Source organism: Oncorhynchus clarkii, chromosome 15, assembly GCF_045791955.1.
Source record: "Oncorhynchus clarkii lewisi isolate Uvic-CL-2024 chromosome 15, UVic_Ocla_1.0, whole genome shotgun sequence".
In the NCBI taxonomy this organism is placed as follows: Eukaryota; Metazoa; Chordata; class Actinopteri; order Salmoniformes; family Salmonidae; genus Oncorhynchus; species Oncorhynchus clarkii.
The window spans coordinates 7,903,502-7,975,590 of NC_092161.1; the positions used below are offsets into that span (position 1 = coordinate 7,903,502).

General features: G+C 42.7%; 1 protein-coding gene across 1 annotated transcript; it reads right to left on the reverse strand.

The window, feature by feature from the left end:
• Positions 1-23,020: 23,020 nt before the first annotated feature.
• Positions 23,021-38,662, reverse strand: LOC139366885 (polypyrimidine tract-binding protein 2-like). The gene is made up of 13 exons (XM_071104623.1): positions 38,562-38,662; positions 37,753-37,780; positions 36,591-36,657; positions 34,826-35,028; positions 32,598-32,894; positions 31,233-31,343; positions 30,855-31,056; positions 30,427-30,542; positions 28,166-28,199; positions 27,537-27,629; positions 26,790-27,006; positions 25,716-25,793; positions 23,021-25,447 (listed from the first exon to the last, which is right to left on the reverse strand). Exons 1-13 carry the CDS (start codon positions 38,567-38,569, stop codon positions 25,318-25,320), a joined length of 1,584 nt encoding a protein of 527 aa, XP_070960724.1. The 5' UTR covers positions 38,570-38,662; the 3' UTR covers positions 23,021-25,317.
• Positions 38,663-72,089: the final 33,427 nt, after the last annotated feature.

The window sequence follows — 72,089 nt, forward strand, 5'->3', positions numbered from 1 at the left end:
CGGAAACTTCCCTCCAGAACCCTGCCGTAAACATCCTCGGTAGATAGTTAAATGGAGTTTGCAGAGGATATATCAATGAGTGAGTAGTTTCCATGCACCATGATATTGGCGTTACAAGCTTACGACCACTGACTGGATGTAGTTGAATTTAGAACATGGGCCGTTCTAACAGTGTTCTCCCTGTACACCAAGTCAGGACCATTGGATAAATAAAGGGGGCATATAAGCAGACAGTGATAATTTTTACAATATTCTATGGTGACATCTCTCTGAAACTGGGTATGGGCTACATGTGCACCACCAAGTCATAACGGTAGGCTAAGTTCTGAGGGAGAGAGTGAGCATATTTTTAGGGTGAGACACGTGGGCAACTAACAGCTTACTACACAACATACGCTTAGTATTACTTTCTTAGCTACAGTAAACATATCTCCCTGGCATATTACATCATTTATGCAGCAGCAGACAAGACATAGGCCTATTTTTGGACTCACTGTTGTTGTGCTGTGCTCACTTGAACAGGGATGTGGTGCGGCGGTCCTTCTTGTGGGCAAACTTTGTCATCAAACTTTGTCATCAAAAGCCTGGCATTCTCTGAATTGATGGTGCTTTCAAGACAACTGGGAACTCTGGGGGAAAAAACGAGGTTGAAGCATTAAATCAGTGATCTTCAGGTCAGAAAGTCGGAGCACTAGAAAGAGACCTAAATTCCAGAATTCCGAGTTGGATGACAATTCAAAACATATTTTTCAATGTTTTTTTTTTTTTCCCATGTTCCCATTTTTGTTGAACGAAGTCTGAGATTTCCTAGTTGTTTGAACCACTCACTGGCCTACAATGTCCTATCTAGAACCTAAAAGGGTTCTTTGGCTGTCCCCATAGGAGAACCCTTTGAAGAACCCCTTTTGGTTCCAGGTAGAACCCTCTTAGTTCCGCATTGTGTCCACCTCTGTCATGTTTATACTGGTGATTTTAGCATGTCAACCTTGGTGGGGAAAACTGAACATTATTTTATAGAAGCCAGAAAAGGCACTATTCAACACTAAACAATGCATGAATTGGACAATAACGGTGACAAACGGTGCCCACAAACTGTTAGGGCCGACATAAAAGCTGTCCCGACTTCAGAGCTTTCTTTTCAGCACCATGGAGTGAATCTTTAATACTGCTACACCTGGCTATCAGCAGAGTCTGGCGAAACAGTGAAACAGTTCATTCAGCCTCAGTTACTGCCTTTTAAAAAAACATAGCTGATATGGCTGACTTGCTTAAACAAATGTGGTTTTTACTGACTCCGTGTGGATTTTGTGTAACTCATTGAAAACTGCATTCTCCTTCAATAATAAAGAACATGAGTTTAGACTTTTGAACCATGCACAAACAATATTACATTTATGTTCAGTGAAGTCATAATGTTTGATATTATATCATGAAGTATAAGCTGCGACAATGTCGGCCTCCGTTCAGCGTTTTCAAAATGTACAGCGACAGAAATTCAGATAGGTGCTTAGAGCAGATATATTCAGCAAGATGGTTGAGGCGTTAACTTTACTCTTCTCTAAGTCACCACTGAGAGAAAGAGAAATAGAGAGAGACAGATGGAGAGAGAGAGAGAGAGAGAGGGAGAGAGAGAGAGAAAGAGAAAGAGAGAGAGATAACATGAGAGAGAGCAAGAGAGAGGGAGCGAGAGAGAGACAGAGTGAGAGAGACAGAGTGAGAGAGAGAGAGAGAGAGAGAGAGAGAGAGAGAGAGAGAGAGAGAGAGAGAGAGCAATAGAGGGAGAAAGAGCAATAGAGAGAGAAACAGAAACAGATAGAGAATGAGAGAGAGAGAGAGAGAGAGGGAGAGAGAGAGAAACTGAACTGGTAAATATGGTTACAGACCCAACGACATTATATAGTATCCCCTCCTCGTGAAGAACAGCACATGAGCTAACTTTAATACACAGAGTAAGCAAAACAAAGAACTGCATCATTCCAACATTGCCTCAAATGATTAACATGATACTAATGAGATAGACCTATACAAGCAATATAACCATTGAGATGTACAAACGATGGCAAAAGGGAACGATGAGCGAATAAGAGGCCATTTCGATTAAGACATTCATGTGCGAGCTCAGACGGGCAATATGCCTATTTGTTCAGCAGTTTTGAAATGGGCAGCGACAGAATTCAGAACATGGGCCGTACTTTCAGTATTCTCCCTGTACACCAAGTCAGAACCATTGGATAAATAAAGGGGACATATAAGCAGAGAATGATCGTTTTTACAATATTCTATGGTGACATTTATCTGAAACTGGCTACAGGCTACATGTGCACCACCAACTGATAACAGTAGGCTAAGTTCTGAGGGGGAGATTGACCATATTCTTAGGGTGAGACACAGTGGTGGAAAAAGTACCCAGTTGTCATACTTGAGTATAAGTAAAGATAGCTTCACAAAAAATTACTCAAGTAAAAGTGAAAGTCACCCAGTAAAATATGACTTGAGTAAAAGTCTAAAAGTATTTGGTTTTAAATATACTTAAGTATCAAAAGTAAATGTAATTGCTAAACTATACTTCTATACTTAAGTATTGAAAGTAAAAGATAAATTATAAATCATTTCAAATTCCCTGTATTAAACCAACCAGATGGCACCATTTTCTTTTTTTGTAACTGTACGAATAACCAGGGGCACACTCCAACACTCAGACATAGTGAGTCCGCCAGGCAATAGGGATGGCCAGGGATGTTCTCTTGATACGTTCGTGAATTGGACAATTTTCCTGTCCATGCCAGCCATTCAAAATGTAACGAGTACTTTTGAGTGTCAGGGAAAATGTTTGGAGTAAAAAGTACATCATTGTCTTTAGGAATGTAGTGAAGTAAAAGTTGTCCAAAATATGAAAAGTAAAGTGAAGTATAGATGTTCCCCAAAACTACTTAAGTAGTACTTTAAAGTATTTTTATTTAAGCACTTTACACCACTGGTGAGACAACAGCTTACAACACAACATACACTTAGTATTACTTTCTTAGCTACAGTAAACATATCTCCCTGGCATATTACATCATTTATGCAGCAGCAGACAAGACATAGGCCTATTTTTGGACTCACTGTTGTTGTGCTGTGCTCACTTGAACAGGGATGTGGCGCGGCGGTCCTTCTTGTGGGCAAACTTTGTCATCAAACTTTGTCGTCAAAAGCCTGGCATTCTCTGAATTGATGGTGCTTTCAAGAAAACTGGGAACTCTGGGGGGAAAAAAACGAGGTTGAAGCATTAAATAAGTGATCTTCAGGTCAGAAAGTCGGAGCACTAGAAAGAGTTTTGAATTCACGACTGAAAAAGCATTTTCCCAATCGGAGCTCATTTTCTCTGTTTTTCCCAGTTTTGTTGAAGGCACTGAAGTCTGAGATTACCCAGTTCTGAACTCCCAGTTGTTTTGAACCTGGCAGAAGACATGCTGAATAGACAGCATGGCCAACGTATTCAACCTTTTCTAGCCCATTGTGTTTGCCCGTGAATTTTTATCCTTTTAATATTTCAGATGTTTTAAACCCTTAAACCCAGACTTGGACCACACACCCTCTCCACCGAATAGCAGGCAGGGGCAGCAAAACCGTGATTGCTTTGCATCACAGTTAGCCATTGATTCTGTCCAAACCACTCATTGTTGAATTTGCTGATGGCTGATGATCACTGATAAGTTGTATCTATGATTTATCTTCATATGACAAGGATTTTAAAGGATTTGCCAGTAGATTGCCAATGTGATTCATGATTGATGACTTCTTGTCTTGCTAGCTAGCTTGCTAGCTAATATGTTGACATGATCAGTCCAATCCATGCTACGGTAGAAATAAAGTGATTTGACATAATTTTATCTGTGGCCAATGACCTTGAGCTTTCTTGGACGGTCACTTCTAATATAAATCTATGGCAGCAGCCAAGGGGTCTTGAACTGCCAAGCTCTCCCTGAAGATTATGCGGGTGACGTAGTGTCCCCATGAGTGACAGAACACTGAGCCAATCATGGCGCAACTAGAGAAAATGACCGACACCTACGCTCTGTGCTTCAGCTGGCAGACCCTCCACCATAAAAAGCATTGACCTAGACTGAAAGGGCTGCATTTTCGAGATGCCTTACTCAAGAAAGAGACCATGTTTGTATGCGGCTTTATTAACTCAAGGATTTATTTATTTTTCTTTACATTGCTTGTAAACTGATATGAAACACAAATGAATTCCAAAATAACATGCAATATAGGCGACCGGTCGCCAAAGCATGTTTCCAAGGAGAACATTTTTGAGCCTAACCAAACTCGTGATGGTCACGTTCTGACCTTAGTTCCTTTGTTTTGTCTTTGTTTGAGTATGGTTAGGGTGTGAGTTGGGGTGGACAGTCTATGTTATTTTTTCTATATTTTGGGATTTCTGTGTTTGGCCTGGTGTGGTTCTCAATTAGAGGCAGCTGTCAAACGTTGTCCCTGATTGAGAACCATACTTAGGCAGCCTGGTTGTCCCTGTTGAGAACCATACTTAGGTAGCCTGGTTGTCCCAGATTGAGAACCATACTTAGGCAGCCTGGTTGTCCCTGATTGAGAACCATACTTAGGCAGCCTGGTTGTCCCTGATTGAGAACCATACTTAGGCAGCCTGGTTGTCCCTGATTGAGAACCATACTTAGGTAGCCTGGTTGTCCCAGATTGAGAACCATACGTAGGCAGCCTGGTTGTCCCTGATTGAGAACCATATTTAGGTAGCCTGGTTGTCCCAGATTGAGAACCATACTTAGGCAGCCTGGTTGTCCCTGATTGAGAACCATACTTAGGCAGCCTGGTTGTCCCTGATTGAGAACCATACTTAGGCAGCCTGGTTGTCCCTGATTGAGAACCATACTTAGGTAGCCTGGTTGTCCCTGATTGAGAACCATACTTAGGCAGCCTGGTTGTCCCTGATTGAGAACCATACTTAGGCAGCCTGGTTGTCCCTGATTGAGAACCATACTTAGGTAGCCTGGTTGTCCCTGATTGAGAACCATACTTAGGTAGCCTGGTTGTCCCTGATTGAGAACCATACTTAGGCAGCCTGGTTGTCCCTGATTGAGAACCATACTTAGGTAGCCTGGTTGTCCCTGATTGAGAACCATACTTAGGTAGCCTGGTTGTCCCTGATTGAGAACCATACTTAGGTAGCCTGGTTGTCCCTGATTGAGAACCATACTTAGGTAGCCTGGTTGTCCCTGATTGAGAACCATACTTAGGCAGCCTGGTTGTCCCTGATTGAAAACCATACTTAGGCAGCCTGGTTGTCCCTGATTGAGAACCATATTTAGGTAGCCTGGTTGTCCCTGATTGAGAACCATACTTAGGCAGCCTGGTTATCCCTGATTGAGAACCATACTTAGGCAGCCTGGTTGTCCCTGATTGAGAACCATACTTAGGCAGCCTGGTTGTCCCTGATTGAGAACCATACTTAGGCAGCCTGGTTGTCCCTGATTGAGAACCATACTTAGGTAGCCTGGTTGTCCCTGATTGAGAACCATACTTAGGCAGCCTGGTTGTCCCTGATTGAGAACCATACTTAGGCAGCCTGGTTGTCCCTGATTGAGAACCATACTTAGGCAGCCTGGTTGTCCCTGATTGAGAACCATACTTAGGCAGCCTGGTTGTCCCTGATTGAGAACCATACTTAGGCAGCCTGGTTTCACCCTCTGAGTTGTGGGTTGATTATTTTCTGTTCCGTGTTTTTGTATTCACCGGTCAGGACTGTTTTGTTTCGTTCTCGTTATTTTGTGTTCATGATAATAAATTATCAATACGGACACTTACCACGCTGCGCATTGGTCCTCCTCTTCTTCCACCTACGACGAACGTTACAGTGATTTGTTAGGAGAGTTGTCTGTCTGAAAAACTCCCTCCCCAAATTGTCCAAGAAAATCCAACCTAATTCCCAGACCTTTTGCTGTTGCCCTGTAGGTCTGGGATTCCTGAGACTAGCTGGAGGCAGAAGCACTTGATGGGAAATTAGAGGGCAGAAGACATACTGTAGAACAGACAAGATAACAATATAATAGCCTTTGCCACCAGTCATTTTTCACACCGTGCTTCTACACCTGCATTGCTTGCTGTTTGGGGTTTTAGGCTGGGTTTCTGTACAGCACTTTGAGATATCAGCTGATGTACGAAGGGCTATATAAATACATTTGATTTGATTTGATTTGATTTTTACTAGAGCAGTGCTCACGGCTCATTTATTATCTGGAAAAAGCTCAACTGAAATCAAGCAATGTGAGAGGGGGAAAAAAAATCTGCAAATGTGCCAATCCACTCAGTTAACCTTTACAAAGACCACAGCAGCGGCCGTTCAATTATATATCATCCGTGCCTAAGAGCATATACTATGGTGAGTATGCAGTCTGAATGGTCTAAGGCATTAAAAGTACATCAGAGTATTGAAGTACATTTCCCCTTGAGTGTGACTCTTAGATTATGGCTGTTTCCTTGTTTGCTGACCTATTTGAGCACACACAGAAAGACGAGAGAAAGTGGCCTTTCATTTGAGTCACAATGCATTTGTATCGGCTCATTAACCTATAGTAAACGTAAATAACTGACTACCATGTGTACAGACATACATAGCCCTGTCCTACCAACATATTGTTCTGCATAACATCCTATACTCTTCCCAACAGCAGAAATATGACAAACATTTAAAAAATAAAAAATAAATAAATATATATATATATATATACATATAAGAATAATCTGACCATGTATATTCCTGATTCAGTTTACATATACATTACACATCACACACAGAACAAACAGACACATACAAGCAGAGAGAGAGAGAGAAGCACAATCACCAGATGGTGCTTTAAACTATTGGTAAAGTAGTATGGGTTGCACCTTCGTCACTCCGTCGCGTCATCGCCATTGTTGTCACCGTTCCACAGAAGCCGCAGCGACACTAAACCTCGAGTCCGAAATGAGTCCCAAGTCCAAGTCACAAATGGTCGAGTCACGAGTCGAGTCAGGAGTCGCTATGGCTGAAGCCTGAGTCCCAGTGCTTGAGGCCTGGTTCAAGTGCTCAAGTCTGAGTATCTAGGTCCAAATGAACCCAAAATAAAGTTATTCACCCAGTCAGATATAGAGGAGTTATTTACCCAGTCAGATATAGAGGAGTTATTAACCCAGTCAGATATAGAGGAGCTATTAACCCAGTCACAGGAGTTATTAACCCAGTCAGATATAGAGGAGTTATTAACCCAGTCAGATATAGAGGAGTTATTTACCCAGTCAGATATAGAGGAGTTATTTACCCAGTCAGATATAGAGGAGTTATTTACCCAGTCAGATATAGAGGAGTTATTTACCCAGTCAGATATAGAGGAGTTATTTACCCATTCAGAGGAGTTATTAACCCTGTCAGATATAGAGGAGTTATTTACCCAGTCAGAGGGGTTATTAACCCAGTCAGATATAGAGGAGTTATTTACCCAGTCAGAGGGGTTATTAACCCAGTCAGATATAGAGGAGTTATTTACCCAGTCAGATATAGAAGGGTTATTTACCCAGTCAGATGAGTTATTAACCCAGTCAGATATAGAGGAGTTATTTACCCAGTCAGAGGAGTTATTAACCCAGTCAGAGGAGTTATTAACCCAGTCAGATATAGAGGAGTTATTAACCCAGTCAGATATAGAGGAGTTGTTTACCCAGTCAGATATAGAAGGGTTATTTACCCAGTCAGATATAGAGGAGTTATTCACCCAGTCAGATATAGAGGAGTTATTATCTCAGTCAGATATAGAGGAGTTATCATCTCAGTCAGATATAGAGGAGTTATTATCTCAGTCAGATATAGAGGAGTTATCATCTCAGTCAGATATAGAGGAGTTATTGACCCAGTCATATATAGTACAGTGGCAAGATGGGTTTAGTCAATACGTTATTTGCTATCCTTTTTCATTTATATTTGTGCTTCCAAGTGTTTGCATATAGACTTTTTGGTTGTGTTACCATTGCTACTTTCAGTAGGCTACTGGTAATGTTACCATGGTTACATTCAGTAGGCTTCCAGGGCCAAGTTCAGTTGAAAAACCTTCTCGAACTTTGCAGATAGAAATCACATGAATAGAGCCGACGTTATTCCTTATTCAACATGTCAGAGTGGCATATTTGTTCTATAGCAGATTCCTATCTGAGAGTTCCAAAACGTTGCCTCCTGCTAAACGCTCCCCAAGTTGTTTTGTTATTGCTAGCTACTTAGGTAACATGACTGAACAAGGTGTGGCCTAAACAAATGGTTAACAGTCCGGTCCGCAAGTAGCCTAGTTTTACAACAGCCTGTGATATGCTTTATGACTGTGAAATGCAGCCGGCCAACGCACGATAGAGAGAACAAAACGTAGCGCCGGTATTATGGGTCATATGTTTTGAACCATAAAGGGCTAGAATCAGTCATTTTCTCTGATGAAAAGAGGGAGACGTGGCTACGTTGGCGACAGAACCTGGCTGTGAAATACAGTGGGGAAAGTAGGAGGGTTGAGCGAGACTATAAATTCAAAGACAACCTACTTTTCTATGCTCAAAGGAGAGAAAAACACGTAGCTAGACTGTTGTTTTACTATTAAACTCAATGCTGCTATTGTTTTTAATTTCCTAAAGCAACTTGTGTTTCTTAACCTGGCAACGGGTTGCTAACTAGAAGGATGGTGGTGACTGGTTAGCTACGGGGAAGCAAGTGAGTGGCCTGCCTCATGTGTGTCCCCAGAGCAGAGCCTGTCTGCCTGTCTGCCCATACTCGTCGCTTGCTCCCCCGCAGCTCACCAGCTGATGTAGGCTGTGCCTGGTGTGGCGTGTCCTTCCCACTGCTGAACTGCGCTGCTCATCTGTGCTGCTGAAATTAATTGTGCTTACATTATCAATGAAAAGCTCTCAATTTCTCCAAAACCTCTTTCCCAGTCCACTTAGTAGTCAGATTTTAGTCACAGAGGTAATTTTGTCTAGTTTCGTTTTAGTCAACTGAAATGAAAAATCATTTTTGTTTAGTTATAGTTTGATCTGTTTCTACTTAGTCGGTGTAAGTCTTGTCAATTGCCACTGAAAAATAAGGAGTTTTATTCATATTTTATTCTTTATTTTTGTTGACGAAATTAATACTGATAGGGATTCTAGGTCAGTTCAGTAAATGACAGTAGGAGAGAGTTCTCCAGATTCTACACAGTGTGAAGGTAGAAGGTACACAGCGTGAAGGCAGAAGGTACACAGCGTGAAGGCGGAAGGTACACAGCGAAGGCGGAAGGTACAGTGTGAAGGCAGAAGGTACACAGTGTGAAAGCAGAAGGTACACAGTGTGAAGGCAGAAGGTACACAGAGTGAAGGCAGAAGGTACACAGTGTGAAGGCAAGGCAGAAGGTACACAGTGTGAAGGCAGAAGGTACACAGTGTGAAGGCAGAAGGTACACAGTGTGAAGGCAGAAGGTACACAGCGTGAAGGCAGAAAGTACACAGTGTGAAGGCAGAAGGTACACAGTGTGAAGGCAGAAGGTACACAGTGTGAAGGCAGAAGGTACACAGCGTGAAGGTAGAAGGTACACAGCGTGAAGGCAGAAGGTACACAGGGCAAGTCTTCTAACACCAGTCATCAAGATTCATTAGATCATTTGTTTTGGTACTGTCCATATGTAGCTTGTTTTTGGTCACAGGTCCAGGAATGGCTGAAGAATTACAATATTTACCTGGAGCTAACCCTGCATGTAGCACTACTGGGCGATCTGAAAAGTCACAGTCAATGATCAATATTTTAATATTTTTAGTTTACATTTTTTTTTTTTTTACAATCTGTATATGTATGTATGTATGTATGTACAGTATGTATGTATATGTATGTATGTATGTATGTATGTATGTATGTATGTATGTATGTATGTATGTATGTATGTATGTACAGTATGTATGTATATGTATGTATTTATATGTGTATGTATATATGTATATATGTATATGCAGTATCTAATTCTCTCCTTCTTTCTCTCTCTCGGAGGACCTGAGCCCTAGGACCATGCCCCAGGACTACCTGACATGACTCCTTGCTGTCCCCCAGTCCACCTGACCGTGCTGCTGCTCCAGTTTCAACTGTTCTGCCTTATTATTATTCAACCATGCTGGTCATTTATGAACATATGAACATCTTGGCCATGTTCTGTTATAATCTCCACCCGGCACAGCCAGAAGAGGACTGGCCACCCCACATAGCCTGGTTCCTCTCTAGGTTTCTTCCTAGGTTTTGGCCTTTCTAGGGAGTTTTTCCTAGCCACCGTGCTTCTACGCTTGCTGTTTGGGGTTTTAGGCTGGGTTTCTGTACAGCACTTTGAGATATCAGCTGATGTACGAAGGGCTATATAAATACATTTGATTTGATTTGATTTGATATTTGCAAAAAAACATATGGAGGATTGGAATTGATGCAGACAATTACATTGATGGAAGCTACAATCTATCTGCAATATTAAAGCAGATCTACACCCTTAAAAAAAACTAAACATTATAATAATAATAATATATACATAATATAAAAACACCAGTCATCTACAGTCTAGTGTCTTTACATGGAGGTGAAAATCTCCCTGGACCATCCCTATGCCTCTCTGATCATGTGACTGACAGGAGAGCGACACCTGGGCTATTGAAGGGGACAGGTGTCATATCTGGTAAGAGCTGACACACGACCACACACGCCTTCAACGTGGGATGAAATTACCTATTTCCCCCATGTCTGAGTAGAGTGACGTCTTGATATGTGACAAGAGGTTTGACGGAGGCTTGAGGAAGGAGCCAAGCACCTGATATTGACATTATCCGCTGAAAGCCCTGTAGGCAAAACATTCAGAGAGAAACAGTGGTTCCCATGCTATGGTTCCCATAGCTCAACCCACAAGGAAAGCAATTGCTGTAATTGAAAGAAAGAAACTCTGGTTCAAAAATATAAATATTTTTGAAATGGTTTCCTCTGTAGCCTAACTGGGTTATCGCACACCTCACTTTGAAACCTTCAAATATGTAGAGGGGAGTCATTTGTATATTATATAAAAGTTAGTTTGATATTGTACATCATATTTTTATACAGGAGGAGGAGGAGGGATGAGGAAGAGGAGGAGGAGGAAGAGGGGGGGAGGCAGGAGGAGGCAGGATGAGGAAGGGGAGGAGGAGGCAGGATGAGGAAGAGGAGGAGGCAGGAGGAGGCAGGTGGAGGAGGGGGCAGGAGGATGAGGAAGCAGGAGTGGGCAAGAGGAGGAGGAGGCAGGTGGAGGAGGAGGAGGAGGTAGGAGGAGGCAGGAGGAGGAGACAGGTGGAGGAGGAGACAGGAGGAGGAAGAGGCAGGTGGAGAAGGAGACAGGAGGAGGAAGAGGCAGGAGGAGGAAGAGGAGGAGGCAGGAGGAGGAAGAGGAGGAGGAGGCAGGAGGAGGAAGAGGAGGAGGAGGCAGGATGAGGAAGAGGAGGAGGCAGGAGGAGGCAGGTGGAGGAGGGGGCAGGAGGAGGAGGAGGCAGGAGTGGGCAGGTGGAGGAGGAGACAGGAGGAGGAAGAGGCAGGTGGAGGAGGAGACAGGAGGAGGAAGAGTCAGGAGGAGGAAGAGGAGGAGGCAGGAAGAGGAAGAGGAGGATGCAGGAGGAGGAGGAGGGCAGGAGAAAGAGGAGGAGGGGCAGGTGGAGGAGGGGGCAGGAGGAGGACGCAGAGGAGGAGGAGGTGGCAGGAGGAGGAGGAGGGCAGGAGGAAGAGGAGGATGGGAAGATGGAAGGATGAACAAATCACAGGAAAAGGTTTCCTAATCATTCTACTCCTCTTTTTAAATAATAGATTATTTACACATGCACACCTCTTGTCACTCTCTCTCAAAGCATCTCATTAATGCTCTGTCCCGTCTCTTTAATTCATAGATTATTTACACATGCACACCATCCGCACATGCACACACCCACACCCACACACACACCCACAACCCCATTTTCCTGCCAAGAGGAAAGAGGGGAGGGGGAGGGAGGGAGGGGAATGTGAGAAAGGGAGCGAGTGAGAGGGAGGGGGTTTGGGAAAGAAAGTATTTGAGTCTGTTCTGTGTTGTGTATAAATGCCTTCCATTCAGACGGAGAGAGTATGTCTGTCTGTGTGTGTCTGTTAGAGCCAGTACAAGTATTTGTGTATATTCTACGTGTAAATGTCGAGGAGAGAAGGGAGGCTGTGTTCAGCATGTCTGACTGTTGACCGCCCGCACACCATATTTTTTCTCCATATTGGGAGAACACCAAGACTTAAACCATAGACAGGCCCAGATTTAAAACACAGACCCAGACTAAAACAATAGACCCAGACTAACACCATAAACAGACCCAGACTAAAATAATAGACCCAGACTAAAACAATAGACCCAGACTAAAACCATAGACAGACCCAGACTAAAACAATAGACCCAGACTAAAACCACAGACAGACCCAGACTAAAACAATAGACCCAGACTAAAACAATAGACCCAGACTAAAACAATAGACCCAGACCAAAATAATAGACAGACCCAGAATAAAACAATAGACCCAGACTAAAACAATTGACCCAGACTAAAACAATAGACCCAGACTAAAACAATTGACCCAGACTAAAACAATTGACCCAGACTAAAACAATAGACTCAGACTAAAACAATAGACACAGACTAAAATAATAGACACAGAAAAAAACAATAGACCCAGACTAAAACAATAGACCCAGACTAAAACAATAGACCCAGACCAAAATAATAGACAGACCCAGAATAAAACAATAGACCCAGACTAAAACAATTGACCCAGACTAAAACAATAGACCCAGACTAAAACAATTGACCCAGACTAAAACAATTGACCCAGACTAAAACAATAGACTCAGACTAAAACAATAGACACAGACTAAAATAATAGACACAGAAAAAAACAATAGACCCAGACTAAAACAACAGACAGACCCAGACTAAAACAATAGACCCAGACAAAAACCATAGACAGACCCAAACTAAAACAATAGACCCAGACTAAAACAATTGACCCAGACTAAAACAATAGACTCAGAATAAAACAATTGACCCAGACTAAAACAATAGACACAGACTAAAATAATAGACACAGACTAAAACAATAGACCCAGACTAAAACCACAGAGAGACCCAGACTAAAACAATAGAGCCAGATTAAAACATTAGACCCAGACTAAAACAATAGACCCAGACCAAAATAAAACAGACCCAGACTAAATCAATAGACCCAGACCGAAATAATAGACCCAGACTAAAACAATAGACGCAGACCAAAATAATAGACAGACCCAGAATAAAACAATAGACCCAGACTAAAACAATTGACCCAGACTAAAACAATAGACTCAGAATAAAACAATTGACCCAGACTATAACAATAGACTCAGACTAAAACAATAGACACAGACTAAAACAATAGACACAGACTAAAATAATAGACACAGACTAAAGCAATAGACCCAGACTAAAACAACAGACAGACCCAGACTAAAACAATAGACCCAGATTAAAACATTAGACCCAGACTAAAACAATAGACCCAGACCAAAATAAGACAGACCCAGACTAAATCAATAGACCCAGACCAAAATAATAGACAGACCAAAACTAAAACATTAGACCCAGACTAAAACAATAGACCCAGACTAAAACATTAGACCCAGACTAAAACAATAGACCCAGACCAAAATAAGACAGACCCAGACTAAATCAATAGACACAGACTAAAATAATAGACCCAGACTAAAACAATAGAACCAGACTAAAACAATAGATCCAGACTAAAATAATATAACCTTTCGGTTACTGTCCCAACACTCTTAACCGCTAGGCTACCTGCCGTAAGGGTGTGAATTCTACATCGTACGGCTATGAGGACACTGTAAGGGTGTGAGTTCTACATCATATGGCTATGAGGACACTGTAAGGGTGGGAGTTCTACATCGTATGGCTATGAGGACACTAAGGGTGATAGGATTTTCCATGATGTCTCTCGCAGTTGAAAAGAGACAATAAAAATACTTTAGATTTCCATGGATATCAAGGGATCTCGTCCATCTGTATGTGATTCCTCCTTTACTCCTCTATCTGTAGATTATACCTCCCTTACCCTCCATCTGTATGTGATACCTCCCTTACTCCTCCATCTGTATGTGATACCTCCCTTACTCCTCTATCTGTAGATTATACCTCCCTTACTCCTCTATCTGTAGATTATACCTCCCTTACCCTCCATCTGTATGTGATACCTCCCTTACTCCTCCATCTGTATGTGATACCTCCCTTACTCCTCCATCTGTATGTGATACCTCCCTTACTCCTCCATATGTATGTGATACCTCCCTTACTCCTCCATCTGTATGTGATACCTCCCTTACTCCTCCATCTGTATGTGATACCTCCCTTACTCCTCCATCTGTATGTGATACCTCCCTTACTCCTCCATCTGTATGTGATACCTCCCTTACTCCTCTATCTGTAGATTATACCTCCCTTACTCCTCCATCTGTATGTGATACCTCCCTTACTCCTCTATCTGTAGATTATACCTCCCTTACCCTCCATCTGTATGTGATACCTCCCTTACTCCTCCATCTGTATGTGATACCTCCCTTACTCCTCCATCTGTATGTGATACCTCCCTTACTCCTCCATATGTATGTGATACCTCCCTTACTCCTCCATCTGTATGTGATACCTCCCTTACTCCTCCATCTGTATGTGATACCTCCCTTACTCCTCCATCTGTATGTGATACCTCCCTTACTCCTCCATCTGTATGTGATACCTCCCTTACTCCTCCATCTGTATGTGATACCTCTCTTACTCCTCCATTTGTATGTGATACCTCCCTTACTCCTCCATCTGTATGTGATACCTCCCTTACTCCTCCATCCGTATGTGATACCTCCCTTACACCTCCATCTGTATGTGATACCTCCCTTACTCCTCCATCTGTAGATTATACCTCCCTTACTCCTCCATCTGTATGTGAAAAATGCAGATATAATCTACATAAGATAATAAAATGTGATAATGTGTAGGCTCGTGAGGAATGGAAATGGAAAAACGGCATTGTGCTGATGTCACACCAGTGACTTCATCTGTATTTGTATGTATTTGTTTGTATTAAGGGACAGTAGGAGATCAATCTAATTAAGACTACAATCTACACATGAATTAAATTCATACTATTGATTGGATTTTCTCCTAACTTAGCTATAATATTGACTATGAAATATTATACATTTTTCTGAGAAAAGATACAAAAAAAACAAACAAATGTAATTTGTGTAAAACCGCAAGAGGATTCTGTCATTGATCAGGAGTCAGGATTCAGGAGTCAGGATTCAGGAGTCAGGATTCAGGAGTCAGGATTCAGGAGTCAGGACAGTTTTATGTGGGGCTGATCCACTCCCTAAATCTCCAATCCAGGTAGTGTTTCTCCAGATGACTCCAGAGACAGTAGTAAGAAGTGAAACATACTAGTCTTCTCAAAAAACATGGCACAGTGCATTCGGTTAAGTATTCAGACCCCTTGACTTTTTCCACATTTTGTTACGTGACAGACATTCTGAAATGGTTTAAATTGTTTTCATTTTCGCTCATCACTCTACACACAATACCCCTTAATGACAAAGCAAAAACAGGTTTTTAGCGGGGAAAAAAATGAAATATCACATTTACATAAGTATTCAGATCATTTACTCAGTACTTTGTTGAAGCACATTTGGCAACAATTACAGCGTCATTCTTGGGTAAGACGCTACAAGCTTGGCACACCTGTATATGGAGAGTTTCTCCCATTCTTCTCTGCAGATGCTTCAAGCTCTGTCAAGTTGAATTGGGAGTGTTGCTGCACAGCAATTTAAGGTCTCTCCAGAGATGTTCGATTGGGTTCAAGTTCGGGCTCTGGCTGGGCCACTCATTTACATGCAGGGACTTGTCCCGAAGCCACTCCTGCGTTGTCTTGGCTGTGTGCCTCAAGTCATTGTCCTGTTGGAAGGTGAAACTTTTCTCCAGTCTGAGGTCCTGAGCGCTCTGGAGTAGGTTTTCATCAAGGATCTCTCTGTAGCCATGATCGTCCCCCTTGCCCTTGGCATTGGTGACAGCAATCGCCATGCCGATCCCACAACATGTACTTCCACTGGGCCAGACCAAGTGAGGGAAAAGTTTAGTTGTGAGGGGGATCTCAGCACCGAGGAGATCATGTAGTAAAATGCAGTCTCTCTTTCTCTCTCAAACAGGAACACAATCTAAACCAATACAGTAACTTTGTAACCGGGCCTGCTGAACAGTAGCATTACCTCGGGCCAAGGGGAGGCTGCCACATGAGAAGAGATTAAGAGGTCTATGTGTATTGGCTGTGTGGAGCAGTATGGATTAGCAGTTACGGTCCCCCCCCCCCCCCCCCCCCGAGAGGTGCCGGTACAGAGTCAATGTGGAGGCTATATACAGGAGGTACCGGTACAGAGTCAGTGTGCCATGGCACCGGTTAGTTGCGGTAGTATGTACATGTAGGAAGAGTTAATTAAAGTGGCATAGATCTGAAGCAGAAGCATTTGAGACATAATTGTAACTTGTAGAACAGTTAATTAAAGTGACTTGTACAGGGAAATAGAGAACACGTCTTCAACACCAACAAGAAGTTCTCAGCCACACGACACATCTTTTATAAAGAAAGATCCAAAAAAAGAAAGACAGGACAATTAAGAACACCTCCCATTTTGTTGACTGGGTGATGGAGAGTGGATACAAGTGTCTCCACCGTGATACATTGGGGCTCGACGAGCTATTGATTTGGTCTGGGTCGTCTGCTCACTGCGCCGTCATTTCGGTTTATAAAAAGGTACATGGAGAACACAGGTTTGCAAAATAACAGCGGCGTAAGCGTGGGACTGGGGGGTGTTGCGTTACGGTGGAAGTCAGTCTAGGTCATGATGAATCACATCAGGCCAGCACATCAACTACAGAGCAGAGCTGGAGAATTGTCTTCATCAGACAGTCAGACAGGGCATCCATCATTTTTACAGCCCTGCTGATGAAGTGACTCAATAACAACACTGCAAGCACAGCACAGCACAGTACAGTATAGTACAGCACAGTACAGTACAGCACAGCACAGCACAGCACAGTACAGCACAGCACAGCACAGTACAGCACAGCACAGCAGCCACAGGTCAAGTACAGGAAAGTGTTAATAGACCATCAGACTACTTTTTAACATTTCACAGTGCAGAAACAGTTATTGGTCAGTTATTAGTCAGTTATTGGTCAATAGTTGGTAGATGTGTTTTCCCACCTATGGTCTCTGAATTGAAAGCTGTTACACTTCCGTTCAAAAGTTTGGGGTCAAGGAAATGTCCTTGTTTTTTAAAAGAAAAGCTTTTTTTTTGTCCATTAAAATAACATGAAATGTATCAGAAATACAGTGTGGACATTGTTAATGTTGTAAATGACTATTGTAGCTGGAAACAGCTGATTTTTAATGGAATATCTACATTAGGCGTACAGAGGCCCATTAACAGCAACCATCACCCCTGTGTTCCAATGGCATGTTGTGTTAGCTAATACAAGTTTATCATTTGAAAAGGCTAACTGATCATTAGAACACCCTTTTGCAACTATGTTAGCACAGCTGAAAACTGTTGTGCTGATTAAAGAAGCCATAAAACTGGCCTTCTTTAGACTGGTTGAGTATTTTTTTTTTCACCTTAATTTTAACGAGGTAGGCCAGTTGAGAACACCTTTCTTTAGCCAGGTAGGCCAGTTGAGAACATGTTCTCATTTACAACTCCGATCTGGCCAAGATAAAGCAAAGCAGTGCGACACAAACAACAACACAGAGTTACACACGGAATAAACAAACATACAGTCAATAACACAATAGAAAAGTCTATATACAGTGTGTGCAAATGAGGGAGGTAAGGCAATAATGAGGGAGGTAAGGCAATAAATAGGCCATAGTGGCAAAATAATTACAATTTAGCAATTAGACACTGGAGTGATAGATGTGCAGAAGATGAATGTGCAAGTAGAGATACTGAAGTGCTACCGAGTAAAAAAAAAAAAAAAAAACAATATGGGGAAGAGGTAGTTGGGTGGGCAATTTACAGACGGGCTATTTACAGATTGGCTATGTACATGTGCAATGATCTGTAAGCTGCTCTGACAGCTGATGCTTAAAGTTAGTGAGGGAGATATGAGTCCACAGCTTCAGTGATGTTTTGCAGTTAGTTCCAGGCCAAATAGTTCAATCTTGATTTCATCAGAGAAGATAATCTTGTTTCTCATGGTCTGAGTCCTTTAGGTGCCTTTTGACAAACTTAAAGTGGGCTGTCATGTGCCCTTTACTTAGGAGTGGGTTCCGTCTGGCCACTCTACCATAAAGTCCTGATTGGTGGAGTGCTGCAGAGATGGTTGTCCTTCTGGAAGGTTCTCCCATCTCCCATGAAGAACTCTGGAGCTCTGTCAGAGTGACCATTGGGTTCTTGGTCACCTACCTTTCCAAGGCCCTTCTCCCGATTGCTCAATTTGGTTGGGCGGCCAGTCTTGGTGGTTCCAAACTTCTTCAATTTAAGAATGATGGAGGCCACTGTGTTCTTTCAATGCTGCATAAATGTTTTGGTACCCTTCCCCAGATCTGTGCCTTGACACAATCCTGTCTCGGAGCTCTATGGACAATTCCTTCGACCTCATGGCTTGATTTTTGCTCTGACATGCACTGTCAACTGTGGCACCTTATATAGACAGGTGTGCCTTTCCAAATCATGTCCAATCAATTGAATTTACCACAGGTGGACTCTAATCAAGATGAAGAAACATCAAGGATTATCAATGAAAACAACAGGATGAGCTCAATTTCAGGTCCTATAGCAAAGTGTCTGAATACTTGTGAAAATAAGGTATTTCTGTTTTTTTATTTGTGACAATTTCTAAAAACCTGTTTTTGCTTTGCCATTATGGGGTATTGTGATGCCATTATGGGGTATTGTGATGTCATTATGGGGTATTGTGATGTCATTATGGGGTATTGTGATGTCATTATGGGGTAATGTGTATAGATTGATGGGGAAAATGTTTTATTTAATCCATTTAGAATAAGGCTGTAACATATGAAAATGTGGAAAAAGTCAAGGGGTCTGAACACTTTCCAAATGCACCATATACAGTGGGGCAAAAAGTAATTAGTCAGCCACCAATTGTGCAAGTTCTCCCACTTAAAAAGATGAGAGAGGCCTGTAATTTTCATCATAGGTACACTTCAACTATGACAGACAAAATGAGAAAAGAAATCCAGAAAATCACAATGTAGGATTTTTAATGAATTTATTTGCAAATTATGGTGGAAAATAAGTATTTTATGTAGGTATGAATAAGTATGTTTCCATTTGTAATATATTCTAAAGCTGCATGATGTGACTCTAATGATGATTTGAAAAAAGTTGCAAATAAACTAAAGTAAAAAATATATATATAAAAGTAACACAAAATAACAAAAACAAATCTATATACAGCGGGTACCAGTACCGAGTCAATGTGCGGGGGTACAGGTTAGTCAAGGTAATTTGTTCATGTAGGTAGGGGTAAAGTGACTATGCATAGATAATAAACAGCGAGTAGCAGCAGTGTAAAAACAAATGGGGGCAATTTGATACATTTCTCAGCAGCTTGGGGGTAGAAGCTGTTAAGGAGCCTTTTGGTCCTAGACTTGGTCCTAGACTTGGTGCTCCGGTACCACTTGCCATGCAAAGAAAACAGTCTATGACTTGGGTGACTGGAGTGTCTGACAATTTTATGGGCTTTCCTCTGACAATGCCTAGTATATAGGTCCTGGATGCCAGTGATGTACTGGGCCGTACACACTACCCTCTGTAGCACCTTATGGTCAGATGCTGAGTAGTTGCTGTACCAGACGGTGATGCAACCGGTCAGGATGCTCTCAATGGTGCAGCTGTAGAACTTTTTGAGGATCTGGGGACCCATGTCAAATCTTTTCAGTCTCCTGAGGGACGAAAAGGTGTTGTCGTGCCCTCTTGACAAATGTCTTGGTGTGTTTGGACCATGATAGCTTGTTGGTGATGTGGACTACAAGGAACTTGAAACTCTCGACCCGCCCCACTACAGCCCCGTCGATGTTAATGCGGGTCTGTACAGCCCACCTTTTCCTGTCGTCAACGATCATCTCCTTAGTCTTGCTCACGTCGAGGGAGAGGTTGTTGTCCTGGCACCACACTGCCAGGTCTCTGACCTCCTCCTCCTGACCTCCTCCCTATAGGCTGTCTCATAGGCAGCTCATGTAGGTAATCAGGCATACCACTATTGTGTTGTTGGAAAACTTAATGATGGTGTTGGAGTCGTGTTTGGCCAAGCAGTCATGGGCTAACAGGGAGTACAGGAGGGGACTAACCACGCACCCCTGAGGGGCCCCAGTGTTGAGGATCAGAGTGGAGGATGTGTCGTTGCCTACCCTTACCACCTGGGAGCAGCCCATCAGGAAGTACAGGATCCAGTTGCAGAGTGAGGTTTTTAGTCCCAGGGTCCATAACTTAGAGATGAGCTTTGTGGGCACTATGGTGTTGAACACTGAGCTGTAGTCAATGAACAGCATTCTCACATAGATGTTCCTTTTGTCCAGGTGGGAAAGGGCAGTGTGGAGTGCAGTTGAGATTGCATCATCTGTGGATCTGTTGGGGAGGTATGCGAACTGCAGTAGGTCTCGAGTATCCGGGATGATGCTGTTGATGTGAGCCATGACCAGCCTTTCAAAGCACTTCATGGCTACTGACGTGAGTGCCATGGGGCGGTAATCATTTAGGCACGTTATCTTCACTTCCTTGGGCACAGGGACTATCGTGGTCTGCTTGAAACATGTAGGCATTACAGACTCAGTCAGGGAGAGGTTGAAAATGTCAGTGAAGACACTTGCCAGTTGGTCCGCGCATGCTTTGAGTACACGTCCTGGTAATCCGTCTGGCCCTGCGGCTTTGTGAATGTTGACCTGTTTAAAAGTCTTGCTCACATCGGCTACCGAGAGCGTTATTACACAGTCGTATTGAACAGCTGGTGCTCTCATGCATGCTTCAGTGTTGCTTGCCTCAAAGTGAGCATAAAATACATTTAGCTTGACTGGTAGGTTTGCGTCACTGGGCAGCTCACGGCTGGGTTTCCCTTTGTAGTCCGTAATAGTTTTCAAGCCCTGCCACAAACAATGTGGTAGAAATTAGGTAAAACAGATTTACATTTGCCTGTATTAAAGTCCCTGGCCACTAGGAGCGCTGCTCCTGGATGAGAACTGTCTTGTTTTCTTATGGCCTTATGCAGCTCATTGAGTGCGATCTTAGTGCAAGCATTGGTTTGTGGTGGTAAAAAGATGGCTATGAACAATATAATTGAGAACTCTCTTGGTAGATCGTGTGGTCTTCAGCTTATCATGAGGTACTCTACCTCAGGCGAGCAATACCTTGAGATTTCTTTCATATTAGACATCGCGCAACAGCTGTTGACAAATAGACACACACTCCTTACCAGACGTAGCTTAATCTGTCCAGCCGATGCACGGAAAATCCCGCCAGCTCTATATTATCCGTGTGTCGTTCAGTCACGACTCGGTGAAACAAGATGTTACAGTTATTAATGTAGTGTTGGTAGGATAGTCTTGAATGTATATTATCCATTTTGTTTTCCAATGATTGCACATTGGCCAATAGAATGGATTGTAGTGGAAGTTTACTCACTGGCCTATGAATTCTCAGCAGGCAATCCGACCTCCGCCCCATTTGTCTCCCATCTTGTCTATATGCCAATAATTCCCTTCTTACTGAAGCAGCTCTCACTCACATGGCTCACTCAGAGATATCTTAATTCTTGTTAGCCAACGTACATGATCAGGTCCTTCTCACAGGCATCTCAGCTATGAAGTAGGCTCCAAGTGAAGACAGACACATCGAGACACAAATGCTGGGTCCATCTTATCGAATTCCAAGGCGCATATTGAGGATGCTAGAAGATCTGTCCACAGGGTGAGTAGGCCTAACGGACAGCAATCCACTATCCCCCATAGTACAACAAGTTGACCTATTCCATTGGTCAACTTGTTATTAAAAAAATATTCCAAACATCTGGGACAGTTGTATAAATTTAAGATCAATTGCAACCGACAACAAAAACAAAAATTAAACAATGAGGCTGACGCAACAGATCAGAAGGTTTAGCTTAAAATGTTGATCAACTATTAGGCTATTTCTTCACATTATGAACGCAGCGATGCGCACACGGCAGAAGGCTATATATATGCGCGAATGTTCCAAAATGCCATCAATTAGTGGGAAAATATTGTTTCCAAGTGACCACAAACGCGATTATTATAAAAGGTGTATTTTTATGGGGAAAATTATCTTCCCCAAACTTGAAACTCACGTGCCGCCTGTGTGTCAGTTAGGCTCTACTCCTGTTGTAAAGCAAATTAATGTGCTTAATTTTAAGAAGTTACTCGGCCACTTTAGTTGATACAAACAAACCTTATCTAAACATACATGTACCGGTCTCAGAACAGGGCCATGGGAAAAGTAATTCCACGCACTTAAATAGCGAATGGGGAGGTCGCTTTTCCCGTGGTTCATTTTCATGTCAGCCAAGTAGGCTATACTCCTGTTGTAAAGCTAAGCAATGTGCTCATCTTGTCTATTACCGTTCTGTATTAATGTCATGTTCTATGTGGACCCCGGGAAGAGTAGATGCTCTTTAGTAACAGCTAATGGAGGTCTGAATAAAATACAACCAAAAAATAATATAGAAGCGCGAGTGGAGAGAAAAGATGAGCAGGTCGCAGAGAGAGAGACAGAAGTGAATAGAGCTACAGAAGTTTATTGAACATGCTACAGAGGAAAAGCAGAACACACACACACACACACACACACACGATAGAAGAGAAACATCTAAAACACGTCCGACCAAATCTCCCGACTTTTTGTTAGAAAATTATTTTAATTGTGCCGCTTCCAAACTATATCTGAATCTTAACATTTCCAGAGATGTAAAAAAATTTAACCAATATAGAAAATACGACTTTTTCTCTTGAAAACACACTTTTATCCAGCAAGTTGAGGTTGTGGGATTCTTAAAACCATAATGGGTATTATGTGTAGTAGGTCTGCTTAAAATAACTGTATAAGGAATTAATGTCGTTGATAATGAATCGTGTCCTGTACCTTACCTTATTTTTTCCTCTCTCCTCCCAGATATACAAAATATATCAGAGGGGGGTTCATTAAAATGTGGATTATTTTTCCTTTGTGATACAACTGTAAATTAAAGACTAAAAAAAGGCACAGGCTTTGGTCCCAACCAGGGGGTTGTCCCTCTAAACAGAAACACGTTGACTTCACAACAGGTTCTACTTCACTAACCTCTTCCAACACATGCAAAAGCAGATTTTTTTTATTTTTTTTGGTAACACTTCGCTTAAACTGTATGTCTCAAAAACAGTCATAACATTTGCTTTGTCATGTGTATGACACTATCGTGACCGTTAAGTGCAGTTCGAATTAGTAAAACGTATTACGTAATGTTTTATTCCAAGAACTAGAGAGAACAGGCAGTAGAAGCATAGAAAACCTCTCACCTCCTACCCATGTACATGAAAGTGATGAAAAACAAGGGAAGTAAAAACCTAGAAAGAACAGAAACATTAAGACTATTTTAGTAAATGTGTAAACTACAAAAAAAAAAAAGAGGAAAAAATAACGGGTTAAATCGGTATTGTTGGTTGTTCTGCTACAAGAAACCTTCAAGCAACGTGGTCTAAATGAGCTAAAAAATTAAAATAAAAAGACTGATTCAACTTCACTCTCATATTGTTCCCCACTCCACAACAACCACAGTGAATCTAACAAAAAAAAAAAAAGGGGGGGGGGGGGGGGAACTCCACAAATTGAACAGCAACTGAAAAAGGCCAAACTTGGATGGCAGAAAGGTACAAACTACAACAGTGACACGGGAGAAGAGACAAATCATGTTCGATTTCACAGCAAAATTAAATGTGCCTCAAAATCAGACAGGGATTAATGTCAATATTTGGGATGTAAAAAGAGTTGATAGTCTGGTAAGGCACATATCTTGTAGAACTAAATCATCATAGTCAAAAAAAAAGAGGCGCCCATGTCCAATCATCCACCCTTCATAATGAGAAGGTAGAAAAGGCAAATAGTTTGCTGATCATATAAATGGGTTATAGGATTAACACAGGGGTCAGGGATTAACACAGGGGTCAGGGATTAACACAGGGGCCAGGGGGGTATGGGATTAACACAGGGGTCAGGGATTAACACAGGGGTCAGGGGGTATGGGATTAACACAGGGGTCAGGGGGTATGGGATTAACACAGGGGTCAGGGGGTATGGAATTAACACAGGGGTCAGGATCAGAGGCTATGGGATTAACACAGGGGTCAGGATCAGGGGGTATGGGATTAACACAGGGGTCAGGATCAGAGGCTATGGGACTAACACGGGGGTCAGGATCAGAGGGTATGGGACTAACACGGGGGTCAGGATTAGAGGGTATGGGATTAACACAGGGGTCAGGATCAGAGGCTATGGGACTAACACAGGGGTCAGGATCAGAGGCTATGGGACTAACACAGGGGTCAGGATCAGAGGCTATGGGACTAACACAGGGGTCAGGATCAGAGGCTATGGGACTAACACAGGGGTCAGGATCAGAGGCTATGGGACTAACACAGGGGCCAGGATCAGAGGCTATGGGACTAACACACGGGTCAGGATCAGAGGGTATGGGACTAACACGGGTCAGGATCAGAGGGTATGGGACTAACACGGGTCAGGATCAGAGGGTATGGGACTAACACAGGGGTCAGAGGGTATGGGACTAACAGGGGTCAGGGGGTATGGGACTAACAGGGGTCAGGGGGTATGGGACTAACACAGGGGTCAGGATCAGAGGGTATGGGACTAACACAGGGGTCAGGATCAGAGGGTATGGGACTAACACGGGGGTCAGGATCAGGTGAAGGGGTTAAAATGTCCTCAAAACATAGAAGTACAACATTTTCTCCCCCCGGTTTGGGTTTCTGGTTCTCTGAAGGAATGACTGATAACACTTAGAAAGAAACAATAAGGTCCAAACGTGGTCCCCAGAGTCTGGAACGAGTCAACAGGGTTTAACAAATGCCAGCCAAAAAAATCTGCTAGGGAAAACAGAAAGCGATGGATGTTGTGGAGGATCGATCATTACGCTTGAAGTTTAGATGGTGGATTTGGAGAAGGAGACTCTCAGGTGATGGTTGTCACCCATGTTGTAGTTGTGGAGGTCGATCAGACCCTGGATGGCCTCCTCCACCGTTGACATCTGGAGCAGCGCCATTTTGTGATCCCTGGGAACAGAAGAACGGTTGAACACATTGAAATACAACTTGGATCTGTCCAAACTGTTCCATCAGAATGTGGTGTGTATGCTCTGCTCTGCTCTCAACCACACAGAATGGACAGGAACACAACCTCGGCACGTCTCATATACTCCCTGGAGCTAGCCACAGAGCTAAGGAGTGTTCGAAAAATCAATGCTCAAGTTCATTCACAACCAATTGAGGAACAACTGTAGCTCAGTTCTGTTATTATAAAAAACGGCGAAGAGAGACCTACTGAAAGAACTTGAACGCGTTCACGGTTCCCCCGGCGTTGGAGAACAGCAGTCGGAGGTCTTCCTCGGAAACGTCCGTTCTGTGGAAACACGTGAACTTATTAGCATTCTAGCCACAACCCAGGCACAGACCACAACCCAGGCACAGACCACAACCCAGGCACAGACCACAACCCAGGCACAGACCACAACCCAGGCACAGACCACAACCCAGGCACACATCACAACCCAGGCACACATCACAACCCAGGCACAGATCACAACCCAGGCACAGATCACAACCCAGGCACAGATCACAACCCAGGCACAGATCACAACCCAGGCACAGATCACAACCCAGGCACGACCGGTTGTGCTACAGCCTGGAATCAAACCAGGGTCTGTAGTGACGCCTCTAGCACTGAGATGCAGTGCCTTAGACCGCTGCGCCACTCGGGAAGCCCAAAGACTTCACTGATCTAGAACTAAATCATCATAGTCAAAAAAGAGGCGCCCATGTCCAATCATCCACCCTAAGGAACTCATAATGGTTATTGTTAGGATTTGAACATGGTAAGCAGATCCTCTGTCTGTTGGCGTTTTCCCCTAGACATAAAGCTCCCTTAACTTTTCTTCCAGGTATAGATGTTGCCTCAGATTACCTTCCCCAAATCCTAGTGAGAAAGAACAAAACTGTCCTTAAAAATCAGTGTCTAGGGGAATGCACCAACAGATACAGAATCTGCTTACCATGTCCAAATCCTAACAATAACCATGAGCTAATACAAAACTGTTCTTAGATCAGTGTCTAGGGGAATGCACCAACAGATACAGAATCTGCTTACCATGTCCAAATCCTAACAATAACCATGAGCTAATACAAAACTGTTCTTAGATCAGTGTCTAGGGGAATGCACCAACAGATACAGAATCTGCTTACCATGTCCAAATCCTAACAATAACCATTATGAGCTAATAGAAAACTGTTCTTAGATCAGTGTCTAGGGGAATGCACCAACAGATACAGAATCTGCTTACCAGAATACAAAACTGTTCTTAGATCAGTGTGTAGTGTAGAGGCCATGTGGTAGACTTACGGGATGTTGGAGAGGTGAAGAGTAGTGGTGGGAGGGAAAATATTCTGGAAGTTCTTGGAGCCAGGCTTCTTGAAGCGGTGCAGGGGCGAGTTAGTGAAGTCTTTGGTGAGGCCCTGGTCATCCAGTCCATCCCTGGGCAGCTGCACCGAGGTGTGCTTAGACAGAGCCACCCTGATTGGTTTCCCATGCATCTTCTGCCCATTCAGGTGACTCATAGCTGGAAGCATTTGATTTGTACTGAGTGAGTTTTTAATACAGCAGTACTGTGTCCCAAGACAACCACCCCCCCCCCCCACATTTAGGACAGAATCTACTTCAAAAAGACTGGAACAATCAATCAACTAGACACTAAATACATCTGGGGGAAATGTCCTTTTTATCAGTCAATAAACATGAGACAATGGAGGAGGATCATGTTACCTTACCTAGCCGGGGCCTTACCTAGCAGGGGCCTTACCTAGCAGGGGCCTTACCTAGCCGAAGACTTACCTAGCCGAGGCCGGGGCCTTACCTAGCCGAGGCCGGGGCCTTACCTAGCCGGGGCCATACCTAGCCGGGGCCTTACCTAGCCGGGGCCATACCTAGCCGGGGCCATACCTAGCCGGGGCCATACCTAGCCGGGGCCATACCTAGCCGGGGCCATACCTAGCCGGGGCCATACCTAGCCGGGGCCATACCTAGCCGGGGCCATACCTAGCCGGGGCCATACCTAGCCGGGGCCATACCTAGCCGGGGCCGGGGTCTTACCTAGCTGGGCTTGGTTGGCATCAGCCATCTGTATCAGAGCACTGTCTTTCTTATTGTAGAGGATCTTCACCCTCTGGGCATCACCATACACCCCTAGGTTAAAGTCATGAGCAGACGAGAGGAGGGCGAGGAAGAGGAGGAAGAGGAGACAGTGAGGAAACACTTTAGCACTTGAGATAGAGGGAAAGTTTAGACAAGGCAGAGACAGTAAGAGGCTAGATAGAGAGAGAGAGAGAGTCTGAATGTAGGCTAGAGATCATTCATCAGAATTAACATTTGAAGAGAGTTGAGCAAGGGGTGTGTGTGTATATTAAGGACAGATTGAGACACCCCATAAACAGATACGTTAATGACATGTTTGGCTAATTAAACTACTGTACAGGCTATGCCAAATCAATGTACCATGCATTTTAACAGAAATCTATGGATGGGATCAATTTCGATAGCCAAAGAGAGAGACAGAGAACCAAACCAAACAATAACCGAGGAGCAACAACAACAAAACTAAAAAAAAAGTCAAAAACAATTACTGCAATATGGAAATGAACAAAAATAAAAAAAAGTGAATGTCTCTTTAGAACAGAAATAAGCAACAACAGAAGAGCAACAGAGAGCTAACAACAACATACCGAAGAGAGTAAACAGACTTTGGGGCGTAACCATCTTTAGAAGAGGAGAAGAGAGCAAGCAGCAGAAGACAGGAAGACAGGTAGAAGAGTCGGAGCGGAGGTAGAGAGAGCGGAGGTGGACAGATCATCCAGGAGGGTGGTTTCCCGTAGAATGGTGAAGGTGGTCATGGAGTATGGTTCAAGGCAGTTAAATTTGGGGATAAAGGTTGGTCCGAGGGAACAGGTTTTGTTCAAGCACCAAGCATGAGCACGGGGGGGGTTATAGAGATGGGGGGGGGGGGATGGGTGGAGGAGAGAGCGCGAGAGGGGGGGGGTGAAGGGTAGGTAGTTGGGGAGGGAGAGAGAGGGATGAAGAGTGGGTAGGTAGGTAGGTGGAGAGAGAGGAGAGAGAGAGTGGGGGGGGGGGATATGAAGGGTAATTAGGTGGGGAGGGAGAGAGGGAAGAAAAATGCAAATGTAAAAAAAACAAAGTGAGGGAGGGAGACAAATTAAAATACAGGTCAGTACACAGGAAATGATGCAGGAGTTTGGTCAGACTGACTGGTTCATGTACTTTATCACAACTAAATAAGCAAATGTATATCATCCCCTTGACAAACACGGATAATGTACAGTCAATGTCAAAATCATAAACATACGAGTTATAGCCTAGCAATGAAGAAACACAAAAAGGCATGCGATAGGCTAACACATGAAGTCCAGGATCAATCGGTACATAGTAAAAAAGGGGGTGAAATGATAATAACTAGTAGAAAGAGCATGCAGTCAAATCTCTGTTTAGTGTCATCGACATGCAAGAACAGACATGAAAACACCTGGAAGCACTATGGCAACCATAGATCATGTTTGACCCCCACAGACATGCATGTCAACAGGGTGTGGGGCCCAAATAAAAATATAACTGCAAGTTTAAGTATCTGAAATACAGGGTCCTCTCCATAGAGACAGAGAGGTGAAGTCAGGATAGGAGAGAGTGCAGAGAGGAGAGAGACAGTTACGTTTCAGCTCAGTCAGGCAAAAGGAGAAAGAGAGAATAGGAGAGAGTTAACCAGCTTCAGCTCAACATGGCAGAGAGAGGAGAGTGTTAACCAGCTTCAGCTCAACATGGCAGAGAGGAGAGTGTTAACCAGCTTCAGCTCAACATGGCAGAGTGTTAACCAGCTTCAGCTCAACATGGCAGAGAGAAGAGAGTGTTCACCAGCTTCAGCTCAACATGGCAGAGAGAGGAGAGTGTTAACCAGCTTCCGCTCAACATGGCAGTGTTAACCAGCTTCAGCTCAACATGGCAGAGAGGAGAGTGTTAACCAGCTTCAGCTCAACATGGCAGAGAGAGGAGAGTGTTAACCAGCTTCAGCTCAACATGACAGAGAGGAGAGTGTTAACCAGCTCCAGCTCAACATGGCAGAGAGAGGAGAGTGTTAACCAGCTTCCGCTCAACATGGCAGAGTGTTAACCAGCTTCAGCTCAACATGGCAGAGAGGAGAGTGTTAACCAGCTTCAACTCAACATGGCAGAGGAGTGTTAACCAGCTTCAGCTCAACATGGCAGAGAGGAGAGTGTTAACCAGCTTCAGCTCAACATGGCAGAGAGGAGTGTGTTAACCAGCTTCAGCTCAACATGGCAGAGAGGAGTGTGTTAACCAGCTTCAGCTCAACATGGCAGAGAGAGGAGAGTGTTAACCAGCTTCAACTCAACATGACAGAGTGTTAACCAGCTTCAGCTCAACATGGCAGAGAGGAGAGTGTTAACCAGCTTCAGCTCAACATGGCAGAGAGAGGAGAGTGTTAACCAGCTTCAGCTCAACATGGCAGAGAGAGGAGAGTGTTAACCAGCTTCCGCTCAACATGGCAGAGTGTTAGCCAGCTTCAGCTCAACATGGCAGAGAGAGGAGAGTGTTAACCAGCTTCCGCTTAACATGGCAGAGTGTTAACCAGCTTCAACTCAACATGGCAGAGAGGAGAGTGTTAACCAGCTTCAGCTCAACATGGCAGAGAGAGGAGAGTGTTAACCAGCTTCCGCTCAACATGGCAGTGTGAGGAGAGATTAGAGTGTTAACATGGCAGACAGGAGGAGAAAGAGAGACTCAGTCTGCACTGGCATGCTTCAACATTTATATGGAGAGATGGAGAGGAGAAAGAGATGGAGAGGAGAAAGAGAAAGATGGAGAGGAGAAAGAGGAGAAAGATGGAGAGAGAAAGTGGAGATAGTGTTGGTTTGTGATAAGAGTTCCGTCTGGAGGGGGTAGAAAGATCATTACTGACCTCTTCGTTGAGGTTGGAGGCCAGGAGCACGCCACTGGCGCCAGAGTGACCGGACAGAGCTACCCTCCCTGCAGCAGCAGCAGCCGCCGCGGCAGCATTCAGCGGGCTCAGGCCACCTGGAGAGGTCAGAGGGGTCAGGATTTAGACCCAACAGGATGAATTTCAGCTCACCCTGGGCTAGTGAGGGCAGAGATTTCCCTTTAGGACCAACAGAATGGTGGAAAATAAGCAAAGTCCGCCCACCCAGAGCCCCGGGCGATGTGAAACGAATGTTTCCCCGGCAGTCAGGCGTCTACCTGGGATCTTACCGAGCAGAGGAGGGGGGGGGGGGTCGTCTACCTGGGTTCTTACCAAGCAGGGGGGGGGGGGGGGGCGTTGTCTACCTGGGAACTTACCGAGCTGAGGTGGGGGTCTACCTAGGATCTTACCGAGCAGAGAGTTGGAGTCCTTGCCTTGAAAGGCAGCCGCCATGTTGGGGTCTATGGCAGGCTGTCCGTCCCCTGCAGGGAGCTCTGGCCGGGTGTAGTCACGGCTCTTGTCGTTGTTGTACTTCACGTTCAGGTTGACCAGCTTGGAGTAGTCGATGCGGAGCGTACAGCACGAGTTGTAGATGTTCTGACCATCCAGGGCCTGAGGAACAATGGAACGATCCAGATGGGGTTATTTGCCATATCTGATAAGTGTACCAGAAATCTTCACCGAACAGCAACTATACAAATGTACTTTATTTGCACACAAACGTGTAATGAAATGATACAATTAGGTACATAACAAATTGATAATGAACAATGAAAAGTCCCACTCACTACTTTGGCTTGCTGGGCGGTGGGTGGGTCGTTGAACTGCAGCAGAGCCTGGAACTGATTGTTCTTGGTGAATGTGATGATCTTCATGACCGTGCCAAACTTTGAGAAGATCTGACCCCCGCCCCCCCAAAAAAACAGCAGCAGTACAAAAATATTGAGAAGACAACCTCTACGAAATAGCTGATGTTTAACTATCAGATGTAATATGAAACTAATGTGATGAGATAAAAGAGCAGAAGAGATAGTCAAGTTGTCATGTCACATGCAAGTGACAAGTACAGTGAAATGCCTTTCATGCAAACTCAAAATCCAACCGTGCAATAATCAATAACAATGTGAATTGGCAAGGCGCTGTCTCTGCCTGGCCGGTTCCCCTCGCTCTCCACCGGGATTCTCTGCCTCTAACCCTATTACAGGGGCCGAGTCACTGGCTTACTGGTGCTCTTCCATGTCGTCCATATGAGGGGTGTGTCACTTGAGTGGGTTGAGTCTTCCTGTCCGGTTTTGCGTCCCCCCCCCCTCGTGGTTGGAGTCTAATGATTTTCCAGGTCTTCCTACCACACCTCCTGATATAGAGGTCCTGGATGGCAGGGTGCTGGGCCCCAGTGATGTACTGGGCTGTCCACACCACCCTCTGTGGAACCATGCGATGGAGGGCGGTGCCATTGCCATACCAGGCAGTGATACAGCCAATCAAAATGCTCTCAACGGCACAGAGGAATTTGTCTTAATGCCGTTGCGTCTTCTTTGGGCCATGTTTAAGTCTTTAGTGATTTGGACACCGAGGACCTCGAAGCTCTCGACCTGCAGGCCTGTCGATGTGTATGGGGGGGGCGTTTCGAGTCTTGTTGGTAGCAAATCTGCGATCGGAGGTCATCCATCTTATTGTCGAGTGACTATGTTGGCCAGCGGGTTTGAGGGGGGGGGGCAGAGGTGGCCGGTTTTTACCTTTGCCTTAATCTCACCAGGATCCTCCACCCCTTTTGCCTCTGAAGCCGGCGTTTCCGCTTGGGTAGCCCGAAAATTGGGTCGGAATTACAGAGAGAGCCCAGGGAAGATGAGTAAAAGTTGAAGACGGAATTGGAGTGAGTAACTGCTGGTCTGATGTTCAAAAGTTATTGTTGTCGGTTGTAAGAATTAATAGTGCATAAAAATAAAGCAAAAAGAAACAACAACAAAAATAATCACAAATAGCAACGTTTGGTCGGAGCTTGCAAAACGGCTGCCATCTAGTACAGCGCCATTGATTCGGATCAAGTCTGTACAAAACAGAGGATAAAAAAAAATATTGTACATTGCATTCATAAATCTGCCCTCTGTCAAACCTATGAGAAAAACTAAGAATACATAGTGAATGTAGGTTACCTGCTGCAGCACATCCAGAGTGACCGGGTAGAACATGTTATCGATGATTATTCTGAGCACAGGGCTGGACGCGGCGGTTAGATCTACAATGGAGCCCGACGCAGGAGTACCTCCTCCTTGGACCGCTGACACCGCCTGCAGGACCGCCTGGGCCCGCTGGTTCCCACTATCTGTTTTGAGTTCTTTGTGGTTGGAATACTGGATGAATACGGGGACGTTCCGAACATGCGGTGTCACAGTAGAGTAGTAGTTGATCATGGTTATCGCTGCTTCCTCTGTGCCCAGCTCCAAGAAAGCCTGAAGACCGATAGATAGGAACAGCATTAAGACTTCTGTTAGGCGAAATACCCAACGGCATCCTGGGAGGTCTTATAATACGGTTCAAGCCCACAATTTGGTCGCACCCCTCAACAAAAACATGTATATTTTTTATAATATTTTATATATTTTCAGCTGTGTTTTTCAGGCAATTTTGTTATACAACCAGAAACGCTTTTCTTTTTCCGAGAGCATCCCCCCCCCCCCCCCGGGGAAATAAGAGTGGTTCGTGCGACTGCGTCAGTAGGAAACAGGTACCGGGGGGGCAGGTAGACACTCATCACAGGAATCATGTGGATAATGTACTTTACAGTTTGACCAAAACATGGATTTAACCTCCTAAAAGTTCTTTACTTGCTAAGCCCAAGTCAAAGGGCTGCAAAATGTGATTAAAATGGTAGCAGTCATGGAACTCTGGTATCATAAAATACTCCCAGGGAGTGGGACATAAACGAAGAAAACATAGCGATTAATGCAACAAAATTGTAAACACGACATTCATGCCGGACAAACAAACACAGCCAATGTTTTTTTTAAATCCTTGTGACAAGGAATACCAATGGATTAAAACACAGGCAATTATGACTCAGGCAAGAGGTCAAACAAGAAAGGAGAAAGGGCCAACCGACCACAGCCTACTCTTGAAAGATAGACATTCAATCTTTAGCAAGCCCCCTGACAGAGAACACAATCTAAATTGGCCGCTGTATTATTCTGGGCCAAAGATCGTCTATTAAATTGACAGGACAGTCGACTGACCGACCGCTCTTACAATGGAAAAAGATGTCCTCAAAGATGGAAGGCAGGCGAGATCAGGTGGGAGGGACCCTTCTATCCAGTGAGAGGGCAGATACGCATGTGAACTACAGGCCATTGTATCTTTGTTACTGTGCCATATTAGTGTCTGTGACAGCTGGGGCAGCGCTATTGAGGCCATCTCCTCTTTCAAGCAGGGGTTGGAACCGGTTCAAGGAAGAGAACAGAAAAATACATTTGTCAAGGAACAGAATCAGAACCAGGAACGAAAGTGATCTACACTGTTACGGAACAGAACCTAAAAGCATGGTAACCAGTTAATAACAACATAGTGCCTATGCAAAGCCCTTACTCTGTCACTCAGATACATGTTCCAGTGTCTGCCTGCCAATTGAAAATCTTTGCCAGTGTGTGCCTGTGTAGGCTACCTGCCCCTCTGAAACATATGCTACTGTAGCCTACTGACATTACTCGATTCAGAAATTAGAGAGATTTTTTATTAGAGAAGACATGAGAGGCACAGCTGTCTACGGCACTGCATCTCAGTGCTAGAGGTGTCACTAGACACCCTGGTTCAAATTCAGGCTGTATCACAACTGGCCATGATCGGGTGTCCTATAGGGCGGCGCACAATTGGTCCAGCGTCGTCCGGGTTTGGCCGTCATTGTAGATAAGAATTTGTTCTTAACTGACTTGCCTAGTTAAATAAAGGTAACATTTAAATTTGATTTATTAACTAAAAAATATATGTTTTTATTTGAATTCTGGTGCCACTCTGCATACAAACTTGTTAGTCCAACGTTAACTTTCAGAAGTTAAGACATAGGTATAACTGTGTGGACCTAATACATAACAAGATGCCCAGCGTTTCAAGCCAAGCCAAGCCTCCTCATCCTCCTCAACCCTCCCTCCCTCGCAAAATGCCACATGTTCACTTATATCAGTGCATTTGTAACAACCTAACCATTACGTAACTTCTATTAGATTGAGTAGAACTCACGTAGCAAATTAGCAATTACATTTTTTATTAACCAAATTCGACACTCATTAACCTACACACAAAAATTATTTACATTGTGGGCTTAATTTTCATATAGATTTTGGGCAGAGTAAAACATTGCTGATCGCATGTTCCTCTATCTGGGCACACTCACCTGGTTTTTCCCCTTAAGCGTCAGGATATTTGTGACCTTCCCAAAAGGTAACCCCAGGGCAATGACCTCCGATTCTGAAGTTTCATTGGGCAGTTTTCTGATGTGCAGCACACGAGAGGGAGGGGCCTCCATCCGGTCTTCCACTCTCAGCTTTTTACTGTCGCTCCCATTGGATTTACTGTCGCTCCCATTGGCTGTAACATCTAGATAGAAGACACAGCTTTTATTGTCCCAATCCTGCTCTGCTCTAAAGCCACCCCCCAGAAAGCACAAAACACCCACTTACTTGAGAGGAGCACGGAATGAACACCACGAGACTCCATCCTCTTACGATGGACGAACACGTCACACCTGAACTTCAGTATTAGTGTTTCTCAAACATTTAAAGTATAATACTAATATAATACATCTGAATGCAATATGCACTGAGTGTACAAAACATTAGGAACCCCCCCTCTTTTGCCTGCAGAACAGCCTCAAGTCATCAGGGCATGGACTCTGCAAGGTGTCAGAACAGCCTTAATTCATCAGGGCATGGACTCTACAAGGTGTCAGAACAGCCTTAATTCATCAGGGCATGGACTCTACAAGGTGTCAGAACAGACTCAATTCATCAGGGCATGGACTCTACAAGGTGTCAGAACAGCCTTAATTCATCAGGGCATGGACTCTACAAGGTGTCAGAACAGCCTTAATTCATCAGGGCATGGACTCTGCAAGGTGCCGAAAGTGTTTTACAGAGATGCTGGCCCATGTTGATCTAATTGCTTCCCACAGTTTTGTCAACTTGGCTGAATGTCCTTTGGGTGGTGGACCATTCTTGATACACACTGGAAACGGCTGAGCATGAAAAACCCAGCAGTGTTGCAGTTCTTGACACACTCAAACCGGTGCACCTGGCACCTACTACCGTACCCCGTTCAAAGGCACTTAAAATCCTTTGTCTTGCCCATTCACCCTCTGAATGGCACACATACACAATTGTCTCAATCCTTAAAAATCCTTCTTTAACCCGTCTTATCCTCTTCATCTACACTGATTGAAGTGGATTTAACAAGTGACTCAAAATAAGAGATCATAGCTTACACCTGGATTCACCTGCTCAGTCTGTGTCATGGAAAGAGCAGGTGTCCTTAATGTTTTGTTGAGGATTTCAAGTTCCATGAAAACAGAAACTTATCCAGTCAACCCGTGTCAACCCAGTCAACCCGTGTCAACCCAGTCAACCCGTGTCATCCCCAGTCAACCTGTGTCAGTCTTCATTCTCTTCAGCCCCGGCGGCAGGTAGCTTAGTGGTTAGAACGTTGGGCCAGTAACCGAAAGGTTGCTGGATCGAATCCCTGAGCTGACAAGGTAAAAATCTGTCGTTCTGCCCCCGAACAAGGAAGTCAACCCACTGTTCCTAGGTAGTCCGTCATTGCAAATAAGAATGTGTTCTTAACTGACTTGCCTGGTAAAAATGTTAAAAAAATAAAAAATACCATACTATAGTTTCTCTAAGACATTACAGCCATGTTCTGAAGAGATATAGCCTATTGAAATGCACCACATCTCTATTTCAGTCACATGCTAGCGTGTTCCCACCTACACATACTGAAACACCTGCCGTGAGGAAGACATTGACCAATACAGCCGTTCTACTTCAAACATTCATTAATCCTTTGACTTATTTGAATGCCGTTGGAACACGGTCAAATTACTTATGCAAATATCCCTTCAGAGAGGGCTGGCAAAAAAAACACAAAAAAAGGAATCCCTAACTTACCACCGATACTGCTCATGTCAGATCCACTGTTGTAGACACTGGTTGACATCAGCTCATCTGATCCTCTCTGGAGAAAGAAAACAAAGAGAAAGGGAGAGAAAGAGAGGGGGAGCGAAAGAGAGAAAGAAATTGAGAGCAAGCAGAGCCCTTAAAAGACAACAATGAAATACAGATCTCTGGACAGGTAGAGAATTTTTTATTTTACCTTTATTTAACCAGGCAAGTCAGTTAAGAACAAATTCTTATTTTCAATGAAGGCCTAGGAACAGGCTGAAACGAATGCTTCTCAAAAGTAAACTTTATTTTGTACGTGAAACATCAATGAAATAAACAGAGAGTAAAGAGTATTTCTGTTAGAGGAAGTTGCCGTTGTTTCGCACAAGACGGAACAAGGGTTATTGGACACAAATCAAGTTGGAAGGGTACAGGATCACAAAGCATTTATAAGAGAACAAGTTTCTCTCTAAACAGATGCGACTTACGTTGTTCCTATTTAGTTACGGTTGTTCTAATATCATGAAAGCTAGAAATTAGGACCTTTTTTGGGGGGGGCCCCCGATACGACATACTCTCTCAACAGTAGTGAGTTACATTTAGGATTCTGTACTCATACCAGTAGGCCTATGCCCAGATCCTGACTTGAAAGCACAACTTTTTTTAAACAATTGTTGTCAATGGGAGAGAGGTAAATTTGAGTTGTGTGTCTGTGTTAGGTATCTGCCCATAAAGTACTCTAGGGGTTCAAAAAACTGCATGGAGGCTAAATTTGATGTAGCCTAATGTAACAACTCAACTGGGTAAGAAAAAAATGTGTTTGTATTGCCATAGCAATGAAAGGGAATTTTAAGATATGTTTTCCACTTATCTAACTAGCTATAACCTTTGCCATAAATATATATTTTTTTAACCTTTATTTAACTAGGCAAGTTCTTATTTACATTGACAGTCTACCAGGGAACAGCGTGTAACAGTATAGCTTCCGTCCCTCTCCTCACCCCAACCTAGGCTCGAACCAGGGACCCAGCCATTTCACATCGGGCACACCTGGTTCAGGGGCAGAACGACATATTTGTACCTTGTCCACTCCGGGATTCGAGCCAGCAACCTTTCGGTCTAACCATTAGGCTACTTGCCATAGAGAGGGCATTGGGCTGAAGCTTACCTTCACACCAACTGCAACATCTCCCATACTGAAAAAGAGAGGGAACAGAATGATTAGCTACCCCGTTAAGCCAAATCTTTCCACAATTATAGCAGCATGCTGCTTTACTCATCTGGAGTTCAACTAGCTAGTAGCTAAGGAAGTTAGCTAGCAGGCTAACGTTAGTGCCGTGGATACACGCAAAACAAAGAAAACCACCAATGACAAACGTTTCTCTCTTTCTCTCCACACCAGCTAGTTAACTCCTAGTTACAACATAGCTAGTCACCTACACACGTTGACTATCTATAAAATGGGTAACCTGCACGTTAGCCAGTGATTTTGTAGTTTAACGGTGTTGATAGCTTGTTTTTGAGTAGATAGCGTACGCTAGCTACATTTCCGATCAACAAAGGATAAAACGAATGATCACCGGACAAGTGACGACACACCCTGTCATGCTCGAATGGTCCTCATCTCTTAAGATTAGCCAGAGCTAGCCGCTTGAGCTAGCTAGTTAACTAACGTTAGCTGAACGTGATTGCCCAGTCAATGTATTAGCTAGTTTATTAACAGTTACATAAACAAAATATAATTTTTGTTCTCTAACTGAAGCTAACTAGCCATCGTCGTCTGGCAGTTCACATGTCCATCCAGGAGTTAGCTAGCGTTAGCTAGCCAAGCTAACGTAACGTTAGCTAGCTACCTTTAGCTTAAATAAATAAAAACCAAGCTAGGGTGAGGTAAGCAAGCTACTCGAATTGAAACAACTAAATTTTGCCGAAGATGATTAATCGTTCATGAAAAACACATAGATTGCCAATACATACCCGTCCATTGCTAGAATATCGTTATAAACGACACAGTTTTTGTTTTGCACTTCTCTTGCCAACAGCACATACAACAAAATGGAGGGACTTGAGAGCTTGCCGGAAATAGTCGAACCCGGCGGAAATAGTCGAACAAAAAAACGTGTTTCGTTTTACACGCAGCAGCATAGATTTTTCTCTGTAAAACCAATTTTAACATTTTAAGACACAATGGTACGCTATTTTGTATTTCATAGAAGCTTTAAATTGATGCATTGTCATTAATTAGTCTACATCATTTGCTGTGAACATTGAGTTGTTGTGTTTTATTTTTTAGGCTGTAGATCTGTTTGTTTATCCTTTTAATGTGACTCTAGGTTGTGTTACTTGTGCCTATATCAAACACGGGCTTGGCTATATTACACACATACACTGAACACAAATATAAGCCCAACATGTAAAGTGTTGGTTTCTCTCACATGTTGTGCATACATTTGTTTACATCCCTGTTAGTGAGCATTTCTCTTTTGCCAAGATAATCCATCCACCTGACAGGTGTGGCATATCAAGAAGCTGATTAATCAGCGTGATCATTACACGGGTGCACATTGTGCTGGGGACAATAAAAGGCCACTCTAAAATGTGAAGTTTTGTCACACAACACAATGCCACAGATGTCTCACGTTTTGAGGGAGCATGTAATTGGCATGCCGACTGCAGGAATGTCCATCAGAGCTGTTGCCAGATAATTTAATGTTAATTTCTCTACCATAAGCCGCCTCCAACTTAGTTTAGAGAATTTGGCAGTATGTCAAACCGGCCTCACAACCGCAGACCACGTGTATGGCGTTGTGTGGGCAATGTATGTCAATGTTGTGAACAGAGTGCCACGTGGTGGTGGGGTTATGGTATGAGCAGGCATAAGCCATGGACAACGAACACAATTGCATTTTATCGATGGCAATTTGAACGCACAAAAATACTGTGATGAGATGAGATCGTGAGGCCCATTGTCGTTCCATTCATCCGCCGCCATCACCTCATGTTTCAGCATGATAATGCATGGCCACATGTCACAAGGATCTGTACAAAATTCCTGGAAGCTGAAAATGTCCCAGTTCTTCCATGGCCTGTATACTCACCAGTCATGTCAACCATTGAGCATGTTTGGATGCTCTGGACCCATGTGTACGACAGCGTGTTCCAGTTCACGCTAATATCTAGCAACTGAGCACAGCAATTGAAGAGGAGTGGGACAACATTCCACAGGCCACAATCGACAGCCTGATCAACTCTTTGAGAAGGAGATGTCGTGCTACATGAGACCAATATTGGTCACACCAGATACCGACGGGTTTTCTGATCCACATCCCTACTTTTTTTTAAGGTACCTGTGACCAACAGATGCATCTCTGTATTCCTAGTCATGTGAAATCCATAGATTAGGGCCTAATTAATTTATTTCCGCTGACTGATTTCCTTATATGAACTAAGTAAAAATCTTTTAAATTGTTGCATGTTGCGTTTATTTTTTTGTTCAGTATCCTCTATGGAAAGATGAGATTCTCAGGAACATGGGACTCGTCTGAAGTCGGTACCGGCAATCTGCCAACTTCCGTCTGTAGCGTCAGAACCGTTTGGGTTACAAACTAATACCACCCCACTATGGAAAGGGGAGAGTCTCACGAACACGATAGTGTTCTCCGTTTCACGGGACTCATCTGAAGGTAACCCAGTACCGGTTTTAAAAATTATAATGGAAGAATGGAAATAGTTTTGTGGCAACAAAAACAAGGTAGTTAAATGAATAAAAATATTTAATTAGCTTTCTTATATCTCCGAGAAATAGGAAAGACATTTCAAAACTTTATTCCTTATGGGTTTTTTTTTACTGTTTGTTTTGCCATTTTTGAATGTGTCATTCAGTGTGTTTCTATGGGCTATAGTAGTAAAGGCCAAATTCAATATTTGTTCAAAAAATTAAAATTAATGAATTAATTAAACAGATTTGATACCTTCAGGGTTCCTATAATTTAAAGTCAAATAGCTAAATGATGGTATGACCATCTTAAAACAGATAGAGAAGTGAATCCAAGATATAAATGATTACCTTGAAAATGACATTTGAACTCAACCGAAGCTTGAATCCCTAGGCCTTTATGTCCTGTTAATTTTAGTTGAACCACTGGGTTGAATTGAAACGATAGCTGTTGATGACTTTCGTAAATGCTATATGGGCCTAAATAGTATAATTGATTATATATGATTTATAAAGTATGGTTAGGCCTACATTTAATTTTCAGATAGAAAGATTTTATTTATTTTGTAATCTGTTTTTCCGTGTATGCATATGTTATTCAATGTGTGTCTATGGGCTAATACCAGTAAGGCCAAATTCAATGTTTCATGAAATATTATTTTTTTGTTTAGTAGAACACCCCCCTCCCTCTCCCAAATGATTAATGACAACATAAGTCCTGCCGTCACTTGTGTAGCTAAAATGGCACTGTTTTTGCTTACATTTTTTTTGAGTCTCCCAGAAGTATGTGAAGCTGTTTCCCTTCCATCTCAATCAAGCCGAGCTGAGTCAATGTGTTAGTAGCCCTGGCAAAAACTTCAGTATTCTCTACTACTCTATTTCCAATTCGGTGCTCTATTGAAGACATCTTTCTTGTGCTGTCGGTCGACGCAGAGGGTCTTGCCAGCGCTGTGGGATATGCGAGTGTGTTTGGTTTTTATGCGTCTATTAAAACCTCTTACTTCTACCCCCTCCTTTTTCGAACATTCTGTTAAAAATCGCGCAACTTTTCAGCGTCCTGCTACTCATGCCAGGAATATAGTATATGCATATGATTAGTATGTGTGGATAGAAAACACTCTGAAGTTTCTAAAACTGGTTAAATCACGGCTGTGACTATAACAGATCGTGTGTTTCATTGAAAAACGCAAGAAAAACTGCTCTCTGAAAGCTAAAAATAATTTCCATAAGTCACTTCCATGGGTTGTTAAAAGGGGACAAAATTTAATATCGACCTGCATGCAATTCATACAAATTCCACACGATGTCGCCATTGTCGTCATTTTCAATTGAATTTTTTGTTGGAAAATCCAACTATCTGGCTTCCGTTTCTTCCGGTCTCCACCAGGATGCTGTGAATGTTGAAATTGGCAGCCATTGATTTGCAGACGAGGAGCTATTGAATATACATCGCCCTGTAATCATTTTGATAGATTATAAACGTTTACTAATACCTAAAGTTGGATTACAAAAGGATTTCGAAGTGTTTTGTGAAAGTTTATCGTCGACTTTTTTAATTAAAAAAAATGACGCAGCGTTTAAAAACGATGTTTTTTTCTGAATGACACAGCTTCCATAGAAAGCTATTTTGGGTATATATGGACCGATTTAAACGAAAAAAAGACCCAATAGTGATGTTTATGGGGCATATAGGAGTGCCAAGAAAGAAGCTCGTCAAAGGTAATGAATGTTTTATATTTTATTTCTGCGTTTTGTGCTGCGTCGGATAAGCAGAGTCTTTGTTTACGTCGCATTCAGGCATTTTGAGGTGTTGCATGCTATCAGATAATAGCTTCTCATGCTTTCGCCGAAAAGCATTTTAAAAATCTGACTCGTTGTCTAGGTTCACAACGAGTGTAGCTTTAATTCAATACCCTGCTTGTGAATTTTGATCAAGGTTTGAGTTTTAACGAGTACATTTAGCATTTAGCGTAGCGCATTTGCATTTCCAGGTGCCTACTTGAGACATATGCGTCTCAAGTAGAATCAAGAAGTTAACTGAAGTCTATGTCCTCTGTTCCAAATCTTGTGATAAGACATGTAGGTGCCGAATGTGAAAAAAAGATATCTATGACGATGATACAAGGCATTTTCAGGGTGAACGTTAGGCCAGCACTAATACATGTTGTGCATCTATGAAAGGTTGAGTGCGGAACTCAGCCCGTGACTTTAGATGGCAAGAGAAGTATTTTCCCAACCAAGTCATATTTTTCCCTAGATGTCATAGAGCGTTTTAAATGTCCTTGATTATTTTTTTAAATAACAAAGTAGTAGAGATCATGGGGGACTGAAAAAATATTAAATGATTCCCTATAGTGTTTATATTGGCTTTCATTATTGTTTGCTTTGGTGGTGAATAGGAGTTGTGAGATTGCATTTTTACATCTAACGAATAGCTACGAAATGGGCATACCAACAAGGTCAATGTGTGATTGTGTGATGAAATATGAATGTAGAGGTGTTGCAGCGGAGCTGAAGGACAACCTCACATGCAGACAGCTGCTCCACTTGGTTCTGCTTACAGGACAGACAGACGGACGGACGGACGGACGGACGGACAGACGGACGGACGGACGGATGGACGGACGGGTATCTTGGAGAGTGGCGGAACCAGGGTGAATCCTCTTTGGTAGCAGACAAGTCATTCTGAATGCTTTAACGGTTTTGCATGGGAGGAGGACACAAAATAATGCATTTTATATCATATAGGGACAGTGGTGTGTATTTATGGATGCCAAGGGAAGCCGGGCTTCTCCAAAAAACATAAGAAACATAAAATAATGTATTTTTCGTCTTTCTGTTTAATAAAATGTATTCAATTTGAAAGAGGCTAAACGTATCTCATTGGAGAAAGAATCTGAGCGAAAGAAACAGCACCCATCTGTCTCAGTATGTGTAGCCAATCTATCTGATGCTGTCTGGTCAAAAAGAGTATGACATTGTTGCCCACAGCACTGAACGCAAAGGAAGCCAACCAGCATTTGGCCTACCTTAAAAAAAAATAATTAAATACAATAATAGCCAATCAGCGTTAAGCTAAACTGAATGACTCAACCGTGAATGGTCTTTAGGCGCCCCCAAAAAAGTACCAAGGGAAGCCAGTTTGGATTTGGCTTCACACCAATCACATCGAAAGCAAAACGTAATTGACAGAAAAAAGTCCACTTTGTGCAGCTCACCCTGCACTATCAGCTCCAATATAAATAACATGAGCAAGTTTACTTCTGATTAGCTTCCAGTAAACCATTAAAAACAATCAAGCAACCCAGAAAAGTGCAAAAAAATAGCCCATATTAACGTACAAGAAACAAGGTTCATGAAGTCAATAACTTTCTTGTAACAGATTACATTAATATTCTATCTCTGAAACACACTAAGATAATACATTTGATGATACCGTGGTAGCAATACATGGTTATAACATCTACAGAAAATACAGAAATGCCAATGGGGGCGGTGTTGCTGTTTATATTCAGAACCACATTTCTGTAAAGCTTAGAGAGGATCTCATGTTAAATACTGTTGAAGTATACTGGGAAGCTGCTATAGACCACCAAGTGCTAACAGTCAGTAACTGGATAACGTGTGAAATACTTGATAATGTCTGTGATATCAATTGGTGGTAGTTACAGGCTTGTCTCATCGCTGCAACTCCCGTACGGACTCAGGAGAGGCATGCATCCTCCGAAACACAACCCAACCAAGCCGCACTGCTTCTTGACACAATGCCCATCCAACCTGGAAGCCAGCCACAACAATGTGTCGGAGGAAACACTGTACACCTGGCGACCTGGTCAGCGTGCATTGCGCCCGGCCTGCCACAGGAGTCGCTAGAGTGCGATGAGACAAGGATATCCCTGCCGGCCAAACCCTCCCTAACCCGGACAACGCTGGGTCAATTGTGCGCCACCCCATGGGCCTCCCGGTCACGACAGAGCCTGGACTCAAACCCGCACTGCCTTAGACCACTGTCACCCGGGAGGCCCCGGGTGATTTATATATTGACTGGCTTTCATCAACCTTCCCCACTCAAGAAAAAGCTTCCAACTCTAACCAGTGCCTGCAACCTGGTTCAGGTTATCATTCAACCTACCACAAACAGAACAGGAATTAAATCATTAACATATATTGATCACATCTTTACTAATGTATCCAAATCTATTGGATGTAGTGATCACAATATCTAGGAGAACCAAAGATCCTAACACTGGGCCTAATATAGTGTATAAGAGGTCATGCAACAAGTTTGTAGGGATTCTTATGTTGTTGATGTAAAGAATATTTGCTGGTCTGTGGTTTGTAATGAGGAGCAACCAGATGCTGCACTTGAGTTACTAATAAGCATGCACCCAATAAGAAAATGACTGTAAAAACGGTTAAATCCCCTTGGATTGATGAGGAATTAAACAATTGTATGGTTGAGAGGGAAGAGGCAAAAGGAATGGCAAATAAGTCTGGCAGCACAACCAATTGGCAAACGTACTGCAAATTGAGAAATCATGTGACTAAACTGAATAAAAAGAATAAGAAACTATACTATGAAACAAAAATTAATTATAGAAAGAATGATAGTAAAAAGCTTTGGAGCACCTTAAATTACATTTTGGGCAAAAAGGCAAACTTGGCTCCATCATTCGTTGAATCAGATATCTCATTCATCACAAGACCCACTGATATTGCAGACTACTATAAAGATTTTTTCATTGGCAATATGATCAAACTCAGGCATGACATGCCAGCAACAAATGCTGACACTACAGTACACATCCAAGTATATCTGACCAAATTATGAGAGACAAGAATTGTACTTTTGAATTCCGTAAAGTGAGTTAGGAAAGAGGTGAAAAACAATGACAAGCCACCGTGGTCTGACAACCTGGATGGAAAATTGCTGAGGATAATTGCGGACGATATTGCCACTCCTATTTGCCATATCTTCAATTTAAGCCTACTAGAAAGTGTGTGCCCTCAGGCCTGGAGGGAAGCAAAAGTCATTCCGTTACCCAAGAATAGTAAAGTCCCCTTTACTGTACTATCTCAAATAGCAGACAAATCAGCCTGTTACCAACCCTTAGTAAACTTTTGGAAAAAAATGTGTTTGACCAGATTCAATGCTATTTTACAGTAAACAAATTGACAACAGACTTTCAGCACTCTTGTAGGGAAGGACATTCAACAAGCACAGCACTTACACAAATTATTGGCTGAGAGAAATTGATGATAACAATATTGTGGGGTCTGTCTTGTTAGACTTCAGTGCGACTTTTGACATTATCGATTATAGTCTGCTGCTGAAAAAATGTATGTGTCATTGCTCTACATGGGATGGTGTTCTTCGGGTTGCAAGCCTCCCCCTTTTCCTCCAAACATAACGATGGTCATTATGGCCAAGCAGTTCTATTTTTGATTCATCAGACCAGAGGACATTTCTCTAAAAAGTACCATCTTTGTCCCCATGTGCAGTTGCAAACCACTGTCTGTCTTTTTCATGGCAGTTCAGGAGCAGTGACTTCTTCCTTGCTGAGTGGCCTTTCAGGTTATGTCGATATAGGATTCATTTTACTGTGGATATAGATACTTGTGTCTCCAGCATCTTCACAAGGTCCTTTGCTGTTGTTCTGGGATTGATTGGCACTTTTCGTACCAAAGTACTTCATCTCTAGGAGACAGAACGCGTCTCCTTTCTGAGCTGTATTACGGCTGCGTGGTCCCATGGTGTTTATACTTGCGTACTATTGCTTGTACAGATACAAGTGGTACCTTCAGGCGTTTGTAAATTGCTCCCAAGGATGAACCAGACTTGTGGAGGTCTACAATTTGCTTTCTGAGGTCTTGGCTGATTTCTTTTGATTTTCCTATGATGTCAAGCAAAGAGGCACTGAGTTTGAAGGTAGGCCTTGATAGACATCCACAGGTACACCTCCAAATGACTCAAATTATATCAATTAGCCTATCAGAAGCTTCTAAAGCCATGACATAATTTTCTGGAATTTCCCAAGCTGTTTAAAGGCACAGACCCACTGGAATTGTGATACAGTGAATTATAAGTGAAATAATCTGTCTGTAAACAATTGTTGGAAAAATTACTTGTGTCATGCACAAAGTAGATGTCCTAACCGACTTTCCAAAACTGTAGTTTTTTAACAAGAAATTTGTGGAGTGGTTGAAAAATGAGTTTTAACTTCCTCAGGCTAGGGTCTATTTTTCTTTATTTTTGAGAGGCCATGCACTAACAATGGAAAGCTATATGTCATATGCAATTCCAGCTCCCAGACTGCAATTCCTGTGACTTCCACTAGATGCCAACAGTCTTTATTAAAGGTTACAGGCTTGTTTCTTCCCAAACGATGAGGAATTTTCAGTTTTGGTACTGGGAGTCGGAAATCAGTCTGTGCGATCGCGACAAAGAAGATGCGCACCTGCTTATTTTGCTTTTCTATTGAACATACTTCTTTCCATATGAAATAGTATAGTTTAATTACATTTGAGGGTACCTGAGAATGAAATAGAAACTTATTTTGACTTGTTTTAACTTCTTGATTCTACTTGAGACGCATATGTCTCAACTAGGCACCTGGAAATGCAAATGCGCTACGCTAAATGCTAAATGTACTCGTTAAAACTCAAACCTTGATCAAAATTCACAAGCAGGGTATTGAATTAAAGCTACACTCGTTGTGAACCTAGCCAACAAGTCAGATTTTTAAAATGCTTTTCGGCGAAAGCATGAGAAGCTATTATCTGATAGCATGCAACACCTCAAAATGCCTGAATGCGACGTAAACAAAGACTTTGCTTATCCGGTGCTGCACAAAACGCAGAAATAAAATATAAAACATTCATTACCTTTGACGAGCTTCTTTCTTGGCACTCCTATATGCCCCATAAACATCAATATTGGGTCTTTTTTTCGTTTAAATCGGTCCATATATACCCAAAATAGCTTTCTATGGAAGCTGTGTCATTCAGAAAAAAACATTGTTTTTAAACGCTGCGTCATTTTTTAAAATTAAAAAAGTCGATGATAAACTTTCACAAAACACTTCAAAATCCTTTTGTAATCCAACTTTAGGTATTAGTAAACGTTTATAATCTATCAAAATGATTACAGGGCGATGTATATTCAATAGCTCCTCGTCTGCAAATCAATGGCTGCCAATGTCCACATTCACAGCATCCTGGTGGAGACTGGAAGAAACGGAATCCAGATAGTTGGATTTTCCAACAAAAAATTCAATTGAAAATTACGACAATGGCGACATCGTGTGGAATTTGTATGAATTGCATGCAGGTCGATATTAAATTTTGTCCTCTTTTAACAACCCATGAAAGTGACTTATGGAAATTATTTTTAGCTTTCAGAGAGCAGTTTTTCTTGCGTTTTTCAATGAAACACACGATCTGTTATAGTCACAGCCGTGATTTAACCAGTTTTAGAAACTTCAGAGTGTTTTCTATCCACACATACTAATCATATGCATATACTATATTCCTGGCATGAGTAGCAGGACGCTGAAAAGTTGCGCGATTTTTAACAGAATGTTCGAAAAAGGAGGGGGTAGAAGTAAGAGGTTTTTAACAAAGTTTAGCAGTAGTTTTTAAAATTCCTTTCTCTGCATGTTTAAAGAGTGGATTACTCAAATCGATGGCGCCAACTAAACTGACTTTTTGGGATATAAAGAAGGATTTTATCTAACAAAACGACACTACATGTTATAGCTGGGACCCTTTGGATGACAAATCAGAGGAAGATTTTCAAAAAGTAAGTGAATATTTAATCGCTATTTGTGATTTTATGAAGCCTGTGATGGTTGAAAAATGTTTTGATGTGGGGCACCGTCTTCTAACAATCGCATGGCATACTTTAACTGTAAAGCCTATTGTAAATCGGACAATGCAGTTAGATGAACAAGATTTTAAGCTTTTAACCCGAAATAAGACACTTTTATGTTCCTAAATGTTTAATATCCATAATTTTAATGATTATTTATTTGAATTGCGCACCCTCCAATTTCACCAGAAGTTGTCGACAGGTGTCCCTCTGAGGAGACGCCTAGCCCTAACTCCAACTTAAGTGTATGTTAACTTCCGACTTCAACTGTACATGTCAATCACTCATTACTCAAAGTGGAAGAGAGATTGACTTCATCACTGTTTGTTTTTGTATGAAGTGGTGACAAGCTGAATGCAATGAGCTGTCTGTTTAAACTACTAGCACACAGCTCAGGCATCCATGCTAACCCCACAAGACATGCCACTAGAGATCCTCAAAAAGTTCTACAGCTGCACCATTGAGAGCATCCTGACCGGTTGCATCACCGCCTGGTATGGCAACTGCTCAGCATCTGACCATGAGGCGCTACAGAGGGTAGTGCGTACTGCCCAGTACATCACTGGGGCCAAGCTTCCTGCAATCCATTACCTATATAATAGGCAGTGTCAGAGGAAAGCCCATAAAATTGTCAGATACTCCAGTCACCCAAAACATAGACTGTTTTCCACCACGAAGCATGGAGGAGGAGGTGTGATGGTGTGGGGGTGCTTTGCTGGTGACAATTTCTGTGATTTATTTAGAATTTAAGGCACACTTAACCAGCATGGCTACCACAGCATTCTGCAGCAATACGCCATCCCATCTGGTTTGCGCTTAGAGGGACAATAATTTGTTTTTCAACCGGACAATGACCCAACACACCTCCAGGCTGTGTAAGGGCTATTTGACCAAGAAGGAGAGTGATGGAGTGCTGCATCAGATGTCCTGGCCTCCACAATTACCCGACCTCAACCCAATTGAGATGGTTTGGGATGAGTTGGACCGCAGAGTGAAGGAAAAGCAGCCAACAAGTGCTCAGCATATGTGGGAACTCCTTCAAGACTGTTGGAGAAGCATTCTAGGTGAAGCTGGTTGAGAGAATGCCAAGAGTTTGCAAAGCTGTCATCAAAGAAAGTTGGTGGCTATTTTGAATAACCTCAAATATAAAATAGATTTGGATTTTTAAACATTTTTGGTTACTACATGATTCCATGTGTGTTATTTCATAGTTTTGATGTCTTCACTATTATTCTACAATGTAGAAAATAGTAAAAATAAAGAAAAACCCTTGAATGAGTAGGTGTGTCCAAACCTTTGACTGGGACTGTACATTATAATATTGTTGTATGGTGGCATTATACATTTTGTATTGTAGATGTAGTGAATGTGATAAAAACAAATAAAAATGTAACTGTTTGTTACATGCCACATGTTTTGTGGACTTCACCAGACACCGGTTGTGCTCCTGTTTTGTGGACTTCACCAGACACTGGTTGTGCTCCTGTTTTGTGGACTTCACCAGACACTGGTTGCGCTCCTGTTTTGTGGACTTCACCAGACACCGGTTGCGCTCTTGTTTTGTGGACTTCACCAGACACCGGTTGTGCTCCTGTTTTGTGGACTTCACCAGACACCGGTTGTGCTCCTGTTTTGTGGACTTCACCAGACACTGGTTGTGCTCCTGTTTTGTGGACTTCACCAGACACCGGTTGTGCTCCTGTTTTGTGGACTTCACCAGACACTGGTTGTGCTCCTGTTTTGTGGACTTCACCAGACACCGGTTGTGCTCCTGTTTTGTGGACTTCACCAGACACCGGTTGCGCTCCTGTTTTGTGGACTTCACCAGACACTGGTTGTGCTCATGTTTTGTGGACTTCACCAGACACCGGTTGTGCTCATGTTTTGTGGACTTCACCAGACACCGGTTGTGCTCCTGTTTTGTGGACTTCACCAGACACCGGTTGTGCTCCTGTTTTGTGGACTTCACCAGACACTGGTTGCGCTCCTGTTTTGTGGACTTCACCAGACACCGGTTGTGCTCCTGTTTTGTGGACTTCACCAGACACTGGTTGCGCTCCTGTTTTGTGGACTTCACCAGACACTGGTTGTGCTCCTGTTTTGTGGACTTCACCAGACACCGGTTGTGCTCCTGTTTTGTGGACTTCACCAGACACTGGTTGCGCTCCTGTTTTGTGGACTTCACCAGACACTGGTTGTGCTCCTGTTTTGTGGACTTCACCAGACACTGGTTGCGCTCCTGTTTTGTGGACTTCACCAGACACTGGTTGTGCTCCTGTTTTGTGGACTTCACCAGACACTGGTTGTGCTCCTGTTTTGTGGACTTCACCAGACACCGGTTGTGCTCCTGTTTTGTGGACTTCACCAGACACTGGTCACGCTCCTGTTTTGTGGACTTCACCAGACACTGGTTGCGCTCCTGTTTTGTGATGAAACAAAGGTGTGGTTCAATTTGTGTCTTCTTATTTTCTCGTCCTTAGGCCTATATAACACTGTTCCCGAAGGCATACGAACTAGCAGGTTATAATATGGCTTTTCCTCTGTCGTTGCTTCCCCAGTGATTTTACCAATAGACCGCTACTGTAAAGGGAGAGTATTGAAAAGTGTACTGTATATCTAACTTCCTGTTTCATTTCCTGCCTTCAATGCACGTGTTGCTATCTTTTTTTTTAATCTTCTTCTAACTTGTTTATGACATTAGTTTGTTATCAGTTTAGCCGTACGCTGAATAGTACAGACAGACTGAAGAGGGAAATGGAATTTGTTTGAATCTTTCTAAATTTGGTCCAATGTTTAGTAACCCTCCAGTCTCCTATTTAGCAGCACATCCCACCCTGTGCTTGCCAGTAGGAGACTATGCCTGGATACTAACAGAGTAATAGAATCATGTTTTTCCCTGACGTGTCACCCACTGCACAATATTGTCACAGCTGAAGCTATAGAACGCCTTATGATCACAGCTGAAGCTATAGAACACCGTATGATCACAGCTGAAGCTATAGAACGCATTATGATCACAGCTGAAGCTATAGAACACTGTATGTTCACAGCTGAAGCTATAGAACGCCTTATGATCACAGCTGAAGCTATAGAACGCCTTATGATCACAGCTGCAGCTCTAGAATGATGATGGAAATGAGGCGAAACAGAGCTGCAAGCTGTCTCCTGTCTCCTTTCTCCTTTCTCCCATCTCACCTCTCCTGTCTCCTGTCTCCTTTCTCCCATCTCACCTCTCCTGTCTCCTGTCTCCTTTCTCCCATCTTCAGTCTCCTGTCTCCTGTCTCTCCTCTCCTTTCTCCTGTCTCCTTTCTCCTGTCTCTCCTCTCCTGTCTCCTTTCTCCTGTCTCCTTTCTCCTGTCTCCTTTCTCCTGTCTCCTTTCTCCTGTCTCTCCTCTCCTTTCTCCTGTCTCCTTTCTCCTGTCTCTCCTCTCCTGTCTCCTTTCTCCTGTCTCCTTTCTCCTGTCTCTCCTCTCCTGTCTCCTTTCTCCTGTCTCCTGTCTCCTGTCTCCTGTCTCCTTTCTCCTGTCTCCTGTCTCCTGTCTCCTGTCTCCTTTCTCCTGTCTCCTGTCTCCTTTCTCCTGTCTCCTGTCTCCTGTCTCCTGTCTCCTGTTTCCTGTCTCCTTTCTCCTTTCTCCAGTCTGCAGTCTCCCCTCTCCAGTCTCCCCTCTCCAGTCTCCCATTTCCAGTCTCCCCTTTCCAGTCTCCAGTCTCCAGTCTCCAGTCTCCAGTCTCCTGTCTCCTTTCTCCCGTCTCCCCTCTCCAGTCTCCAGTCTCCAGTCTCCAGTCTCCCCTCTCCAGTCTCCAGTCTCCCCTCTCCAGTCTCCAGTCTCCAGTCTCCTGTCTCCAGTCTCCAGTCTCCAGTCTCCAGTCTCCAGTCTCCTGTCTCCCCTCTCCAGTCTCCCCTCTCCAGTCTCCAGTCTCCAGTCTCCCCTCTCCAGTCTCCAGTCTCCCGTCTCCCCTCTCCAGTCTCCTGTCTCCAGTCTCCCCTCTCCAGTCTCCCGTCTCCAGTCTCCTGTATTCCGTCTCCCCTCTCCCGCCTCCCCTTTCCAGTGTCCCCTCTCCAGTCTCCCCTCTCCAGTCTCCAGTCTCCAGTCTCCAGTCTCCTCTCTCCAGTCTCCAGTCTCCCCTCTCCAGTCTCCAGTCTCCCCTCTCCAGTCTCCAGTCTCCCCGCTCCAGTCTCCAGTCTCCCCTCTCCAGTCTCCAGTCTCCAGTCTTCAGTCTCCCCTCTCCAGTCTCCAGTCTCCAGTCTCCTGTATTCCGTCTCCCCTCTCCCGTCTCCCCTTTCCAGTCTCCCCTCTCCAGTCTCCCCTCTCTAGTCTCCAGTCTCCCCTCTCCAGTCTCCCCTCTCCAGTCTCCAGTCTCCCCTCTCCAGTCTCCAGTCTCCAGTCTCCCCTCTCTAGTCTCCAGTCTCCCCTCTCCCCTCTCCCCTCTCCAGTCTCCCCTCTCCAGTCTCCAGTCTCCAGTCTCCCCTCTCCCCTCTCCAGTCTCCCTTCTCCAGTCTCCCGTCTGCAGTCTCCCCTCTCCCCTCTCCAGTCTCCCGTCTCCAGTCTCCCCTCTCCAGTCTCCCCTCTCCAGTCTCCGCTCTCCAGTCTCCAGTCTCCAGTCTCCCCTCTCCAGTCTCCCCTCTCCAGTCTCCAGTCTCCCCTCTCCAGTCTCCCCTCTCCAGTCTCCAGTCTTCTGTCTCTAATGGCCCATCACCTCTGCCGTCACAGACAGAGAGAGACACAGCTAGGCGGCGATCCACACCACTAAACCCAGGCCACGACTGATGCATGATTATGTTAGTTTATCTCCTCTCCTCCCATTTGTCTTTTTTTGTATTGTCTTCATAACTCAAATCAACAGTTTAAGTTGATTACTTTCTTCAAATCCATTGTATTTTCCACGTAGATTCCATGTCACAATACGTTGAGAAATTACGTGGAAACAACTTTTGATTCAACCAGTTTGTGACCAGCGGGGTTCCTGTGTCAGTGAAGGATAACCTAGTCAGTGGCCATTTAACAGATTGTGAATGTGGTATGAGTCAGTGGCCATTTAACAGATGGTGAATGTGGTATGAGTCAGTGGCCATTTAACAGATGGTGAATGTGGTATGAGTCAGTGGACATTTAACAGATGGTGAATGTGGTATGAGTCAGTGGACATTTAACAGATGGTGAATGTGGTCTGAGTCAGTGGCCATTTAACAGATGGTGAATGTGGTATGAGTCAGTGGACATTTAACAGATGGTGAATGTGGTATGAGTCAGTGGACATTTAACAGATGGTGAATGTGGTCTGAGTCAGTGGCCATTTAACAGATGGTGAATGTGGTCTGAGTCAGTGGACATTTAACAGATGGTGAATGTGGTCTGAGTCAGTGGCCATTTAACAGATGGTGAATGTGGTCTGAGTCAGTGGACATTTAACAGATGGTGAATGTGGTATGAGTCAGTGGCCATTTAACAGATGGTGAATGTGGTATGAGTCAGTGGCCATTTAACAGATGGTGAATGTGGTATGAGTCAGTGGCCATTTAACAGATGGTGAATGTGGTCTGACTTCACTCATATTCAGTTTCACAATTACTTTGTCTCACTGCTTTCACTTGGATGCAAGTATTTGGAACTGACCTTGGATCATCTTTTCAAATTGTAGCAATGGTTTTTGCTCAATGCGTGCACCGTTTTGCATGGGAAAGCACAAATAAATCCACTCATTTCTGTGAGACGTGTTCACAGACTTTTAACTGATTGGCCCTGAGTGTTTTTTCCCCCTCAGCATCAACCCAGCAATGTTTACACGTGATTTACACAGATATATGCAGTCCAACATGGTTCACGTGGTTATCCTCTGGGGTCTAGCTCAGTCCAGATATGACACTGCCAAATATTCTGATTCACTCACAGAGAAACTATCACCACAATGGAAGCATATTGAATAGTTTGGTCATTGACTTCTCAATCAAGTGGCCACCAAAGACAGCTTAATCTTTATTCAGACGGATGGGTTCCTTAGATCAGATCATTGTTTACATTTTTTATTACTCCAACCACCAAGATATTTAATGGGTAAACAACACTCTGTGGAGAACAATACTAATTGAAATGTTGTGGTGAATGTTTTGCGTTTAGAAATATGGAAAACAGAAGTGGAGCAGAATACAGTAAGACACTTCTGCAGAGAATGGGTGAAGGTACCCTTCAAATACATTTCATTTGATCATTTTGACTCCTCTCTCCTTCATGTGTACATCTGGTCCTCCCAGTGACAAAGACAGATTTGCAACTTCTCATCTAAATCAGATCAGGGGTGTATGGAACTGTTTGCCCATCTACATGCCTCTTTATGCACACCATTAATAAAGATCAGAGATTATGTCTTTAATATGCAGGTGCGTCAGCAGGCCAATTGAGAAATAATCAATGCAAATGCTAATTTCTGTAAGTGAAGGGTTTATTTCTCAGTGTTCGACTTCTTACTCACACACACCAAATGTATTGATTTGATTTAAATTCACCTTTATTTAAGGCGACCTGGCCAAGATAAAGCAAAGCAGTGAGACACATACAACAACTGGAAGGAAAGGCAACCAAAGTAAGTGTTGGCTTTGGGGATGACCAGTGAAATATACCTGCTGGAGTGCGTGCTACGGGTGGGTGTTGCTATGGTGACCAATGAGCTGAGATAAGGCGGGGCTTTACCTAGCAAAGACTTATAGATGACCTGGAGCCAGTGGGTCTGGTGACGAATATGTAGTGAGGGCCAGCCAACGAGAGCGTAAAGGTTGGGTAGTATATGGGGCTTTGGTGACAAAACGGATGCCACTGTGATAGACTACATCCAGTTTGCTGAGTAGAGTGCTGGAGGCTATTTTGTAAATGACATCGCCGAAGTCAAGGATCGGTAGGATGGTCAGTTTGACAAGGGTATGTTTGGCAGTCTGAGTCAAGGAGGTTTTATTGCAAAATAGGAAGGCCAATTATATGTTTTGGATTGGAGATGATTTATGTGAGTCTGGAAGGAGAGTTTGCCGTCTAACCAGACACTTAGAATATGTGGACAACTACAAATACCTAAGTCAGAACCGTCCAGAGTAGTGATGCTGGTCGGGCGTGCGGATGAGGGCAAAAAGTTCTCTGTTGACACACGCTCCAGCAGGAAAATCTCACTGGTCACCCCCAAAGCCAATTCTTCCTTTGGCCGCCTTTCCTTCCAGTTCTCTGCTGCCAATGACTGGAACGAACTGCAAAAATCTCTGGAGCTGGACTCTTATCTCCCTCACTAGCTGTCAGAGCAGCTCACAGATCACTACACCTGTACATAGCTCATCTGTAAATAGCCCATCCAATCTACCTCATCCCCATACTGTCTCGCCCTGACCTTAGAGAGGCTTTTTATTTCTCTATTTGGTTAGGTCAGGGTGTGATTTGGGTGGGCATTCTAGTTTTCCTATTTCTTTGTTGGCCGAGTATGGTTCCCAATCAGAGGCAGCTGTCTATCGTTGTCTCTGATTCGGGATCATACTTAGGCAGCCTTTTTCCACCTTTAGTTTGTGGGATCTTGTTTTTGTACTGTTGCTTTCCAGCCCTACAGAACTGTGCCTTTCGTTTTGTATTTATTTTTGATGTCATCAATAAATGAAAGATGTACGCCTAACACGCTGCACCTTGGTCCAATCCTTCCATCAATTGACTTAGCACATACTGTATTGATTTATCTAGCTCCTTTGCACCCCAGTATCTCTTACTTGCACAACACAGAATTACACATGGAATAAACAAACATACAATCAATAATACAGTAGAAAGAATCTGTATACAGCATGTGCAAATGAGGTAGGATTAGAGAGGTAAGGCAATAGATAGGTCATGGTGGCGAAGTAATTACAATATAGCCATTAAACACTGGAATGGTAGGATGTGCAGAGGATGAATGTGCTGTATGTGTCTCACTGCTTTGCTTTATCTTGGCCAGGTCGCAGTTGCAGCTAGACGGCTGCACAGTACTAGCCTACCTGGTTAAATAAAGGTGAAATAAAAAAGAGCATGCATTTAGTTTTACTATCATTTTAAAGCAATGGAAGGAGTGTTGTATGTATTTGGAGGTTTGTTAACACAGTGTCCAAATATTATTATTTTTTACCTTTATTTAACTAGGCAAGTCAGTTAAGAACAAATTCTTATTTTCAATGATGGCCTAGGAACAGTGGGTTAACTGCCTGTTCAGGGGCAGAACAACAGATTTGTACCTTGTTAGCTTGGGGATTTGAACATGCGACCTTTCGGTTACTAGTCCAGAGCTCTAACCACTAGGCTACCCTGTCACCCTGCTCCAAAGAAGGGCCAGATGTATACAGAATGGTGTCGTCTGCGTAGAGGTGGATCAGAGAATCACGAGCAGCAAGAGCGACATCATTGATATAAACAGAGAAAAGAGTCGGCCTGAGAATTTAACCCTGTGGCAATCCCATAGAGACTGCCAGAGGTCCGGACAACAGGCCCTCCGATTTGACACACTGAACTTGGTGAACCAGACGAGGCAGTCATTTGAGAAGCCAAGGTTATTGAGTCTGCCAATAAGAATGTGGTGATTGGCAGAGTCGAAAGCCTTGGCCAGGTCGATGAAGGCGGCTGCACAGTACTGTCTTTTATCGATGGCGGTTATGATATCGTTTAGGACCTTGAGCGTGGCTGAGGTCCACCCATGACCAGCTCGGAAACCAGATTGCATAGTGGAGAAGGTACTGTGTGATTCGGAATGGTCGGTAATCTGTTTGTTAACTTGGCTTTCGAAGATTTTAGAAAGGCAGGGAAGGATGGATATAGGTCTATAAGAGTTTGGGTCTAGAATGTCCCCCTTTGGAGAGGTGGATGACCACGGCAGCTTTCCAATCTTTGAGGATCTCAGACAATACAAAATAGAGGTTGAACAGGCTAGTAATACCGGTTGCAACAATTTCGGCAGATCATTTTAGAAAGAGAGGGTCCAGATTGTCTAGCCCAGCTGATTTGTATAAGTATGGGGGGAGGGGGGGGGGGGGGGGGGTCTTGGGCAAGTTGCTGCAGGTGGTGCAGAGCTGTTGGCCGGGGTAGGGGTAGGCAGGTGGAAAGCATGGCCAGCCGTAGAAAAATTATTAATTATCGTAGATTTATCGGTGGTGACAGTGTTTTCTAGCCTCAGTGCAGTGTGCAGCTGGGGGGAGGTGCTCTTATTCTGACTGAGTATATTGGATCCTGACTTCTCTGAACAGTTGCAAATCGCAGGGGCAATTCGATGCTAATACAGAACGCCACAGGATGTTTATTGTGCTGGTCAAGGGCAGTCAAGTCTGGGGTGAACCAAGGGCTATATCTGTTCTGAGTTCTGCATTTTTTGAATGGGGGCATACTTATTTAATATGATGAGGAAAGCACTTTTAAAGAGCAACCAGGCATCCTCTACTGATGATTAGGTCAATATCATTCTAGGATACCCTATTAGAAAGGCTCGCTGTTTTAGGGAGCGTTTGACAGTGATGAGGGGTGGTCGTTTGACTGCGGACCCATTATTAACGCAGGCAATGAGGCAGTGATCGCTGAGATCCTGGATGAAGACAGCAAAGGTGTATTTAGAGGGCAAGTTGGTCAGGATGATATCTAAGAGGATTTAGGGTTGTTCTAGTTTAGATTATAGGACGGCCGGGGTGTTAACCATGAATGATGGGTGATTCAAATGAAGGGTGATTTGGATAATTGAGAATGCCGAAAAGTCTCTCTGTGTGTCCCTGAGGTAGAGGTAGAGAGTGAGGAGAGGTCAGAGGGAGTGAGAGAGAGAGAGAGAGAGAGAGAGAAAGAGAGAGAGAGAGAGAGAGTGAGAGGAAGAGAGAGAGAGAGAGAGAGAGAGAGAGAGTGAGAGGAAGAGAGAGAGCGAGAGAGTGACAGGAAGAGAGAGAGCGAGAGAGAGAGAGAGAAAGAGAGAGCATGAGAGAGAGAGAGAGAGAGAGAGAGAGAGAGAGAGAGAGAGAGAGAGAGAGAACGTCATGCATAAATATTTTGCAATGTGTCTGTACTGGGGAACATTGGAGCTCTCTCCGTACTCTCGGTAGCTCTTCTTAAATGGGTAACTGTTTTTTGGGGAGGATTAATAATCTGGAGACCACAGTTTTACATATTAATTCTTAATCGTGGTAACTTCTAGTAGACCTACCCATATTTCAATTTTACCCAATTTGCCAATATACAGTACCAGTCAAAAGTTTGGACACACCTACTCATTCAAGGGTTTTTCTTTATTTTTACTATTTTCTACATTGCAGAATAATAGTGAAGACATCAAAACGATGAAGTAACACACATGGAATCATGTAGTAACCCAAAAAAAGTGTTGAACAAATCAAAATATATTTTATATTTGAAATTCTGTAGCCACCTTTGCCTTGATGACAGCTTTGTACACTATTGGCATTGTCTCCTATTGGCTAAGTAAGTACTTATTCCCTGTTGTACTAGGAACAGCTTGCCCCATCTTGTCCTTCCTTAAGTGACTATTTCACATTTCCAATAAAGGACAACCTGATCTTTTCATTACCTCTCAAATACGATGTAATGATATGATCTGATTGTTACAATCTGTGATTTCATAAATCATCTCTTTGCAAGAGAGCAATGTCAGCTGACACATAAATGACTTACAACATTGTCTAACAAATAACATTTATTTATATAGCCCTTCGTACATCAGCACCAGCAAGCAATGCAGGTGTAGAAGCACGAATACGTACTAGTGGGAAGACACATGTCCCTCGTTTTCCTTGTGACGTTCTGGTTATTCACTTATTGCTGTGGCCCCGTTTACATTATGGTTATCAATACATGCAGTTGTAGATGGTGACACCCGTTCCAGTATCCACAGTAGAACACAATGACACTCACTATCCATTGGAAATGCATTGGTAATAGTAGGCCTATGCTAGTGTGGGTATTGTAGCATATCTGGTGTGTTCACTTCACTGTGTAACGGTGTATTAAATGTACTGTCAGCGATTGGGTGCAGAGATGTAGGCGGAGCCAGGAGCAGGACACAGGTTTGAGCAACACAACGGAGTTTACTCACAAACGTCTAACAAAATTCCACATAGGAACATACACTACACACTAGCACAATCAACAAACACTTAAAGACACCAACAATCACGGACAGAACAGAAATGTATGCCAGAGGGTTAAATAAGGAACATGATATGGGAATTGAAACCAGGTGTGATTAATACAGACAAAACAAAACAAAACTGAAACATGGATCGGTGGTGACTAGGAAGCCGGTGACGTCGACCGCCGAACAAGGAGAGGGGAGGGGGCCGACTTCGGAGGAAGTCGTGACATGTACAGTGTGCCTAGAGACGGCCTGTAGTTTCTGTGTCTACGTTCTAGTACACACTGTATACAGATTTACTTATTCTATTGTGTAAATTACAGTACGTTTTGTTTATTCCACGTGTAACTCTGTGTTGTTGTTTGTGTCGCACTTGCTTTCTCTTTGGCCAGGTCGCAGTTGTAAATGAGAACTTGTTCTCAACTGGCCGACCTGGTTAAATAAAGGCGAAATAAAAAAATCTACAAAAATAAAAAAGTTAAGAGAAATACCTGAGGCAGCAGTCGATGTTCAGCCTTTTAATTTTAAATTTTTTGGTCCGGTTTTGTTTAAGCTTATAGTCATATTTCCATCGTCACTGTCAGGGACCCCTTTAATCATTCCATCATTGTGTGTTTAGCTGTAATAGTTTGGTTCTATCATGCAGAGACAGTCTCTGCTATAATGAATGTGGAGAGGTTGGAAGAGAAACGGAAAAGAAACTAAATGAGACGCTGCATTGGATCGGCTGCTGTTCTTGTTGTACTGTTGCTGTTCTTGTTGTACTGTTGCTGTTCTTGTTGTACTTTTTCTGTTCTTGTTGTACTGTTGCTTTTGCTGTTCTTGTTGTGCTGTTGCTGTTCTTGTTGTACTGTTGCTTTTGCTGTTCTTGTTGTACTGTTGCTGTTCTTGTTGTACTGTTGCTGTTCTTGTTGTGCTGTTGCTGTTCTTGTTGTACTGTTGCTGTTCTTGTTGTACTGTTGCTGTTCTTGTTGTACTGTTGCTGTTCTTGTTGTACTGTTGCTTTTGCTGTTCTTGTTGTACTGTTGCTGTTCTTGTTGTACTGTTGCTGTTCTTGTTGTGCTGTTGCTGTTCTTGTTGTACTGTTGCTGTTCTTGTTGTACTTTTGCTGTTCTTGTTGTACTGTTGCTTTTGCTGTTCTTGTTGTGCTGTTGCTGTTGAACTGTTGCTGTTCTTGTTGTACTGTTGCTGTTGAACTGTTGCTGTTCTTGTTGAACTGTTGCTGTTGCTGTTCTTGTTGTACTGTTGCTGTTCTTGTTGTGCTGTTGCTGTTGTTGTTGTACTGTTGCTGTTCTTGTTGTGCTGTTGCTGTTCTTGTTGTACTGTTGCTGTTCTTGTTGTACTGTTGCTGTTCTTGTTGTACTGTTGCTGTTCTTGTTGTACTGCTGCTGTTCTTGTTGTACTGTTGCTGTTCTTGTTGTACTGCTGCTGTTCTTGTTGTACTTTTGCTGTTCTTGTTGTACTGTTGCTTTTGTTGTTCTTGTTGTGCTGCTGCTGCTGTTGCTGTTGAACTGTTGCTGTTCTTGTTGAACTGTTGCTGTTGCTGTTCTTGTTGTACTGCTGCTGTTCTTGTTGTACTGTTGCTGTTCTTGTTGTACTGTTGCTGTTCTTGTTGAACTGTTGCTGTTGCTGTTCTTGATGTGCTGTTGCTGTTATTGTTGTACTGTTGCTGTTCTTGTTGTACTGTTGCTGTTGCTGTTCTTGTTGTACTGTTGCTGTTCTTGTTGTACTGTTGCTGTTCTTGTTGTACTGTTGCTGTTCTTGTTGTACTGTTGCTGTTCTTGTTATACTGCTGCTGTTCTTGTTGTACTGTTGCTGTTCTTGTTGTACTGTTGCTGTTCTTGTTGTGCTGTTGCTGTTGTTGTTGTACTGTTGCTGTTCTTGTTGTGCTGTTGCTGTTCTTGTTGTACTGTTGCTGTTCTTGTTGTACTGTTGCTGTTCTTGTTGTACTGTTGCTGTTCTTGTTGTACTGCTGCTGTTCTTGTTGTACTGTTGCTGTTCTTGTTGTACTGCTGCTGTTCTTGTTGTACTTTTGCTGTTCTTGTTGTACTGTTGCTTTTGTTGTTCTTGTTGTGCTGCTGCTGCTGTTGCTGTTGAACTGTTGCTGTTCTTGTTGAACTGTTGCTGTTGCTGTTCTTGTTGTACTGCTGCTGTTCTTGTTGTACTGTTGCTGTTCTTGTTGTACTGTTGCTGTTCTTGTTGAACTGTTGCTGTTGCTGTTCTTGATGTGCTGTTGCTGTTATTGTTGTACTGTTGCTGTTCTTGTTGTACTGTTGCTGTTGCTGTTCTTGTTGTACTGTTGCTGTTCTTGTTGTACTGTTGCTGTTCTTGTTGTACTGTTGCTGTTCTTGTTGTACTGTTGCTGTTCTTGTTATACTGCTGCTGTTCTTGTTGTACTGTTGCTGTTCTTGTTGTACTGTTGCTGTTCTTGTTGTACTGTTGCTGTTCTTGTTGTACTTTTTCTGTTCTTGTTGTACTGTTGCTTTTGCTGTTCTTGTTGTACTGTTGCTGTTCTTGTTGTACTGTTGCTGTTCTTGTTGTACTGTTGCTGTTCTTGTTGTACTGTTGCTGTTCTTGTTGTACTGTTGCTGTTCTTGTTGTACTGTTGCTGTTCTTATTGTACTGTTGCTGTTCTTGTTGTACTGTTGCTGTTCTTGTTGTGCTGTTGCTGTTCTTGTTGTACTGTTGCTGTTCTTGTTGTACTTTTGCTGTTCTTGTTGTACTGTTGCTTTTGCTGTTCTTGTTGTGCTGTTGCTGTTGAACTGTTGCTGTTCTTGTTGTACTGTTGCTGTTGCTGTTCTTGTTGTACTGTTGCTGTTGAACTGTTGCTGTTCTTGTTGAACTGTTGCTGTTGCTGTTCTTGTTGTACTGTTGCTGTTCTTGTTGTGCTGTTGCTGTTCTTGTTGTACTGTTGCTGTTCTTGTTGTGCTGTTGCTGTTCTTGTTGTACTGTTGCTGTTCTTGTTGTACTGTTGCTGTTCTTGTTGTACTGTTGCTGTTCTTGTTGTACTGCTGCTGTTCTTGTTGTACTGCTGCTGTTCTTGTTGTACTGTTGCTTTTGCTGTTCTTGTTGTGCTGCTGCTGCTGTTGCTGTTGAACTGTTGCTGTTCTTGTTGAACTGTTGCTGTTGCTGTTCTTGTTGTACTGCTGCTGTTCTTGTTGTACTGTTGCTGTTCTTGTTGTACTGTTGCTGTTCTTGTTGAACTGTTGCTGTTGCTGTTCTTGATGTGCTGTTGCTGTTCTTGTTGTACTGTTGCTGTTCTTGTTGTACTGTTGCTGTTGCTGTTCTTGTTGTACTGTTGCTGTTATTGTTGTACTGTTGCTGTTATTGTTGTACTGTTGCTGTTCTTGTTGTACTGTTGCTGTTCTTGTTGTACTGCTGCTGTTCTTGTTGTACTGTTGCTGTTCTTGTTGTGCTGTTGCTGTTGCTGTTCTTGTTGAACTGTTGCTGTTGCTGTTCTTGTTTTTTTTACATTTTATTTTCCCCTCTGAAAAGGTCTTCGAGGAACTCCTGTATAAAGGGGTTCAAACTGGAACCTTTTTCTGATGGGAGGGGTTACATTTGGAACCTTTTTCTGAAGGGAGGGGTTACATTTGGAACCTTTTTCTGAAGGGAGGGGTTACATTTGGAACCTTTTTTGATGGGAGGGGTTACATTTGGAACCTTTTCTGGTGGGAGGGGTTACATTTGGAACCTTTTTCTGATGGGAGGAGTTACATTTGGAACCTTTTTCTGATGGGAGGGGTTACATTTGGAACCTTTTCTGATGGGAGGGGTTACATTTGGAACCTTTTCTGATGGGAGGGGTTACATTTGGAACCTTTTCTGATGGGAGGGGTTACATTTAGAACCTTTTCTGATGGGAGGGGTTACATTTGGAACCTTTTTCTGATGGGAGGAGTTACATTTGGAACCTTTTTCTGATGGGAGGGGTTACATTTGGAACCTTTTCTGATGGGAGGGGTTACATTTGGAACCTTTTCTGATGGGAGGGGTTACATTTGGAACCTTTTCTGATGGGAGGGGTTACATTTAGAACCTTTTCTGATGGGAGGGGTTACATTTGGAACCTTTTCTGATGGGAGGGGTTACATTTGGAACCTTTTTCTGATGGGAGGAGTTACATTTGGAACCTTTTTCTGATGGGAGGGGTTACATTTGGAACCTTTTTCTGATGGGAGGGGTTAAATTTGAAACCTTTTCTGATGGGATGGGTTACATTTGGAACCTTTTCTGATGGGAGGGGTTACATTTTGAACCTTTTTTTTAAATATCAGAGATTGGAGTTTTAGGCTAGGTTGAAGATTGTATTACTGTATTGTATTATTCAATATTGCTATTAAACTAGTAGTCATATAGGAATGGGTAATTGTTTACAAGTTGTTAGCTATCCCATAAACAACTCGCCAAAAAACCACAGACATGAATTTCGTCTTCTTCTGAGTCTGGCAGCGCAATAAATCCAATGACGAAATAAATGTAATACTGTTTTGATGCTCTTTTAATGTTGTTTAAATATTATTTTAATACTCTTTTTATGCTGTTTTACTGCTGTTTTAATATTGTTTTAATATTGTTTTAATACTGTTTTAAACACTGTTTTAACGTTGTTTTAATGCTGTTTTAATACTGTTTTAAACACTGTTTTAACATCGTTTTAATACTGTTTTAAACACTGTTTTAACATTGTTTTAATACTGCTTTAAACACTGTTTTAACGTTGTTTTAATACCGTTTTAAACACTGTTTTAACATTGTTTTAATACTGTTTTAAACACTGTTTTAACCTCTTACTTCTACCCCCTCCTTTTTAGAAAATTCTGTTAAAAATCGCGCAACTTTTCAGCGTCCTGCTACTCATGCCAGGAATATAGTATATGCATATGATTAGTATGTGTGGATAGAAAACACTCTGAAGTTTATAAAACTGGTTAAATCACGGCTGTGACTATAACAGATCGTGTGTTTCATTGAAAAACGCAAGAAAAACTGCTCTCTGAAAGCTAAAAATAATTTCCATAAGTCACTTCCACCAGTTGTTAAAAGAGAACAGAATTTAATGGGAATCTGCCTGCAATTCATACAAATTCCGCACGATGGCGCCATTGTCCTAATTTTCAATTGAATTAATTGTTGGAAAATCCTTCTGTCTGACCTCCATTTTCCCAGTCTTCACCCGGATGCAGTTGAGGGAGAGATCAGACGGCATTGTTTTTGAAGTGAAGACCTATTGAAGAGACATCGCCCTGTAATCATTTTGATAGATTATAAACGTTTACTAATACCTAAAGTTGGATTACAAAAGGATTTCGAAGTGTTTTGTGAAAGTTTATCGTCAACTTTTTTAATTTTAAAAAATTACGCAGCGTTTAAAAACGATGATTTTTTCTGAATGACACAACTTCCATACAAAGCTATTTTGGGTATATATGGACCGATTTAAACGAAAAAAAGACCCAATAGTGATGTTTATGGGGCATATAGGAGTGCCAAGAAAGAAGCTCGTCTAAGGTAATGAATGTTTTATATTTTATTTCTGCGTTTTGGGTAGCGCCGGCTATCGCAAAATCTGTTGTTTACGTGTCGAGCTGGCATTTTGGGGGGTGCATGCTATCAGATAATAGCTTCTGATGCTTTCGCCGAAAAGCATTTTAAAAATCTGACTTGCTGGCTAGGTTCACAACGAGTGTAGCTTTAATTCAATACCCTGCTTGTGAATTTTGATCAAAGATTGAGTTGTAACGAGTACATTTAGCATTTAGCGTAGCGCATTTGCATTTCCAGGGGCATACTTGGGACGTCTGCGTGTCAAGTATTCTCATTGTTTTAATACTGTTTTAAACATTGTTTAAACATTGTTTCAATACTGTTTTAAACACTGTTTTAATGTTGTTTTAATACTGTTTTAAACACTGTTTTAACGTTGTTTTAATACTGTTTTAAACACTGTTTTAACGTTGTTTTAACACTGTTTTAAACACTGTTTTCACGTTGTTTAAATACTGTTTTAATGCTGTTTTAAGAGGGTAACAAAAGTCACAGTGAGAAGATAATTTTGGAGATTGTCTATACTTTTTCAAGGTTTTCAAGGTTTTGCTAGACTCTACAATGTCTCAATTAGAGGTTTACCTCTGAATGTCATCTCACACTGACTGTCTCAATTAGAGGTTTACCTCTGAATGTCATCTCACACTGACTGTCTCAATTAGAGGTTTACCTCTGAATGTCATCTCACACTGACTGTCTCAATTAGAGGTTTACCTCTAGATGTCATCTCACACTGACTGTCTCAATTAGAGGTTTACCTCTGAATGTCATCTCACACTGACTGTCTCAATTAGAGGTTTACCTCTAGATGTCATCTCACACTGACTGTCTCAATTAGAGGTTTACCTCTAGATGTCATCTCACACTGACTTGCTCAATTAGAGGTTTAACTCTAGATGTCATCTCACACTGACTGTCTCAATTAGAGGTTTACCTCTAGATGTCATCTCACACTGACTGTCTCAATTAGAGGTTTACCTCTAGATGTCATCTCACACTGACTGTCTCAATTAGAGGTTTACCTCTGAATGTCATCTCACACTGACTGTCTCAATTAGAGGTTTACCTCTAGATGTCATCTCACACTGACTATCTCAACTAGCGGTTTACCTCTAGATGTCACCTCACACTGACTGTCTCAATTAGAGGTTTACCTCTGAATGTCATCTCACACTGAATGTCTCAATTAGCGGTTTACCTCTGAATATCAGCTCACACTGACTGTCTCAATTAGAGGTTTACCTCTGAATGTCATCTCACACTGACTGTCTCAATTAGAGGTTTACCTTTGAATGTCATCTCACACTGACTGTCTCAATTAGAGGTTTACCTCTAGATGTCATCTCACACTGACTGTCTCAATTAGAGGTTTACCTCTAGATGTCATCTCACACTGACTGTCTCAATTAGAGGTTTACCTCTAGATGTCATCTCACACTGACTTTCTCAATTAGAGGTTTAACTCTAGATGTCATCTCACACTGACTGTCTCAATTAGAGGTTTACCTCTAGATGTCATCTCACACTGACTGTCTCAATTAGAGGTTTACCTCTAGATGTCATCTCACACTGACTGTCTCAATTAGAGGTTTACCTCTGAATGTCATCTCACACGGACTGTCTCAATTAGAGGTTTACCTCTAGATGTCATCTCACACTGACTGTCTCAACTAGCGGTTTACCTCTAGATGTCACCTCACACTGACTGTCTCAATTAGAGGTTTACCTCTGAATGTCATCTCACACTGAATGTCTCAATTAGCGGTTTACCTCTGAATATCAGCTCACACTGACTGTCTCAATTAGAGGTTTACCTCTGAATGTCATCTCACACTGACTGTCTCAATTAGAGGTTTACCTTTGAATGTCATCTCACACTGACTGTCTCAATTAGAGGTTTACCTCTAGATGTCATCTCACACTGACTGTCTCAATTAGAGGTTTACCTCTAGATGTCATCTCACACTGACTGTCTCAATTAGAGGTTTACCTCTAGATGTCATCTCACACTGACTGTCTCAATTAGAGGTTTACCTCTGAATGTCAGCTCACACTGACTGTCTAAATTAGAGGTTTACCTCTGAATGTCATCTCACACTGACTGTCTCAATTAGAGGTTTACCTCTAGATGTCATCTCACACTGACTGTCTCAATTAGAGGTTTACCTCTACATGTCACCTCACACTGACTGTCTGAATTAGAGGTTTACCTCTGAATGTCATCTCACACTGACTGTCTCAATTAGAGGTTTACCTCTAGATGTCAGCTCACACTGACTGTCTCAATTAGAGGTTTACCTCTAGATGTCATCTCACACTGACTGTCTCAATTAGAGGTTTACCTCTGAATGTCAGCTCACACTGACTGTCTAAATTAGAGGTTTACCTCTGAATGTCATCTCACACTGACTGTCTCAATTAGAGGTTTACCTCTGAATGTCAGCTCACACTGACTGTCTAAAATAGAGGTTTACCTCTGAATGTCATCTCACACTGACTGTCTCAATTAGAGGTTTACCTCTGAATGTCAGCTCACACTGACTGTCTAAATTACAGGTTTACCTCTGAATGTCATCTCACACTGACTGTCTCAATTAGAGGTTTACCTCTGAATGTCAGCTCACACTGACTGTCTCAATTAGAGGTTTACCTCTGAATGTCATCTCACACTGACTGTCTCAATTAGAGGTTTACCTCTAGATGTCATCTCACACTGACTGTCTCAATTAGAGGTTTACCTCTAGATGTCATCTCACACTGACTTTCTCAATTAGAGGTTTAACTCTAGATGTCATCTCACACTGACTGTCTCAATTAGAGGTTTACCTCTAGATGTCATCTCACACTGACTGTCTCAATTAGAGGTTTACCTCTAGATGTCATCTCACACTGACTGTCTCAATTAGAGGTTTACCTCTGAATGTCATCTCACACTGACTGTCTCAATTAGAGGTTTACCTCTAGATGTCATCTCACACTGACTGTCTCAACTAGCGGTTTACCTCTAGATGTCACCTCACACTGACTGTCTCAATTAGAGGTTTACCTCTGAATGTCATCTCACACTGAATGTCTCAATTAGCGGTTTACCTCTGAATATCAGCTCACACTGACTGTCTCAATTAGAGGTTTACCTCTAGATGTCATCTCACACTGACTGTCTCAATTAGAGGTTTACCTCTAGATGTCATCTCACACTGACTGTCTCAATTAGAGGTTTACCTCTAGATGTCATCTCACACTGACTGTCTCAATTAGAGGTTTACCTCTGAATGTCAGCTCACACTGACTGTCTAAATTAGAGGTTTACCTCTGAATGTCATCTCACACTGACTGTCTCAATTAGAGGTTTACCTCTAGATGTCATCTCACACTGACTGTCTCAATTAGAGGTTTACCTCTAGATGTCATCTCACACTGACTGTCTCAATTAGAGGTTTACCTCTAGATGTCATCTCAGACTGACTGTCTAAATTAGAGGTTTACCTCTGAATGTCAGCTCACACTGACTGTCTAAATTAGAGGTTTACCTCTGAATGTCATCTCACACTGACTGTCTCAATTAGAGGTTTACCTCTGAATGTCAGCTCACACTGACTGTCTAAATTAGAGGTTTACCTCTGAATGTCACCTCACACTGACTGTCTCAATTAGAGGTTTACCTCTGAATGTCATCTCACACTGACCGTCTCAATTAGAGGTTTACCTCTAGATGTCATCTCACACTGACTGTCTCAATTAGAGGTTTACCTCTGAATGTCATCTCACACTGACTGTCTCAATTAGAGGTTTACCTATGAATGTCATCTCACACTGACTGTCTCAATTAGAGGTTTACCTCTAGATTTCATCTCACACTGACTGTCTCAATTAGAGGTTTACCTCTAGATGTCATCTCACACTGACTGTCTCAATTAGAGGTTTACCTCTGAATGTCATCTCACACTGACTGTCTCAATTAGAGGTTTACCTCTAGATGTCATCTCACACTGACTGACTCAACTAGCGGTTTACCTCTAGATGTCACCTCACACTGACTGTCTCAATTAGAGGTTTACCTCTGAATGTCATCTCACACTGAATGTCTCAATTAGCGGTTTACCTCTGAATATCAGCTCACACTGACTGTCTCAATTAGAGGTTTACCTCTGAATGTCATCTCATACTGACTGTCTCAATTAGAGGTTTACCTTTGAATGTCATCTCACACTGACTGTCTCAATTAGAGGTTTACCTCTAGATGTCATCTCACACTGACTGTCTCAATTAGAGGTTTACCTCTAGATGTCATCTCACACTGACTGTCTCAATTAGAGGTTTACCTCTAGATGTCATCTCACACTGACTGTCTCAATTAGAGGTTTACCTCTGAATGTCAGCTCACACTGACTGTCTAAATTAGAGGTTTACCTCTGAATGTCATCTCACACTGACTGTCTCAATTAGAGGTTTACCTCTAGATGTCAGCTCACACTGACTGTCTCAATTAGAGGTTTACCTCTAGATGTCACCTCACACTGACTGTCTAAATTAGAGGTTTACCTCTGAATGTCATCTCACACTGACTGTCTCAATTAGAGGTTTACCTCTAGATGTCAGCTCACACTGACTGTCTCAATTAGAGGTTTACCTCTAGATGTCATCTCACACTGACTGTCTCAATTAGAGGTTTACCTCTAGATGTCATCTCACACTGACTGTCTCAATTAGAGGTTTACCTCTAGATGTCATCTCACACTGACTGTCTCAATTAGAGGTTTACCTCTGAATGTCAGCTCACACTGACTGTCTAAATTAGAGGTTTACCTCTGAATGTCATCTCACACTGACTGTCTCAATTAGAGGTTTACCTCTGAATGTCAGCTCACACTGACTGTCTAAATTAGAGGTTTACCTCTGAATGTCATCTCACACTGACTGTCTCAATTAGAGGTTTACCTCTGAATGTCAGCTCACACTGACTGTCAAAATTAGAGGTTTACCTCTGAATGTCAGCTCACACTGACTGTCAAAATTAGAGGTTTACCTCTGATGTCATCTCACACTGACTGTCTCAATTAGAGGTTTACCTCTGAATGTCAGCTCACACTGACTGTCAAAATTAGAGGTTTACCTCTGAATGTCATCTCACACTGACTGTCTCAATTAGAGGTTTACCTCTAGATTTCAGCTCACACTGACTGTCTCAATTAGAGGTTTACCTCTGAATGTCATCTCACACTGACTGTCCCAATTAGAGGTTTACCTCTAGATGTCATCTCACACTGACTGTCTCAATTAGAGGTTTACCTCTGAATGTCATCTCACACTGACTGTCTCAATTAGAGGTTTACCTCTGAATGTCATCTCACACTGACTGTCTCAATTAGAGGTTTACCTCTAGATTTCAGCTCACACTGACTGTCTCAATTAGAGGTTTACCTCTAGATGTCATCTCACACTGACTGTCTCAATTAGAGGTTTACCTCTAGATGTCATCTCACACTGACTGTCTCAATTAGAGGTTTACCTCTGAATGTCATCTCACACTGACTGTCTCAATTAGAGGTTTACCTCTAGATGTCAGCTCACACTGACTGTCTCAATTAGAGGTTTACCTCTAGATGTCACCTCACACTGACGGTCTAAATTAGAGGTTTACCTCTAGATGTCAGCTCACACTGACTGTCTCAATTAGAGGTTTACCTCTAGATGTCATCTCACACTGACTGTCTCAATTAGAGGTTTACCTCTAGATGTCATCTCACACTGACTGTCTCAATTAGAGGTTTACCTCTAGATGTCATCTCACACTGACTGTCTCAATTAGAGGTTTACCTCTAGATGTCATCTCACACTGACTGTCTAAATTAGAGGTTTACCTCTGAATGTCATCTCACACTGACTGTCTCAATTAGAGGTTTACCTCTGAATGTCAGATCACACTGACTGTCTAAATTAGAGGTTTACCTCTGAATGTCATCTCACACTGACTGTCTCAATTAGAGGTTTACCTCTGAATGTCAGCTCACACTGACTGTCTAAATTAGAGGTTTACCTCTGAATGTCATCTCACACTGACTGTCTCAATTAGAGGTTTACCTCTGAATGTCAGCTCACACTGACTGTCTCAATTAGAGGTTTACCTCTAGATTTCAGCTCACACTGACTGTCTCAATTAGAGGTTTACCTCTAGATGTCATCTCACACTGACTGTCTCAATTAGAGGTTTACCTCTAGATGTCATCTCACACTGACTGTCTCAATTAGAGGTTTACCTCTGAATGTCATCTCACACTGACTGTCTCAATTAGAGGTTTACCTCTAGATGTCAGCTCACACTGACTGTCTCAATTAGAGGTTTACCTCTAGATGTCACCTCACACTGACTGTCTAAATTAGAGGTTTACCTCTGAATGTCATCTCACACTGACTGTCTCAATTAGAGGTTTACCTCTAGATGTCAGCTCACACTGACTGTCTCAATTAGAGGTTTACCTCTAGATGTCATCTCACACTGACTGTCTCAATTAGAGGTTTACCTCTAGATGTCATCTCACACTGACTGTCTCAATTAGAGGTTTACCTCTAGATGTCATCTCACACTGACTGTCTCAATTAGAGGTTTACCTCTGAATGTCAGCTCACACTGACTGTCTAAATTAGAGGTTTACCTCTGAATGTCATCTCACACTGACTGTCTCAATTAGAGGTTTACCTCTGAATGTCAGCTCACACTGACTGTCTAAATTAGAGGTTTACCTCTGAATGTCATCTCACACTGACTGTCTCAATTAGAGGTTTACCTCTGAATGTCAGCTCACACTGACTGTCTAAATTAGAGGTTTACCTCTGAATGTCATCTCACACTGACTGTCTCAATTAGAGGTTTACCTCTGAATGTCAGCTCACACTGACTGTCTAAATTAGAGGTTTACCTCTGAATGTCATCTCACACTGACTGTCTCAATTAGAGGTTTACCTCTAGATTTCAGCTCACACTGACTGTCTCAATTAGAGGTTTACCTCTGAATGTCATCTCACACTGACTGTCTCAATTAGAGGTTTACCTCTAGATGTCATCTCACACTGACTGTCTCAATTAGAGGTTTACCTCTGAATGTCATCTCACACTGACTGTCTCAATTAGAGGTTTACCTCTAGATGTCATCTCACACTGACTGTCTCAATTAGAGGTTTACCTCTGAATGTCATCTCACACTGACTGTCTCAATTAGAGGTTTACCTCTAGATGTCATCTCACACTGACTGTCTCAAT

Coding starts and splice junctions, on each gene's coding strand:
- LOC139366885 (XM_071104623.1), bottom strand. Junction 36,658..37,752: donor ATGTTGCAGTTGGTGTGAAG/GTAAGCTTCAGC, acceptor TTCTTTCTCCAG/AGAGGATCAGATGAGCTGAT. Junction 31,344..32,597: donor CTCTGGATGTGCTGCAGCAG/GTAACCTACATT, acceptor GGCGGGGGTCAG/ATCTTCTCAAAGTTTGGCAC.